The 68,316-nt window shown below is 39.0% G+C and overlaps 1 protein-coding gene across 1 annotated transcript; it reads right to left on the reverse strand.

Moving 5' to 3' along the window:
* Positions 1–333: 333 nt before the first annotated feature.
* Positions 334–25,354, reverse strand: asip1 (agouti signaling protein 1). Its single transcript, XM_084543208.1, has 4 exons — positions 24,843–25,354; positions 4,952–5,123; positions 4,467–4,516; positions 334–3,577 (listed from the first exon to the last, which is right to left on the reverse strand). The coding sequence occupies exons 2-4, from the start codon at positions 5,115–5,117 to the stop codon at positions 3,413–3,415; spliced, it is 381 nt and encodes a 126-aa protein (XP_084399334.1). The 5' UTR covers positions 5,118–5,123; positions 24,843–25,354; the 3' UTR covers positions 334–3,412.
* Between the last annotated feature and the right edge of the window lie 42,962 nt (positions 25,355–68,316).

Below are 68,316 nucleotides of genomic sequence, written 5' to 3' on the forward strand. Positions count from 1 at the left end.
GTCGGTACTTCAGCATCTTTCTCCTGTCTGTCTACCAGCTGTCTGCAGTAATCCCTTTTCCTTTATCCCCCTTCTCTCCAAACCAGATGCCTTAAAGCTCTCTTAGGGAAGAACTTGAGGAATGTAGCCAAAAAACTGCATCGACCCCACTAGGTCGGCCTGAATCAGGAAATTGTGGAGCAAATACTCTTTAGCTGTAATTTAAAAAAATAAATGGACAGCCACAAATGAAAACATATTCCTCACACAAAAAGTTAGATTAAACTTAAACAGTTTTCTTAAAATATGTTTTATTCATTGATACTTTATTTAATCTTACATACATTTGTCCATAGAATGCCATGTTTCAACAGCTTATGTTTAGTATTCATGTACATGAACAGCAGAGGCTGCTATTTGTCTCTAAATCTAATATTTGCGTTATTACCGTAATTTAAATACGGACTGATAAAAAATGCAAGCTCTTATTTTATGTGCCATACACTGTATAAATAGTTTTTAATAGTTAGAATAGCGTAATAATTAGGGGCTTTTATTGAGATGTAGGCAAAAAAAAAAAAACGTTGGGGTCTCATGAAATTTTGTGGGAAACACTGAGATTTCAAAACCACTGGACAGGCTTTAATACAAAAGCCAGAAAAAGTTGTGTGTGTATTTTTATTGTTTGTTGATATATTAACCAACAAATACCCCTCACTCTACATGTAAAGTCTTAGTATGCTTAAGATTTTTATTTTTATTTGAGTTATTCCCAGACTCACGGCAGTCAGTTATTGGCAAAAAAAATTATGACAGATGTTGTGACCCATACTGGTAACATTTGATGTTGGTATCGTATTAAATGTTAAAAAATATATTTATAGACGTAACTACAGAGTCTTTGGAGAACAAATCATCACAACAACAGATGATATCAATGTGAGTAGGCTTGAACTTGTTATAGGTAACAGCATCTTTACTATTTACACATCAAGCCTGCACCAGTGGTGTTTCTGTTTGACTGATTATGCACGTCCTATATTTACTCTTTAGTCTGGTTACGTGTTCTCCAACTAAAAGTATCTGGCTCTTTATATCCTTTGTTCCACTCTGTTAACCAGCAGGTCACTAACTTTATCAGTGTGTTGTTAAATGAAACTGTGGTTTAAATGAGCAAGTTTCATTTATGGGGTGTCATTAGAGCCAAAATATACAGACATATAAAACAATGAAGTTTATAGCTGCGTTAATTCTTAATGGTTTAAGCCTTATTTAAGAGGAAATGTCACAGAGTAGGTCTAGAATGAATTTCACATGATATAGAATTAAACCTTTTGGAACAACAACTGAAATATTCCTTGACAAAATCTAAATTAAACCGAACCAGTGGGAATGGCAAGTAATAGCTTGCATCTCCAAGATCATACAGATCTTTCACTTATCAGTTATGTCTCTGCTAGTTTTCCTAACATGTTGCCAGTGCTAGGAAAGAAAACAGAAAAACATTACACCACTAGATTTACCTATACTCCCACTGAAAATATGCTAACATGGAATAACAAAAAAAGATGGGACTAACGACAAAAACAGGCAGGAAACCTCAGCATCATCTACGAAAAAATGAATCGCAAAAGACCATAAACATTCATTAATTTCCAACCGCTTATCCGAGGTCGGGTTGTGGTGGCAACAGGCTAAGTAAGGAACTCCAGACATCCCTCTCTCCAGCAACAACTGGACGACCATAAACAGTTATCACCAAAAACCAAAATGAAATAAAAACCTGGTGCCAGAGTTTCCAGAAGCAGCCATGGTCAGTGTTGTTTATTAATGCTCTACTATGCCAGATTATCATTCCATTTCAAAAAGTCCATCCATCCATGCTACAGACTCTCCATTGAAATCAGTCATTAAAAATATCTCATTATTTTTCATTGTAGATCTCCAATGGGAATGTAAAAATTCATGTAATTTATCAGTGACTTACTGGAAGTCACAGACCGGAGGTTCCAGGAAACATGTTTGCTTTCTGCCCAGCTGTCAGACGGTGATTTAAAACTGAAGGAGACTTCTGAGCCGGATTTATTTTCCTCGGTAACAAAACACAGATGATGAGAAAGTCAAAGTTCTCATTAAACAAGACAATCTAATGATTGGCAGGTGAAAAGAAAATGCTTCTGGAGTAGTTTGGTGCACACTCCTCAGCTTTGTCTTTATCAAGACTTTATTGCGCTAAATGTATTTTTTCTGTGCAACAAGTTCATCCTTCTTGTTCCTTCAGCCCAAAGAGGTCTCAGCCAATATAGTGTTCCTTTTTTATTAATAGCCCAATAGCTTAGTCCTGTCTAACAATAAACCACGGCTTCAACATACTGTTTACATTGAAGATAAATAAAATGAGCTGATAAGATATGTGTTAACTTGCCACATGACATCAGACACAGTGCAAAGAGGTTCTGCCAAATCTGCCAAAAATGTAACGGAAGTAGTAGTTTTTTCATCGACTTTATTGACAACCCTGAATTCATACAATTGAAGAAAATTACCAAGATGGAGCCTTTTTTTTTTTTTTCAACGTTGCTCCCGATCTGGATGCCAGCTTCACTTGTTTGAATAACTGGTTGTTTTTCTACCTCCATGTTTTTGTTCCTCATGGAAACTTGTCATGTCACCTGGTGTTAACCCTTGTGGAGCAAACATGCTCAGAGAGAATGGACTTATTCCAACCAGAGACGACTGGATTAAGTGTTTACATGGTTATTAAGTGCTGATATTTTACTATTAAACAGGTTATCCAAGGTTTACACCACCCCTCTTAACTTGATTGAAAAGTCCTGATCAGATCAGTCACCATTTTGTATAAATTTAAGGATTTAAGGATTTGGCAGCTCCTAAAATACTGAGAGATCCACTTTTTTGGTTCCTTATGGTATGTGGATTCATGTCACTGTGGTAGGAATTTCCAGCTAACAATTTATATTAAATTAAATGCTTGATATTTGCTGTGTGTACACACTAAATGTAACAAAATCTAAGTCATATAAAATAAAGTAAAAGCACTGATTGTACAAAGCTTCATAAAATACACAATACCCATTTTAATGGTGCTGCACATTGATGAATTTATGTGTGGAAATAAGACAATATTTTGCAAATAAATTTTATTTATTCAAACTGAAGTTTAAAATAGTGTTTTAAAACCTTTGTGAGTTTCAAAGAAGTGCTTAAGCATTACATCCTGTATCATTTTTGCATAGTTCACTGTGCAGCAGTCTTCCATGATAAAGTGCTTTCATGCAGTGAATTTTAGGGGCAAAATTACAAACCAGGGTCGAGGAGTGATCCCCTCCCATGGTTTTCACAGCAAGTGGTTTGCTTTAGCACGAAGTTTTGTTCTGTCAGCTTGGAGCGGAGACAGGCAGCAGCCGGCCGTTCAGCAGCGGGGGTTGCCCATTCTGCAGTAACAGACAGTTTTGAAGAGCCGACACTGGCAGAAAGCACAGTAATCACAGCACACATTGCCAGGAGATTTACAGCTTCCCCAAAGGGCAACACAGCCTGCAGGTGGAGGAGGACGCTTTTTCACCCCAAATTTGTTCTGAAAAACACAAAGAAAAAAAAATCCAGTATGTGAGATAATACTGTTACTGCAGTTTACTGTAAGATACAAAACATATCTACATATTAACAACTTTATTGAGAACAAATTTATCAAAACATAGTGTGCATTGTGGGGGGAAAAAAAACAGTTCATACTTGATTTTCACAATAAGGTGTGTTGGAAAAATCTCCACTTCAAACAACAATGACAAAGCATTCAAGGTCCATGCATTTTTTGGTATTTGGTATATTTTACTTTAATTTTTAAATTAAAACACAAAAGTAAACAGACAAAGTTGATATTTGACTTTAATTTCGTACATCACCAAGGTGATATAAATGTAAAATAAAGTGCAACAAGTCAAAATAAGTATTTTCTTTAAATGAAGCCAGAAGTAGCTTGCATCTGAAATTTGCAGCAATCAAGAACTGTGCATTACTCCCACTTCTCCATATTCAGAAGACAAACGCTCAGAGATAAATTCAGATGGCATCTGAATATTTTTCCAAAGTCATGTCCCTGCTCTGTTTTGAACAACAAAAGTTTTTCACAGAGGGCTACAAAATCATTGGCTACTGTAAACAACTTTTTCTTCTTCACTTAACTTCTGGTTTTATATGAATCAAATAATGACTATTTTCTTGTTTAGTTCTCTTTCTGTTTTCTTTTTCATATATTAAAGCATGAACGATAAATTCATTAATTCTTGTCCAGTATTTTTTGTTTTTGCTTTTTAAACTGAAAATGAAATAAACTTTTTATTTATTTTTTTTTTAAGTCTAAAACCAATACCAAAAAGTACACGGACCTTTCAGTCAAATCTAACGGCCATAATCGGGATCATCTGACAGTTTCTACACAGTTTCTGTTACAATTTAAGGCTAACCTTTTTTGGTTTCTTTGTTTTCTTGTTCTTCTTCACTGATTTTGGTAACTCTGAAAGGGAACAAAGGAAAATAACACATCGTCAACGTATAAAATGATAGTGACATTCATTCATTCATCTTCTATACCCGCTTATTCCTGTTAAGAGTCGCGGGGGTCTGCTGGAGCCTATCCCAGCTGTCATCGGGTGAGAGGCGGGGGTACACCCTGGAAAGATCGCCAGTCCATTGCAGGGCCAACACAGAGAGACAGACAACCATTCACACTCACACGCACACCTACGGCCAATTTAGAATCACCAGTTAACCTAATGAGCATGTCTTTGGATGGTGGGAGGAAGCTGGAGTACCCGGAGAGAACCCACGCAGACACAGGGAGAACATACAAACTCCACACAGAAAGGCCCAATGATAATGACAATTAACTGATATTCATACGTTGGCTGAAGTCCAGGCATATCATTGACACTACAGTTTTTTCACTTACCCACGATAACAACAGAGGGTGATCCTATTTCTAGGTTTTGCGACAAGGCATTAGATACAACGACTCTGTTGGTGGAGAGTCTCTCATCGGGGATCATGTGTGCAGAGCCAAGGAAGTACTGTGTTGCAGCGAGGAGAAAGCAGCCAAGCAGCAGGGAGGCATGCATCTTTCTCTGGAAGGAAATGACCACCACGGACACTTGTTAATGTTTGTTTCAACAGGTAAGAATTCAAATAAATGTACACTTTATTTAAATTACTCCTCTGTGGAACTTGAAGGGCTCCACCACATTTCTTAAAAGGATGCAGCTAAACAACAGTACACTCCTGGATACATCTCATTATCTTGCTCATTATATCTTGATATGTCTGCAGCACAACTTCCATTTACAGCTGTTTGATCCTAAGATGTGACATTTTGTTTAAATGTTTTAACAGACTACCAGAGTTGGATCTCATTATTGAGGGCCTGAACATCGTCAGAACAGCAAAGATTTAAATGTTTTGTTCAGAGTCACCTGCATGTCTCCAATTGCTTGCCCTCAGCGCTCCGTCAAATGGTTGTTTGCCTGGTATTTTAGAAGCAGGGTAACAGCGGCAGCCTGACTTCTGGTGCTTTTTTTGAAAAGTTCCAATATGTGTTCCTGCCCTGCACAAAATCTACCTAATAAATGACAGGTATTTTGTTGAAAAAAATAACTGGTCCCCAAGGCCTCTCTGTTCTTCTTGGTGATAACCACGGGTTCATATTTGCTATAAAGTTCTCTGTTTCCTTGACATTTGTTTTGTGATTGTGGTACAAATAATTCTGGCTTCATTACTGTTGCTGCTTGCAGGTTTGTCACCTCTGCTCTGGCTGGAGGCAGTGCATCTTCATGGTGACTGCTTATTGTAAACACTGAACATAAAGCTGAAAACTAGCAGCTACAGGTTAGTTCGAAGAAATGTTTCTGCTTTAGCTACATTGAGTTTTAAGGCTGTAACCATCCAGTCTGATTTAGCCGGAAATCAAAGCCTTTTCACGCACGTAGATTCACATCCACATACTGCCCCTGCTCTGCCTTTCCCAGTGAGGTGAATACTGCATATTGTATATGCATAACGTTCATTTCAGGATGTGAACAACTGACTCTACAAATGTACATAGGACAAGTGGGGCAGCCTGGCCAGGCGTTGCATTTAATTATGCGGCTTTTTTTCAACCGATACATCGAAAAAATGGGATTGTCCTACAACCAATCGGAGCCATTTTGTTGTAAACAAATTTAAGTCAACAGTTCTCAAATGACGGGTATGACTACATTGTTGTTACTTTTTTGTCCATCACCATATAAACCCCAATTTGACCCAGCAGATCTTTGCTCGAGCATAATCATTTCCCAAGAGTTCGACCCCAGACCGACTTTCCGCTGCGAAAATATTGTGGTAAGGGGAGGTTTTCAGACCAGAGGCAACTATTAAGCCCACACAAACACAGTTAATCACAAATGTACCTCCAGCCTTAGATCTCCCTCCAAAAGTTATATCTAAGTATTCCCACTAACCATTCACTTTAAAATAAGCTGAGGAGACTTTGGATAGCTATCAAATATGTATCCTGTGCACCTTTCTTTTGAGATTTTTGGTCACTGGTGAGAAGGACATGTGGGCTATATTGCTTGGTCGGCTTCTATGAACCCAGCTACAGATAAGTGAGATAAGTGGCACAAATGAATATTGAATACAGGATTAAAATGCATTTCTGAAAGGGAATCTGGTCAGATCCAGTTGTATATCAGACAAATTAACAGTGAGGAAAAGAATATTAACTACTATTAACCAAGATCAACAAAAATAAGACGCTACGTGACCTGGACACACTGAATGTAATTGCCTGACTCAAATCCAAGCTGGCTGCAAGGAACTGATTAGAAGGAGAAGGAACATTTCTCTCCCTTTATTTAAAATATGACATTTTTTTATTATAGTTCTCAACTCTCTCTCTCTCAATATATATTTTTTTTTTATTATTATTTTTTAAAGGAGCTTATTTGGAATTTTTCAAATATATGTGACGGAGTTTCAATTGGGGTCACGTGTGCTGCGCATAAGCTGCACATGTGTTGTTTTTTAGGTGATGTTTTCATGAAACTGCTCTAACTCTACTAAACTGCTCTACATTGCTTCCAGCAGTCTAAATAAAACTGGAGGCTTGACAGGATCAGACCTGACATAATGATGTTCAAATTTAGACAAAGAATCTCAGACTACAAAGAAAAACGTTTCCTCATATGACAGTCTCCATATTTTTTAAATGAATGGAACCATTGCAGATGTGAAACTAGCCATAGCCATTTGCCTGTTAATTGTTTGGTGTGTGTGCATATTCAGCTTTTCTTTTTTCTAAACTTTGTCAATTGAGAGTTGAACAGCTGGCAAAACAGGTGGCACTCAATAAGCTTTATTCCCGTTTACTGTATGTAATAGAGATTTGTATATGCGGCTTTTTAGATTGAAATCATTCTGATTCCAATTTAACTGTTTACATGGAAGCTAAATGATGTGATAAGAAATATAACATAACATACATGACAACACTGAATTGATTCAGCAGGAGGAGATGAAAGTTGCTGTCCACATGAAATCTGGCTTCAGTCACCTTTTCAAAAACTTGTTTGAACAACTGTGGGGTTCTTTGTTTGTTTTTTTGTTTTAAGAAGAGACATTATTGATCCCCAGGGAAAAGAATTAGGAGTTGTTCAACTATTTGTCTCTGAATCCATGTTTCTGTCCATCCTGGAAACTAGTCACACCTGATGTTTACCCCACGACGGGCAAATATGCACAGAGAAAATAGATTTATCTCTACCAGAGAGAAACAATCAGATCAGGTGTTTACAGTTATTGGAGAGCTTTTTTTTTTTTTTTTTTTTATACTTCAAAGGTTTAGACCACCCCTCTCAATCTGATTGGCATGGTCACGTTAGGCGTTTTTATTCTGGTCAGTTATTCTGATAATTCGTGAAAAAGAAGTGCCCAGCTAAATGCAGCAAAGGATAGGTGTTGCCTCAACAGAACCAGTTAAAAACATTTATTTGTCAGTTGTTAAAATAACCTCATGTTGGATTCCTACAGTCATCTTATAATCATCAAGATATATATAACCGTTGCCGGTAGATGTTCCTTTACTGGACTGCTTACTGTTATAAACAATGTGATTCACTTCCATGTTTACAAAGCTTATACCTTTTCAAGGTTTGTTCACTTCATAGTGGGTGGTGGTTAAACATGGTTATTTACTTTGCTCTGCAGAATACAGATACTCTAAGACTTGTGTTTGTGAGTCTGCAAATTCACTTGAAAAATAAATGACACAGTGTCAGTGCTGCATAAACCAAAACACAGGGGACTGCTGCCTTTCTCACACTGACCAAGTGCTAATGAACAGCAACAACGTTGGACAAACAGAAGTCTACAGCCCTGTAGGAAGTCTAGTGTGAGCCGCTGGGCAGGTTTGCAGGTCAATAGGAGTGTCATATTTCTTTAACGTGTTTATCCAGACTTTTGGAACACCAGAGAGTCTTTCAGGTCTCTTAGTCATCTTTTTTATTCTTCCAATTAAGTATAAAGCGGTCTTCATGCAGACGTGATTTTCTATCATGATAATCTAATGGTTAAATCTCATGTGTTGTGTATTATTTCCTCACAACTGGATGATGTTGAGAGTTTCTTTAATTTGGTTTAGGGTTTATTGGCTGCAGTTTGTATGAGGAATGGACAAATACTGCCAAAAAAAACAAAACGAGACAAAAACAACTGTAAATGGATTAAAACACGAGTTCACTAAAAGTTAGGTTTAAAGTGAGCCGTATTGCTCCTTCAGTGGCACTGATCCACAAATAAATAATAGCTGTAGTATAAATTTGGTAATTTATGATTTGGCTTTTGACTTAGCCTTAACAGACATTTGTGAAAAGTTTTATTGTTCCATTAAGATACCTAAAGTCTCTCCATTCATCAGTGAATACACTTGCTTGTTTGATTTTTTTGCAATGTTATTTATACGGCATTTAATTCAGAGACAAGCTGAGAAAACTAGTTGCAAGTGCCGAGCAGTACCTACAGCCATATGTGAAAATTTCAAATTGTGTATTATGATGATATTCCTTTAATCTTATATATTTTCCTCTGTATTACTCTTTTCTCTTTTTTTTTTTTATATAAACTGATCCTGTGTGCTACTGTCCTGTGGGATCAATAATCCAATCAATATTCTGTTATATCTGTGTTTGCAAAGAGTAAAATAATACTTGGAACTGTTGAACAACTTGCACATTTTTATGAGCATGTGTCATTTTTACGTATATTCAGTTTCTGCCGACTTTATCCTTTGTTGAAGTAATAACTCAGATTTATAGCCGAGTACTGACAATAAAATTCATTTTAAAAGGTGATGGACAAGGTAATAAAGCTAAAAGGAATATGAACTGAATTCTTATTACAGTTATTTTGAGAATTTAGTGAAAGAGATTAAAAAATATTTTTTCTTTGCATTGTGAACTTTTACTTCTTCCCCCAACGCACCCTTGATCATCATCTTTCAGAGCACCACATTAAACCTGTGTGCCCAAACAGCAGCTGCAAAATGATTTAATTTCCCAAAGGCGCGTAGGATGAAAATTACAATGCATGGCGACACAATTTCCACAGTCCAAAAATGAGTAAATAGCCAACTAGATTCACTAGCCAACAACTGATGCACAATTAGTTTCACAGCTGCAGTGGGAACAGTGTGTAACATTGTAATTTTAATCAACATAAAAAGTTTTTAGGAGCCAAAAATCACCCGAATTCATCCGATTAAAACATCAGCTAAAGTTTTCCACACAAGACCTCTGCAGGCGGTGTGTTAAGTATATGTGTTAATTATATTCAGGCCGATATTATTAACGGGCACAAAATAACCATTCGATATGTGACAAATCATGCGACAATATTTCCTTCAGTGACTGTTTCGGAATCAGCTCAAAGCTTCTTAATCCAAGATGACCACAGTCACTTTACTTTGCAAAACAGGAAACTGCAAAAGATCTACAGGCGCCTCATTCCTACAGGGTTCAAACGACTGACTGATTTTTGAGTGTCACTTTAAACGGTTCCTTTGAAAGCAGGGGAAACATCAAGCAAATGTGTCAGACACACTGTGTATATATCAAACGGCACCTCGAGCCACCTTGATGCATGTGGTTAGACTTTAAAGCATCAACAATGAACTGTGCCAACTGTTTCTCATGAGGCTTTAAAAAACACACTTCAGTGCACTGATACATTTTAAAGGCAGAAAATAATGAAGAGGTGACGCAATGACAGAAAACCCAGAAGGAAAGCTAACAAGCTGCAAAATATGTGCAGATGTGGAGGCAGATTTATGAATTGTGAAGGCTAGTTTCTCCCCATGAAGCTTTCTAGATATGTGGTGCACACTGTAGGAGAATACAGGGTGAAGAAAGCATCATATCCTCACAGTGTTTTCTTGATAGAAGTTTTAAATCATCATGGGTGATTTGCAGGTTATAAATGAAATAGGAAACATATGTCTGTGTTTTATCCAGCATTTAAATAACCATATTTCAGTGAGAAGTGTTGTTTTGAAGTACATGTTCAGTCAATTTTCACTCCTCGATAAAACCCTCGAAAAACTTTAAGCTAGCTAACTTTGCAATTACACATCTCGGTTGGTCTCAGACATTCTTCAGATTTTTGTAATGTTGACCTAATAAATTCCTAAAACAGATCGTGCTGCAATAAACATGTAAATACATTTAAACCCCACTATTTATTTCACCTTAACAAGTTGATTCAGTCACTGAAATTCCATATATGAGCTACAAGGATGAGAGGCCTCCTCGCAACAAATGCTTTTGGACATTTCCCAATAAGAAGAAAGTGAAAATGAGGAACGACAATATTCTCACAGACAGCAGTAAAAACACCCAAATGCCTTCAATTACTCTGATGAAGCCTGTGTGCAAGTAACACAATCATGAGACGGACACAAGGTCAGAAAAAGACAAATACGTCCTGTTATTGAGTTCTCTTGTGAAAAGAAATAATACCTCCACCATATCTTCAGGTTATGTGGTGCTGAAGGGAGAGCTCCTGTAAATTCCAGGTCGCTTAGGATCACAGTAGTAAAGTTTAGCTGAGCGTTATTGCTAAGGGGAGACGTAGGCTTTACCATGCTGTTTATTTACAGCCGCAGAGGTTTTCAATTACCTAGCACATCACTCCATCCAGATCTTCTTTCTCACATAGCTGTCAAACACTAAACCCAAAGCTGGTAGCGATTTAGAGATTTTAAGATGTACGAAAATGTAATACTGAAAAACATACTGTACATCATCTTGTATCGGGGCCAATCCAGGCATTTGTAAAACAACAGGTAACAGGCTTCATACAAGGCTGATCTTTTGTTGTTATTTATTTTAGGACAGTTATAAACCAAAACCACATCCCTGTCAAAGCGTGCCTTCCTCCTCTGTTGTAATGGTGGTTGGCTGCCAAATGTCTAAGAAGAAAACATTCATTCATTCATCTTCTGTAACAGCTTGTCCTGTGAAGGGTCGCGGGGTCTGCTGGAGCCTATCCCAGCTGTCAACGGGCTAGAGGCGGGGTACACCTTGGACAGGTTGGACAGGTCGCGTTAGCCCTATCGCAGGGCTAACGCAGAGAGACAGACAACCATTCACACTCACAATCACACCTACGGCCAATTTAGAATCACCAATTAACCTAACAAACATGTCTTTGGACAGTGGGAGGAAGCCGGAGTACCCGGAGAGAATCCACGCAGACACAGGGAGAACATGCAAACTCTATACAGAAAGGCCCACCTCGCCACTGTGCCGCCCAAGAAGAAAACAGAAATGTATAAATCATGCAGTGACACAACAATCAACTCTGCGCCAGTAGAGGGACTGGCCTGCAAACAGTCTACATTCCACCCTAATAAGTTCCCACCTCCCTCACCGCCTGTCGCTTTAGTATTCTTGCACTAACTCTTTCCTACTTTGCCGCCTTCGTCTGGTTTGTCCCATCAATTCATTTGACCAAGGGAAGGGTTAGTTCAATCTGGTGACAGTTTCTTGGAACTTTATGTTCTTCCTTACGTTAATTTTCAGCCCCCGGTCTTGTGTCATTGCTAGCCAAGACCCGAAGAGGTGGCAGGTCATGTTGGCTTCTCCCAGTCCAAAGCAGTGGACTTTTAAATCTCCCATGGCCCTCTGAGCGAGGTCGTGATACCAAGTGTAGCGCCTCTCACCCAGCTGCTCTGCACCTACCAGCACCCCGCACCTCAGCCATGACTCACCGACACCCATGGTCTCCACTGCTCTCCACGTCTGCTCTAGCCTGACCTTGATGCCAGCCTGACAGACTTTTAGGATTCATTTTATTGCTGCACCTCCCCTGGCACTATGAATTCTTCATTCAGGCTGCAGATGGGGAGTTTGAGCTTGTTCATGGATTTATCCGTATTTCTCTATAGATGCAATGAAGTGTGGAGGGATAGTTTAAACATGATTTCTCATTTTGATTAAAATTTTCTTCACTCTTGCAAAAATATAAACTTTAAAATTTTAATAAACAAGACTTTGAGAAAGATAGACATTATTTCCACTTTACAGCGTTGTGGAAAAGAACTAAAACTTGTGGTGTTACTCAACAACTCTTCTCTTGGCCTCTTGACCATGCTATTCTGTGACACGCTGAGAGCGTTTTGTAATTTATGTTGCACTTAAGTGAGCAACACACGCACGCGAGTTACACACCCTGACAAGAAACACATTTCTGCAGCCGCATCCACTGTACGGGGCGAGATTTGTGTTTCTGTTTAAAGTAGAGGCTTTAATGCACATGAAACACACACAGAGAAAGTCAGTCAGTTAAAAATTGAATTGTATCATTTTAAGAATCCAGCTAATCCTCATTCAATCCTCATTTCTCCTCTTAATGGCTGCCAGCTTTCATTAGAACAGGCTTTTAGTAGATTACACTAACACAGGTGGAACAATTCTGGACTACTGTGTCTGTAAATGATTGGCTCTCATTAGCAGACAGTCACTTTCATGCTGGTTGTAATTACCAGTAAAAGAGATGTAAATTTAATCAAACATAAGTTGCTGAAATATACTAGCCTGGTCGTCACCATCCTACGTTTCCGCCCGAAATTTGATTTCGGTCTGGCACGGAGTCTGGCCAAATTGCCCTTCTGCGGTTCGCGTGTAACCGCGCAGTCTTAGCCAATCAGTGAACAGTTGAGTGATGACGTGAAACTCGCCTGCCGAGTTGCTTGTAGTCCAGCCAGCGGAGCTTGTAGTTCAACAGAATAGCAACAATGGCGACGGAGGAAGAGACGCTAGAAGCTACCCGCGAAGTTGTCTCAACTCTCGAGAGCATCACAGAATTAAAACCAGAACAAGAGGCTTGTCTTGTCAATTTTATAAATGGCAAGGACGTCGTAGCTCTCCTTCCAACTGGCTTTGGGAAAAGTTTGATTTATTTAACTGGAAGCGGAAGTGGTAAGCGTAAGAGCCTGAACTCCGGCGCACAATATACGTCATTACCAAACGTTGCTGATTGGTTAAGGGAGCTCCGATGATTTTAAACCTCAAAATAAGCATCTGCCCATTACGGAGACAGATTCCTATTACATTGGGCCAGACTAACGTGCAGACCGAAATCAAATTTCGGGCGGAAACGTAGGATGGTAACGACCAGGCTAGAAATATACACTCCTGATCAAAATTTTAAGACCAGTTGAAAAATTGCAAGAATTTACATTTTGCACTGTTGGATCTTAAGAAGGTTCTAAGTAGTGCTTCAAAATGCAAAAAGAAGAAATGGGAGTGAGACAAGAAAAAAATAACTGAGTAAGCAATTTATTGCAAACAACCATTAAACTGAAAACTTCTTAAAAGATCCTGAGGGTTATGGGGGAAAAAAGTCAAGTGGTAGACCCAAAAAAATTTCACCGGCCCTGAGCCGGAGGATCCAATTGGCTGTCCGTCAAGACACGGGACGATCCTTGGCCCAAATTAAGCTTGTCACTGGTGCCAACTGCAGTCCCATAACCATTAGACGGCATCTGTGAGAGAAGGGTTTTAAGAACAAAAAACGTCTTCAAAGACCTCGTCTCCTTCAACGGCACAAAATTGCCCGTTTGGAGTTTGCACGAGAGCACCACACATGGGACATTTTTCCTTCAATGGAACAATGGAGCTTCAGGTTGTGCAGAGGCGTCAAACGGCAGCTGGCTATGTGGAGATGTTGCAGGGGGCATCCCTCATGACTGAAGGCCATCGTCTGTGTGGTAATGACTGGGTTTTTCAACAGGACAACGCTGCAGTTCACAATGCCCACCTGACAAAGGACTTCTTCCAGAGAAATAACATCACTCTTTTGAACCATCCTGCGTGTTCCCCTGATCTAAATCCAATTGAGAACATTTGGGGTTGGATGGCAAGGGAAGTTTACAAAAATGGACACCAGTTCCAGACAGTGGATGCCCTCCGTGAAGCCATCTTCACCACTTGGAGCAACATTTCCACTAGCCTCCTGGAAACACTAGCATCAAGCATGCCGAAACGAATTTTTGAGGTGATTAACACGAATGGCGCAGCTACTCATTACTGAGTCCTTTTTTTTGAAAATTTTATTTCTGTTTTAGGGGGTTTTGGGGTTTTTTTGAGATGTGGTCTTAAACTTTTGATCAGCTGATGAACAGCCTATTTCAGTTTAATGGTTGTTTGCAATAAATTGCTTACTCAAATTTTTTTCTTGTCTCACTCCCATTTCTTCTTTTTGCATTTTGAAGCACTACTTAGAACCTTCTTAAGATCCAACAGTGCAAAATGTAAATTCTTGCAATTTTTCAATTGGTCTTAAAATTTTGATCAGGAGTGTAGTAGTAAAATATATTCTTTAGACTTTATGATCCATTTAGGACTGTGCTGTGACAAGTCAAAAAAGGAAAATCTAATTTGATTTAAGAAGCCAATTTGACCCAGATCAAAGATGGTCAGATGTGTCTTTTCTTTTTTTCTGGCCACACCACGGCAAAACATCTGACTTGCAGCGGGTGGAAATGAACCCAGAGGTCCCCCTTCGTACATCTTTTTCTGTTTGAACACACACACTCATATTATCTGAAGAAACATGTCTAGAAAACTGTGGTGGAATCGGAGGATGACTAACATCAGAGCGGCCCAGTGGCCTGGTTCTCATTTTGAAATAATTTTCAGTAATTTCCATCACCAAGTTGGCAATAAACTCACAGGGTTCCTTTTTTAAATTGACCTGCTCTGCTGCAGCGGCGGCTGGCTCCACTTTTACACAGGACCTCGTCCCTTGGCTTGCATTTAAAAAAAAAAATAAAAAAATGTATCTGACCCACTGGCAATAATTTATCCTGTTTTGTTTTCCATCTGTGAGCTTCTTAAATGAGTGGGAACAGAGCTAAATAAACACAGATCTTTAAATTTGATCAATTGCATGAAAAGCACATTCGATTTCAAAACTTACTGGAATTCAGAAGCAGATTATGGTACAGAATGGTTAAAAGTACCTTCTGATATAAATGTGTATATGTTAAAATTATTAACTTAATTTGGACTGAGACGCAGATCTAATAATAATAAAAAACAGCAACATCACACCTATGTATCCATCTATTAGTTTGTCCTTTAGAGCATGGGTGTCATTTTAGTCCACAACCCAATTTGATCTCAAGCGGGCCGGACCAGTAACCTAATAACATAATAACTTGCAAATAACGACAATTCCAAATTTTCCCCTTTGTTTTAGTACATGAAAGAATATGGCATGAATTAATGAAGTAATATGAAAGTGTTCACATTTAATGAACTATTCTTTTACAAAACATTTTATGAACAACCTCAAATTTCTTAATAATAAGTGTAATTTCAACCGAATTGCTTCCATCTGCTGTTAAGTTCAGGGTCTCAGTGTTGTGTTATGTCCGCAACTCCGACTAAAACAGTGCGGCCATTAGCAGGCAAATTGGGAATAGCAGTTACTTTTATTAAAAACTTACTGTTAATGTCTTCAACACTCTTTTCAAATTCATCCCGTGAGCCAGATTGGACCCTCTGGCAGGCCACTTTTAGGCCCCAGGCCATATGTTTCACACCCCTGCTTTAGAGGGCGAGGGATTTAAATTAATTACTGTTAATAACAGTGACAGATGACACTCTGGACTTTTGTTTTTCTTGCACATTTGCACATGCTTGTTTTTTTTATTGTTTGTAATTTCATTACATTTCATTGTAATCTAATTTAACCTTTATAATATTCACTTTTAATATTCACTTATTCACTTATCTTATAATTTTTGTAAATATTGGTTATAGATTTTTGTTCTTTTTTAGTTCTCTATTTTTTATTGTTGATTTTAGCTTTTTGTTATATTTATGTATGGTGTTGAATGCCTGTACATTGCTGCTGCAACAGTGAAATTTCCCAGTTTGGGATGAATAAAGAAACTATCTATCTATCTAAATACACGTTAATTTGTCTTTTCCATGAGAATATACATATAAAAAAACTATCTTAAAGTATTATGTAATCTGAATACATGGCCATTAAATTTACTTTTAAAAGAACAGCAAGTGCCTGGTACTTTAGGCCGTGACACAACAAACCATCATCGAAAAACCACTCGCAACAAAAGCAGACTACACCTCACGTCTCCTGCGTCTAGACCAAAAACACTACAGTCAACAGCTGGTACATATCGCCTGCACCTGTGTGAAAGGAAGTAACTCTTCCTACCAGTAGTGTATAATCTTCATTAAAAATGGAAGAGCAACTATTAGCTGGGAGGCTAGGAAGCTAAGAGGAGTTTCAAACCATCGTACAGAGCTGGCCTCTCCAGAATAATGATGATCAGTTACACTTTATTCATTCTGGATGAAATATGTGTGGAAATAGTGGTGGATTTAATGGTTCCGATGTGATGAAGATGAAAAATTAAAAGGTCCCTCTGAACTTTTTGGTTTTGTCAACTTTTGTCCCTTCCGTTTCTCTTCTCTTGCTCTGATTCTCTAAACTTTATCACAGACTCTTAATGCTACAGATTCAACGCGGCAGTAAACAGCGCAGACAGAAGTCCGACTAGCGCTAACAACGATACAGATGCTCACTGGGTTTTGTATGTAAATATATATACATACTAGTAGACTAGTATTCCTCTATTTCCTTAGTGTGTTTGGTTAAAAGACCTTTGACTCCATGCTCTCTGCACTGAAAACACAGCTATATTCCTACATATGGCTCTAAACCAATTTGTTTTCTTGCTGTATATCTCACTTATGATTTGGTTAAATGTACCAAAAATGATTCTCCATAAAGCTAGGAAATTTGATGACACAGCTAAGCTGCAAATGTGTCTTTTCCCCACAATCCCTGGGAATAGAAAAGAAATTCTGAGTCACCGTCCTCCCAGAACGAAGCTCCTTTTAATTCACCAAAGCTACCATAATCCACTTTCCCACAGTTTGGTTCAGCCTATTTCAGATCCAGAGTCTGCTGTCTGGCGCTCAGCGAAATGTGCTATAACAAATAAACTGGCTAGAAAAAAAAAAAAAAAAAAGAGTCTCAAACTTGTAAACTTATAACTCCTACTCCCTTTCTCATTTCACATGTCCTGGTGTTCCTTTTTTTTTTTTTTTTTTTTTTGGTAAATTCCTGGTCCCTGGAGCTTTAGGTTAAAACCAGGTCAGTTTAAAATTGCGACTAAAGCCAGGATCCACTGAGAAACAATAAAACAGAGTATCAGTTAACATGGTGTGTCAGTTGTACCTAACACGGTTAATGAGGAGTTCAGTGACACTGACAGCTTGCTTGAGATTCTGGCTCATTATTCAGGACACTCCCCGGGAGAACTGTAAAATAAGGGTTCACTTTTCTGCTTATTTTCTGCTTTTTTTTCGACAAAAAATGAGGACGTGCATATGTTTCTTGGAACTGTGATCTGCAAACTGTAAACGAGTCCCCTTTCTCTCATAATATTAAATGAAACTGTTGGAGTTCAAGCGATTTGGAGTTCCGGCGCAGGCTGTGGTCCTGTTGTCGGTGTTGGCACAGTGTTCACTCTCTGGCACTTCATAGCGCAACTGTTGCTGTGACTACTCTTGAATGCGTTAGATAAAATGATTCAGACTGTATCTAAAATAAAAGGCAACCTTCTCTTATATGTTTAGTCAAATTATGAAGCTTGACTAAAGTGGTTAACAATCATTTCCACTCTTTGAAAATATGCTTTGAGTCGAAGCAGCTCAAAAGAACAAAACATTTTTGAGGCTATTTGACTATTCTGGGTTTTGTGTTCACTGTGTATACATTTTTATTTCATTTCCATATAAAAGACATTTTGTGGATCTGAATTATTTAAATCAAGACATTTGTTTACCACTTTTCATCTCATGTTCCAAACAAATAAAAATCTGAGTCAGTTTAAATAAAAAGGCAGCACTAATAGAACCATAAAGTCTTTTTTATGTGATTTATTTTTTTTTTACTACAATATAAATTATATTAGTTTAAAAAAAATTTATTGGAATTACATCCTGTAAACGCTGCTGTTAATGTATGTGAATTAGGGATGCACCGAAATGAAAATTCTCGCCCGAAACCGAAACCCGAAAATGGAGAGCCCAGGGCCGAAAACCGAAAGGCCGAAAGAAATTGTTATGGCAATTATTAGTACCATTGCATTAATGGCTATGACTGTGTACTAACCTCACTAAAATCAAGACATTGCAATTGCATAAATTAATATTAATGTTTCAAAGAACAAATCAATTACAAAATTATGAAAATATTTATTTAGCACATTCCAACAATGCACAATATAAAATAAAATAAAATTCAAAATAAAATGTTTAAATTGACCCCACTCATGTTAAATCATAATAGAGCAGAAGCTTTTGCGGCTGGAAATCAGCATTGATCCACTGTGCAGTTACACCGAGCATATTTGTTTTTATTTTTATTAAGAAAAATTTGTGCACTGCACCGCAAAAATAGCGCCGTCCCTTTAAGAAAAACGGCAGTCTTAACTGAAGCATGGCTGTGGATGTGTGCCGCTGAACGGGCAAGTCGCAATAAAAAGTGAAAAAACAAAACAAAAAGATGAACGTTTGTCTTGCTGTTTGTTTTGGAGGTGCAGCAGATAAATGATCAGACTAACATTTAAAACATTTTATTTTTTTTTCCAATGGCACGCAATCTACCGGTCATCGTGATCGACGTATTGGGCACTCCTTTTGCCTTGGCACCATCACTGGGAAACTTCCTTGCTTGGATGTTTGGAGTTCAGGTGATATATTAAATGCAAATCGCTACCAGTGGGTATTTATATAATATTTATATAATACGTGTTGTTTCGGTGATAAAAGTCTTTCGGTGGCCGAATATTCGGTGCATCCGTAATGTGAATACAAAACATTTTGCACATTTTACAGAGACCACAATGAAAAGTTCCAGATCTCAACATTATGATCCAAGAAACCTACTGTGAACCTACTGTCTGTGACGCCATTTTAAAAGGAAAGAGGACAGACTCTTGGCAGATTTGGAGGGACGGCTTCTGGAGGATAAATCAGCCTGACAGTAGTTTTTTACGTCTGTGTCAAGTCCATCTTCTGGCGTCTGGGGCTGCAGCACACTGCTCTCTTTTATTCGTTTGCGGTTCCACAGGTAGCAGGACATAATTCTAGTCAGCAGAGTATCTGAACATTTGGACATTTCCTGATGCACCATAATCAATTAAATACTTCAACTGTTGATATTTCCGTGGTCACATCAGGATTTCAAACAAACACTGCAGGAACGGCTTGATTTGGACGGCGCAGAGCAGCTGTTCATTTCCTCAAGTTAGCCGGTTCCATGTCTACACCTCCATTGACTTCATCCTCACCTCCTTAAAGGACAAAGGGAAACTGCTGTGTTGCATTCGTTCTGCTGAGGCTGTGATTGGCTAAAATCTGCCGTGTCTCTAGGACCTGAACACCTCTCATACAGGAAATATGCAGGAAAGATTGAGGCCGACCTCTGAGAGGAGGCTGCTGTCCATTAGGACCAAAACTTCAAACGAGAGCCATTCCGCCCTTGTCTGCAACTGACCTCATCAGGGGACGGACTCTCATCCTGCTCTACTGACACTACGCGTTACATTGATGGAAAGTCTCCAAAATCCTCAGTAGCCATACACATTTTCTTACATAATACATTTTCAACAACTCTGCACAAACTCATCTATTAAAAACCAGACATTTTACATTAGTCTAAATACTGTTGTATGGTTTCTATTTTATATGTTTGCTTTTTGACTTTACAAAACAGTACCTGCTTTTGGTTTACTCATATTTTCTCTTACTGTATTTACCGTCATTGTTATGCACCAGATACAAACTTAAATTGAATCTGGCAATAAACTTAATTCTGAGATCGAGTATGATAGCATTTCTATTCACACCACATTTGAAAGATATGCAAAGTTACACAAGTGAGCTCAAAAATTTCATATAAAAACTGAACTGACAAAAGGATAAGATCAACAGTACCACATAGGATCAGTACAAAAACTCATGTATGTAAAATACAAAAGTATAAAAAGTAGCATTTAGTATGATGTGTACTAGTCTACCACAGTTTTCGAAAATAAAGACTACCATAATTTAAATTCAACACTGAGACATACACTGCCTGGCCAAAAAAAAAAGTTGCCACCAAAAAAAAGGTTGATGGACTGGCTTTAACTTTGATTACAGCACTCATTTGCTGTGGCATTGTTTCGCTAAGCTTCTGCAATGTCACAAGATTTATTTCCATTATTTCCATACTGTTGCATTCATTTTTCACTAAAATCTTGTATTGATGATGAGAGTCTGACCACTGCACAAAGTCTTCTCCAGCACACTTAAGCCCCATGAATTCTGGCATTGTCGTCTTGGAATATGCCCGTGGAATCAGGGAAGAAAAAATCCATTGATGGAATAACCTGGTCATTCAGTATATTCAGGTAGTCAGCTGACCTCATTCTTTGGACACATAATGTTGCTGAACCTAGACCTGAGTAACTGCAGCAACCCCAGATCATAGCACTGCCCCCACAGGCTTGTACAGTAGGCACTAGGCATGATGGGTGCATCACTTCATCTGCCTCTCTTCTTACCCTGATGCCCCCATCACTCAGACCACATGACCTTCTTCCATTGCTCCAGAGTCCAATCTTTATGCTCCCTAGCAAACTGAAGCCTGTTTTTCCGGTTAGCCTCACTGATTAGTGTTTTTTTTATGGCTACACAGCTGTTCAGTCCCAATCCCTTGAGTTCCCTTCACATTGTACGTGTGGAAATGCTCTTACTTTCACTATTAAACATAGCCCTGAGTTCTGCTGTTGTTTTTCCTCGATTTGATTTCACCAAACATTCAAGTGATTGCCGATCATGATCAATCAGGATTGTTTTCCGACCACGTTTCTTCCTCGAAGGCGATGGTTCTCCACTATCCTTCCAGTTTTTAATAATGCGTTGGACAGTTCTTAACCCAGTTTTAGTATTTTCTTCAATCTCCTTAGATGTTTTCTCTGCTTGATGCATGCCAATGATTTGACCCTTCTCAAACGGACTAACATCTTTTCCATAACCACGGGATGTGTCTTTAGACATGGTTGGTATGAGAAATGAGGAGCTACTCATTGCATCAGTTGGAGTTAAATAACTTGTTGTCAGCTGAAAGATAATCTCCCATGCAGTAATTATGCAATAGGAGTCTCATACCTCTTTGGTTAGTTAAATCCATGTGGTGACTTTTTTTTTGGCCAGGCAGTGTAGTTATACTTTGGAAAAGTAAATCTGCATTGATGAGTTTGAAACGGATTGACTTGATTTCATAAACAACTTTTTGTCACTTTCCGTTGGGCATGCGTCTCTTCATTTACCCGTCCACAGCCAAATTCCCCACTTATTACCCATCATGCGTATGCAGCTTTCTGACAACAGACACAGCTACTCTTCTATACTGTTTCTCAAAGATGAGTTCAGTCAGTTTGTCTAATGATAAAACACACCACAACCGACCAGAACAGGACATTTAACAGAAGGTTTTAGTGGATAAATTCACTCATGGGTCTTTTTGCAGATTTTCAACAGGTGAGTCAATTCGCCACGTTTAACCATGCCAGTGCAAACTTCATGCTCCATTAGCGGAGGCACTTACGTTGCCTCTGGTTGTTTTTAAACAGCTTCACTAAATCAGCAATAGTTAAGTCAGTCTACCAATACTTCTGACTTCTTTCCCTGCACTGCACAAATATGTGCAGTAATTTACTGAAACAGATGGGCACAGTTTTTCCCAGACGTTACTGGAGGATACTGGATATTTATCGGGGACTGGATTAAGTAGGCGATTATTACACTTTCGTCACTCTAGTGAGAGATTCTGACAGTACGATGGTGTATAATTGTATTTAGTTATGATGAACTGCAGTGTGAGTTCATGGATATGTGAAGACACCTTACTAATCTGCTCAGCTTAGTTTAGGTGTTTTTGTCAGATTTGTTGATAAGTAAAATAGAATAGAATATTAGTAAATGTTTAATTGAAATAAGATCTGGTCATTGTGGGTAGGGATTACAGGTAGATTTTTCGTGACTATGTAACTTTGTAAAGTGGCTTTTAGAACAGCTACTAAAATTATGTTTTTAAAATATTGGCTAAAACCAAAAAATAAATAAATAAATAAATAAATCTGGTTTCTTAAATGTACTGCCATGATTAAAACAGAAATTCAAAAAAAGTAAATTCATTGTATTAATGTACTGTTACTTCTTGTCCCAAACTAATAATATGTAAATTCATTATTTCATTTCTCATACTCTACTTTTAAATACCAAATTTTGCATTTTTTTGCAACACACAACATGGCTGCTCAGACAGAAACTACTAATAAAATGCTCTGTCTTCAGCTAAATGCACAACGTGAAATGTGAGTAACAATCAGTTAATACCAGAGACGATGACGCTACCGAGACTAATATTTCTGTATTTTCTGCAGCAGAATGGATACAAACACGACATGTTGGCCATAAACGTTTAAAGGTCACAAGAAAATTGGCTTCCTGATGGTCTGCAGCCCAGTTTAGAAATCCAAGGTCAGTCAAAGTATCAAATCAGTATCAAAGTGAGCGACCACCAGAAAACGTTAAACATATGCTTTGGCCGTCTGACTGTGTTAATAGCAGGTACGTGTCCAGATGGCGTTTTAAATTTCTTTCCTCCGTCTGGAGGGAATGCAGCAAACAGACCTCCTGACAACAGACATCCATAGCGAGCGCTGTCAATGAAATTACATGTAAAGCTTGCAGCATTTTATGCCCTTAAGATCCATCATTATAGTGCACTCTAGGTAAAGTTTTGATCTTATATTGATAGTTCATTATGCTTTATAATGCCGCTATTTTATGGATAAATCCTTTTATTCAGTAACTCAAAAATTAAGTGAAAATGATCTAATCCTTAGAATCAGTTTCTTTCTTTTTTATAGGCCACAGCAGCTTTTCAATTTAAAGGTAGGCCTTTGTTTAACAAAAGTTCAACATTAAAATAAAATCTTGTGCAAAATAAATAACAAAATCCTTACAGACATTTTACTTCTCGTTTATTTTTATTTCCTGTTTTATTGTCATAAAAAAGATGTCGGAAGATCTTTAGCACGCGGCCCTAAAAAAAAAATGCTATGCTTATCTCTAATATTATTTCACTTTGGCATTCATTTTTGCAAACATTATATTATTCATTGTGAATTAATAAAGGTCTAACTGAATATAGAGTAAATAACGTTTTCTAACTTTTATACACTTTCTGTTGAACTTAAAGCTGCAGGTATAACGTTTTATAACATAAAAAAATATGTATTTATTGTCTTAAGACATGTTGAAAAGACTGTTACAGATTAAGTAATGTACATATTTTATATATTCTACTTTAGTCTATATAAAATAAATCCTAAGCGGTATCAAGTTTCTCTGTGAAGCCGCTTCGACTCTGACCAGTGCAGGTTTTTATCTTTGATCACTGCTGATACTAGAATAACTAGCTGCTGGCTCCAGTAAACTGACTTTTAATGTGTATTTCTGCTTTTCTTTCCAACATTTATCTATCTGTTTCAAGGAGGTTGTCGACACCGATCCCTGGTAGATGGCGTAGTCGATAGATGGAGCCCCGACAACGTCGACGCTACGCTTTGAACAAAATCCGGAAAACTGCTCCAGAGTTTTCTGACATTATTACTGCCCAACTAAATACACGTGTAAAGATTTACAGCAGAGCTACAGTCAAGGTGCTCGTTCCGGCATTTTACTCGTGCCTGAGCGTACATGTGTCGAACACTCGCATCGTGGAATAAATCCAGGCGTTTAACACTCAGAACATAACCGACACATTTCAGTTTATCAGTGGCTAATTTGTTTCTCATTAACAGGCCCTGATTTAAATTTTACCAGTGTAACGTGGAATGTGTCCGCTGCACTTCACAGGCCACAGCTGGGAAAATATCATTAAAGCAGCTGGCACACAATTATTGGCGGAATTCTTTTAACAAGCCCACAAAAGATGATTTCTCTCTCAATTCTGCTTCTTTCTTTTTTTTTCTGACTGAAGATTAAAGCATGAGGATTATAAAATAAGCTTGTTCTGAAATTCCTCATCCATACATGCTGCAAGCCAAGATGTCTCTGTTGCACGTTCCTCACCGCGACTTTTCCAAGGCTAAAGCGATTTCCTGGAACAGTTTAAACAAAATAAGATAGGAAAATTTCCGTTCGACTTACCTGTGGTTCCCGGGCCAGCTGTCTTTCAGTATATCTCACTCTCAGTTTCTCGATTCTATAGTGTGCCGCTCTTCGCTCTTCTTCCCTCCTTTTTCTTTTCTTGCCTCTTTATTTCTCTGCTTCTTTGGTCCACAAGTCACTACACTCCTTCCTACACTCCTTTTCTCTCCTCCCTTTTTTCTCACTTCACCTCTGATTTCGTTGGGATTATTTTTTTTTTCTTCTCAAAATATCTTCCTTTCTGCTTTATTTGACTTCCCCTTCTCTGTCTTTGTTCCCCTGGCTCTGTCTGTCTTGTGTTTGCGAAGGCTTTTCTTTTTCTAGAAACAACTCTCTTTCTCCCCCTCTCCTCTGTTTCTTCTTTTATCTCCGCTTAAGTAGCAGTACCTTTCCCTGCTGCTGATGATGAAGACATACTGGGAGGTTTGTACCGGGGAGGCGGGACCAGTGCGGCAGTCATTTGGGGGATGGGAAAGGTCAAATTATGCAAAGGATGGACAGATAAACGCAAACCAGACCCTCCTGAGAAGTGCTGGTAATGGCAGGTGTTTCCACTGTAGCCTTGTGCTACATTAGAGGTTGACACCAGCCTAAAAAAAAATCCGCCTCATCTAATCTGTTTCATCTGTCTGTGACATTCTGTTAACTTTGTGATTGCAATCTTTTGCACGTCTGTCTCTGTAAATCAACTTACCCTCAATCGACTTCTGCTTGAGATTCCCTGCATTTCCCAGAATGCAATTCTGACCGTGCAGCATAGTGTACCTTGAAACAGGTGTTCAGTCTGTTTTCCTATGCGTGACAAAGATTCGTTGACTTGAGCTAGACTGCCAGTCTAACACTGCTCCCTTGACTTTAAGCTGATATAATGCACCATTCATCCTTTTGAATTGGCTTGTTAGCATGCTTAATGCTGCTGTTCAACACAAAGTCAGGCTAATGTGAATGTAATTCATTTTGTAAGTGTTCAGCAACAATCCAAATGAATGTTGTGCTTGGCGCTAGCGTTCCTGGGAGAGCCAGGATGTAAACAGATGGACTGACAAGTCTGTGGAAAAGTAAACCAAAACCAGCTCCGCCGGCAGCACCCCAACCCAGAACCAGGTCGATGGAAAGGTGCCTAGCTTTGGCCTCTCCCAGATGAGGAAATCATGACCACTGTTGCCAGACCGGTCCGGTTTCATGACCAGTTTCGCAGTTTTGATCACGATTTTGGAGAAGATAGAATTAGGCAGGTCAACAAAATTTGGACTGGTTTGGATCACTCTGGTGTCTTATTACTTTTTAAGGCTGATTTGAAACAACAAACAGACGCTTTTGTGTGCGTGTGTGTGTATTCTCATAGCTAGATGTGAATAGTTGTGGTGGTTAGCTGATGTTGTTTGTTGCTGTATGATTTCCATAATTTGGCTGCATGGTAATTTATGACAGACTACTCTAGAGTAACCATTCGGGTAGTCAAACTGCTAATCAAAATATCCACCCGATATTTTGATAGTTTTCGAACACATCTGGCCACACTGGTCATTACAATTCTTCATAGGGGACATGAAGGATTTTACCAAATGTTATTGTTTATCAAGATTTTACTAAAAGCCAGAAATGTAAAAATCCCCGTTGCTGAGCCATGTGGTTAGAGAAGTAATAGTTGAGATGCTTGGAGCCTAAACAATACTGCTCTCCAGATGCCTTGCACGGCCTCCCACTGCTCCAAGGGCATGATCAGATCACGCATTAAGATTTGATCTGGGCGATCCGATCACGTAAAAGACAGGTATGAAGACCTCCAGGACTCCGATCTCCGACCACATTTGGAGGAGGTCTGGGTCGCGTGTGTCCGCATTCCTTTGGTAGTGTGAACGCAATACGTCCTGAGTCGCATTAAAGACCATCTATACTCAACAGTGGTGCTCCTTCATTCAAAAAACATATGACACATATGCATATAAATGATCGGCTGAAAACGAAAAAGCACTGTAAGTGATGTCTGTTCATTAGTAATGAGAGTCTTCTAAAATATTTTGCCCTTGTTGCCATTAACTAACTAAAAAAAAAGATAAATCTAAGTATTTTAATGCAAGGTCTGGACAAGCTCCAAGTGTGCTCACTTGGATGGATTAAAGGCAGATAAAATAGATTCAAGGGATAAAGAGATATGTATTGATAATTAAAGCTGATTTGATTTGAAGAAAAATTGGCTTCTTAGCATGTTTAGCATGACTAAACTAGGATAAGTGCTGCATTCTGTCCTCTAAACGTCACCTCATCAACATTGTTAGACTCGTTATCAAGTCTGTGACGTTTAGGAATACAGACTCACCATCTGTTTAGCGTTACACCTGGATTACGTTGTATGACCAGAACTGCATTCTGGAAATCTCAAGCAGAAGTCGACTGCAGGAAAGTTGGTTCACGGACATGATGACATGCAATCACAAACTAACCGAATGTCACAGGCAGAGGGAAGTGATTAAAGGGATATGAGGAGGATTTTTCTTAGAGGCTGATATTGACCTCTAATGTAGCACAGAGCTATAGTGGAAACACCTGCCACTTCACTGGAGGGTCTGGTTTACATTTACCTGTCTTTCACCAGATAGTTGTACAGATACTTTAGTCAAAGCTGTGGACCATCTGACCAACAGAGGAGGCAAAAATGTTTCGCAACAAGTGTTGTTGACATTTGCTCTGACACAAGATAATATAAGATGGGATGTAGGTTTGTTGATCGCGCCTAATTTCAGATGCACTAATTATAAGACAATAAATGAAAGGCAATATGCTGTTTACCTCACAGAGATATATTTTAATAACCACAAGGGTTTAATTAGTTTAAATATTTTCATTATAAATTTAATATATCTGCTTCATTATTACTCTGCAGTAAACAGGGTCAGGGTTGGCAAGGATAATTTCAGACTGTTTTCAGATCACTCAGTCAGTACCTGAATGTCAATAAATAAGTGAAACTAGAAAATGACGGTAGCCCTAACAAGTTCAGTGTGAAAATAAGTAAATGTGTTCTGTCTTCTATCTACAATATGATTTCAACTGACGCCGGACAAATGCGTACACAGAGATCAGGCTGACGTATGTCCTGTAAGATCTGTTTAGGCCCAAAATATGGTTTGAAATAAGCACACAGAATGTCCCACGCTCGTCCGGATATTTGTAACCTGAAATAACAAACATGACTTTTGAATGTGTGCACCTGAATGGAATCTCTCACCCATGCATCCAAGCATTTTAAAGAAGAGAAATTAGCCAGAGAGAGGGTTTAGTGGTAGACTGAATCCAGATGTTACGATAATCTCACACTGGTTTAATTCCACTGCAAATTAATCTTTCAGTCCTTTCTCCACTATAAACATTTCAAGCATGCATCACTATATGCACATCCCAATAATTATTGGATTACAACCTTTATTTTTAACTAATCATTAAGCACGGTGAGCCTGGAGCTGGCTCATCACCACGTACCCATGCCCCGCAGAGGAGAGGACTGTTCAGTGTGATGCTTTCTCATAGGTCTGTGTCAAAGTCATGGATTTTGTCACACTGCATTGGAATTTATCTAACGAGATCTGATACGACAGTGATCACTTTCTATATTTTTCTTACTGCTTGATTAGAGGTAAACATTTCTTTATTGTTTTTGCAGACGCTGAGTGATTCTATCTCCAGCAGCTGTTTAATGCGTTTGTGCGCTTGTGCCTTAGCTTGCCAGCTATGTGTTGCATGTTGGACTGCTTCTATATTTAGTTAAAATTATCCTTTTTTTTGGACCACCTGCTAACAACACACCAACGACATATACATCAATATTCATTAGGGATTTGTGTTGCTTTCAAGTTTCTAATAATTCATTCATTCATAGACTGGTGACCTGTCCAGGCTGCCCCCCGCGACCCGAGAGGATAAGCAGTCCCCTTCTTGCTGTGAGGCGTCAGTACTAACCACAAGACCCTCAGACCCTTGCCAGATCAGACGGCTTCATGCCCAGCTTTGGGCAGTTTAGAATTTTATTTTGCGGGTAATAATAACAGTTGTGTTTATGAGCAAAGTTTGGGCTAGTTTGGCAACATTCTGGCAGTTTACCTAATTAGTTTTCAATGCTGGTTTGAAACTAAACAATGGTGCTTTACTCTTCCCAAAACGAGGTGTGCCTGTGAGAAGTAGTGGTGGTTGGCTGTTGGAGTTTGTTGCTGGGTGACTTCTATGCTGCAATTGCATTGTTTTTTAATGATACTATACCAGTGTAAGCAAGTGGGACGGTTAAAGTACTAAATCATCACAGAGCAAACATTTTGGGCTTTTTGTGTGTGTTTTGGCGTTTTTTTTTTTTTTTTTTTTGCAGTCCTTGGGCTGGAAAACATCAGTTGTCTCTGGAAACACTGCACACAGTCTCATGAGCAAGGCCGAACGTCCAGATGAAAGGTTAACTGTTTGGCCTAATCCTCCCAATGCACCTTATGACTCTTGTAAAACATCAGATTAGTCTTAGACCTTCTCCTGAAGGAGTTGTTTATGCAGATCGCTAATGTGACTGTTGGCTATGTCCGTCCTTGATATCCTTATAGATCTTCATTGTATTGTTCTATAATTCTCCCTTCCCTTCCTCTCCTCTCTCTTTTTTTTGTATCTCTACCTGGTCAGCCTTGTGCATGGTTCTGCTCAAGGCGTAAAAAGTTACACACCAGTTAACACATGGACAACTTGAAAATCTCTCAAGCCTGCTCTTGTCCAGCAGCTTACTAGTAACAAGCCAAGTCATGTCACGTGCTATAAGTAAGCATTTTGTGGTTTTGGCTTGTCATCACACGCTGTATAATCTCAGTGAAGGACCACCCATCCCTGCTCTTTGCTTTAACTGATCTCATGTGTCTTTTAACAATGTAAAATGACACCCTAATGAGCCCGAAACGGCTATTTATATGCAGTTTCGTGATGGTATTGCATATAAATTCCAGCATGGGTAAGGGAGAATTGATGTAAGATTGGGAGGGTCTTGAAGTGGCGACCTGACAGAACTTAATGTAAAGAGTCAGAGTTCTCCAGAACCCCAAACACAGTCAAAGATTATAGCTCTGGTTTTACCTACTCAGGTTTGATCTCTGTATTTTCCGGTCATAGATCAGAGGTTAATAACTGCCTCTGTGCACATGTTATTCACATTTTTGTTCACCTAAACCACAACTAAAACCAGTTTAACTTTTTTTTTTCTTCCTATAATGAGGCAGTTTGTGTTTTGACATCTTTGGCTTCCACTCTCTCACAAGAATAACACCATTTTGGGATAAAAATCCACATGTGGTCTTCAGTTGTTCTTTCTTTTCTTTTTTTTTTTTTTTCAGCTCCACACCCGTCTTTGTAGTTTGATTTAAACCTCGACATGTAAGAAGTGAAATATAAACCGTAATTCTGGAAAGTGAGAGGTTTGATTTAATCTTTCTGCTCGCTTTGTTATTTATTGATATTTACACAAGATTACGTAGAGTCCCAGCAGAGATTATGCAGTGTTTCCCAAAATGTCAAACTTGTGAGTAACTATGGGATGAAAGTTCTCTTTCCAATTTGGTTTGCTGATTAGAATAATTTACATCCACTGTGGATGATGGACGCGACACAGACACTTAAATTACTGGCGGGCTGATTTATCCTTCTGAAGATGTTCACCCAAAGTCTGCCGTCTTTCCTTCAAAGCTGCAATCTGTGAACATGAACGGTCGAGTCGCACAGGAGCAGTATCAGACTTGACCTTTGACCTCTTTACCAGCGGTTTGTTGGGTCATTAAGGAGAAGAACTGTAAGGTTGAACTGTCGACTGAAAGTGGAAACCACGTTAATGGGACTTTTACACTGGCTTGAAACTATGTTGATGCCTGCACGATGGTAAATATCCTGTAAAGCGTCACTAGTCAGTGTTTTTATTAACATGGATCGGTGTTGTCATCAGTGAACTCCACAGCGGAGTTTTTTAGCTCATTGTTGTCGTTTCCCAGTTCCCAAATGTTGCTGTCATCCGTCCACCAGCTATTTTCATCGACTAGCTGCAATAAACCCAGGATCAGTGCCAAATGGCTAACAGGCAAGGTTAGTGTTACCCTTTTGAGATCTGTGGCTCAGAAACATAGGAGGAATACCTCTCAGTTTCTCTCTAAACTTTTGAGACGCGCCGTTATTTCTTTGGATGAACAGTTTATTTCTTTTCTTTCTTGCCCATGTGAACAAAAATATACATAGGTGAAACATCTTGTGCCCTAAAAGACTGCATCTCTGAACACAGAAATGCCTTTTTTTTTTTCTTGCATTTTTTTTTACAGGCATAGAAGCTATAAAGCTCGGTGTATGCAGTAACCGCGACTTGAATATGTCCAATAAACAGCTGACCTAAAGTTAATGTCATGACGTGACATGACAGGGAAAATGGTACAGGCGTGGTGCTGTGTGTTTGAGAATGATAGCAAAATTTGAACTATTTTTACAGCGATCTTGTTTGCCAAAATTAGACTCTTGGTTTAATCATCGTGTAATCCTCGACTAATCTTAGGCTAATTAAAAGCAACATACGTAGATACACTGAAGTGGCTTGCTATCTTTGTGCGTTGCACGATTTGGCATACACCAGGGGCAGATAAGCTTCTGACAGTTGTATCAAACGTGGCCGCAGCGGTTAAGGCCTGGGGAAAATATTTTAAGTGTACACATCACTGGTATTGTGGTATTACTGGTATTAACAATTCAGTACAATGTATTTAACGTTTGTTGTGGTCTGTGATGTGAATGGGATTATTTTTCTTTTTTTAGACTTGGACAGACTTTATTCAACCGCAAGGGAAACTGTTTGGTCACAGTAGCTTAGTTGTACATAAAAAACACTCGAGAACCACAAGTAAAAAAGAAAGATAAAATAAAATAGAAATAAAAATGTACAAAATTGGCATATGAACAAATGTACAGGACATAGAGAGAGACGTAAATATATATTATACTGTATACATAGGAATGAATAATAAGGTGCATTGATGGGCATTAACATGAATAACATGGAGTTATGTGTTACAGAAAGGTGAGTTGCTGTACTGCTGGATTGAATAGGGTACGAAAGAAGTCTTGTAGCGAGTGAGTGTTTGGAGGAGTATTCTTTTTTTTTTTTTTTTTTTTTTTTAAATATATGTTTATTAAATTTTTCAAATAAAACATGAACATACATGACAGAACAAACAAACTTACATACATTGGCTCACACACATATCAAAATTCAAATTTCAAATTCCAAATTCATACAGGCGATAGATTCAGGAGGTACATCCCACAGATACATATAGTAAAATAAATTGAGGGCACACTGCCATGCACGATACATCCACATGGTCGGAAATAGAAGCACATCAACGGTAAAGTGTCATTTAAAAGGCAGAGTGATTGAAGTTATGATACAAACCCTCTTGCGAGAATGGTGGAAATATTCAAACCAATATATGACAGGAAGGGCTCCCATGTTTTCCGAAAAACATCATCTTTACTGTGTAGTTTACAAGTCAGATAGTCCAGAGCTACATGTTCAAGTGTTACTCTTTGCCACTGAGTCTTGGATGGAACTTTATCCATTATCCAATTTAAAAGAATACACTTTCTAGCACAGAAAGTAAGTGTTTGGTGAAGTTTCCTTTTAAATTTGTCAGTGATGGACAGATCAGGTATGCCAAGTAGGAAATGTAAGAGGTTGTTGTTTTTATTAGTAGACAGAATCTTATTAATTTCCTGCCCTATGACCTGCCAAAACTGCTGTATTTTCCTACAATGCCACAAACAATGTGTAAGACTACCAGTTTCTATTTTACACTTAGGGCATAGTGGAGATGTATTAGGTTTGAATTTATGACGTTGGTAGGGAGAGATATGGGCCCTGTGTAAGAGCTTAAGTTGCATGGCTCTTACTCGGTTACATACACTCAGCGTTTTTGCACTCTTCCACGCATTATCCCAACCGTCATCTGATATCTCAATATTAAGGTCCCTCTCCCATAACTCTTTCAAAAAATGAGTGTTTGTGGTGTTATACCCCTTAAGAATATTATAAAATAAACTAATAGACCTGCCAGATTTCTGTAAGAAGAGCTGTTTCTCTAAATGTGAAATATTTTGACACTGAAGGATTGTAGTATCCTTTGTGACAAAGTTTCTTACTTGTAGATATCGAAAGAAATCTTGCTGTTGAATGCCATATTTCCTTTTCAGCTGAGTAAAAGACATCATGGTAGAACCGTCCAGTAGTTCGTGCAAAGTACATATTCCTTTATTTACCCAAACATGGAAGTTATTGTCCATCACTCCAGGAAGGAAATCAGGATTATCGCATATTGGAGTGAAAACAGAGGTGAACTGAGATTTCCCCTCTAATTTCCTGATGGCATGCCATGCCTTAACTGTAGAGATTGTAATTGGGTTAGTACAAGCAGACTTCAAATATGCACTTTTCCTAATAAACAAAAGATTTGGAGGAGTATTCTTGCTGTATCTTGTAGACAGTGAGAATAAAGACCTTTCTTTCTTTCTTTCTTTCTTTCTTTCTTTTTCTTGATTCACATTTGAAGATGGAATTACAAATGCTGTTGTTACGTTCACTGACATGCAACAGAGATAAGCAATGCGTCTGCATTAAAGTACACTGGAGTATTTGAAAGATCAATAAATGAAAAGGAAGTATCTGTCAGGATTCGAGGGTTTGATAGTACTGGGGGTGAATATCATGTGAAGTCTCTCAATCGGGGGAACTGAACACCTGGGACAACATAAAATCATCTCATCCTTTTTCCATCGTCTGTTTCACCATGTAACATTTCAGAGGCATTACTCTCCCTTTTACTGATATACTGATTTCATTGCCTTTTATGATTCATTGCTTTTTGTGATTTACTTTAAGTCTGCGTTAAAAATATATGTTGAGTCTGCCCAAATTTTCGGATCTCCTCTTAAACTGCAGATCCTCGCCGAGAGCTTCTCTGCGTGGGTGCAGCAGAGCACATATGGATCAATGGCAACGAGTCCCTCAGGAACTTTATTTTTTCCCTTTTTGATACTGGTGTGTGTCAACCTTGACATGGCTCATCACAGCTTACTCACGATACAGTCTGCATTCTTCTAAGTGTTTATTCAGTCGCAAAACAATAGCCAGCGTCATATTTGTGTATGAAGGCCCTCTCCAAAAGAAAAGTGGTTTATGCTTGGAGCCCCAAACGGGATCAATATTTCATTTTAACTTCTTTACAACCATCGCAGCTGCTTGGCTTGACGTTCCTACGCTTTTTTTTTGGCACGTCAAAATGAAACCGGCATCTTTTCAGCAACTTCCAATGCAAATGAATGAACTGCCAAGTTGGAAAGACCGAGTGCTGCGGCAGGCAGAATCTAAGTTCTCTTTCCCAAGAGCTTTGCAACAGAGTTGACATTTTAATTGCTGTTTATGACTTAATTTTGAAGACATGCAGCACAACAGAGGAATTAAACAACAGATGGTGTCGTCCGAGCTGTCTGGTCGGTCACATCTGATGTCTCTGCCATGCCATTGGTTCACATTTCAACTTGTCTTTAAGGCATTCTCTGCATAACTGGAGAACATATTTTACCAAAAGACCGTTGACTGAAGCCAACGATTATATAAGAACACATGGTATCATACAAATATAGACAATAATAATGTAACTTATTATGGCATTGGTTGCCCTTTATTCCTCTCACTGTCAATATGATCAAACTGGGAGCCGATTTTTCTTCAAAACCACAGAAAGAGAGAGACCATTACAGCGATCCCTCCAGTTTAGAGATTTCTATCTGATCAAAGCCTTTAACGTTTAAGTCTGCGTGTGTAGTGGTCATGATCAATTTTATTACGGCAGTTTGGTCCAAAGTTGTGGACTGACTAACCAACACTGACCTTTAAACAAATGGAAACATGTGCTGTCTCACTGAACCCAACGCACTAACATAAAAACAAGTATCGTGAAAGTGGAGGATTTGGAAAGTTAAGGTGGAAGATCTTGGGACATTTTATTTGTTCTGCTGTATGATCTTCCCTGTCTCTGGTCGTTAAGTCAAGATTCAGGAACAAATTAAACAAGAAGACAGAATGTAACTTCAGTTATGAATAAATTGCAAATAAGAAAACACAGTCAGCCAGCTTTGAGTTTCTAGCCCTTTCTACTAACCATTGCATGGATTTAGTGTGATTAACTGTGTCTTTGTCATCTGTAAACAAGCTACATTTCAAGTTATTTATTCAGCTCTTCAAAACACTTTTGAAAGTTGTCAAGTAACAAAGACGTTGGTTTAGCAAAAGAAGATTAAGACTGACCGAACCGAGGGAGCGTTTCATCACATTTGTACATTGTCATTGTCACATGTCCCGCTCTGCAGTTTCAAACTGCACAGACCTTGTCAACACTTTTGCCTTTTAAACCCTCCTGTGGCGTCTCTGACTTGGACGGTTCCTGTGACAGAAGCATTTTTATTTTTTTCTGAGCGCAGAATTTGGACAGCATCGGCCTCCTGACTAAACCGACTTGCGCATATTAGAGCTTAAATGTGTTGCAAGGTTTAAGTCAAAACTTCATCTACCACTTCTACCACTGACTCCTTTAAGCACACTTGACTCAGAGCGTCACCAGCGTTGTGACTTGCATTGAGTCCTGTGTCATTGTCTTGAAATTCAAGTGTCCTTCAATGAAAACTCTCCTCATTAGTACAGGATCATGTTTAGCATACATTAATAATGAGGTCATTGGAAGTAGCTGTGGTCAAAATGGCTCAGAAAGCTTCAAAAAAAGAGTTTGCTTCTGACAGCTTCTGAGAATTTTTCAATCTGAAAGCCCTGCTGTCTTTTATGCAGTGACAGGTCAAGTGAGCAGTCAATTAAATGGGCTACTTAATTTGGAAATCGGGTGGCACAGTGGTGTGGTGGTTAGCACTGATGCCTCACAGCAGGAAGGTCCCACTGTCCAAAGACAAGCTTGTTAGGTTCATTGGTGATTCTAAATTGGCCGTTGGTGTGTATGTGAGTGCGAATGGTTGTCTGTCTCCCTGCGATAGACTGGCGACCTGTCCAGGGTGTACGCCGCCTCTCGCCCGATGACAGCTGGGATAGGCTCCAGCCCCCCTGTGACCCTTCACAGGAACAAGCGGTTACAGAAGATGAGAGAATGAATGAATCATTTGGAAATCAGGTTGCATCCCACACCTAAAGAGAAATGCTGCAGATATTCTTTTCTCTCATCTCAAACTTGAACATGGCTACAGGATATTATAGGATTGGATTATTATGCCAGATCAGGGAGCACTGAATGTGACACCTCATGTGATCTCATGGGGAGAAGAATGCAAACAAAATGGAGACTGTGATGAAACACTTTGCTGCAGTCTGATCCACACTCTAGCCCTAAGAACTCTTTGCTGTAACTTTTAATCACTTTGCAGTGAGACAAAATCATGAAGTGGTTGAGGGAGCTCAAGTATCACTGAGTGTCACTGGAGGTGAGCTTTAAACTTGTCAGTTTCAGTCCGTCTACAGTAGTACGCTAGCCTGAAGGGCTTGAATATTTACTGTTGCTTGACAACACCATCAGATGCTCTGTATCCTTGTCGACTAGTTTCTCTCGTTAGTTGTGAATATACTCATGTAATCATCCAGATTTTAAATCTTAAATATGATACATGTTTGATATTTAGTCTTGGACTGGATCTATCATTTCAGGATTACACAATTTCTGTAACCAGAGAGGTCAAGACCAGATATCAACTGGTGCAAAATTCCTGTAGTCTGATCCCGGCATTAGAGGGATTTGGACTCCTCTTTTAGACAATTTCTTTTATTCTTTACTTAATCGCACCTGTCATTGCAAAACTATGGCACCCTCCGTGGAGAAGCTGCTCCCATTTGTATGATTCATTGCACTGAAACTACAAAGACAGCAAAAACACTGTGTTCTTGGAGAGAGATCTGGGAAGGCAGCGTTAGCCATGCGGTGTCAGTGAGGGCAGACGCCTGGGTGTGGCCCTTCAGAGCAGGTATAAACACTTCAGCATGGTTGGATAACATGTCTAATGACCTTATTCCCAATGAGCCCGGTCATACTGGCGCAGCTTAATTTGCACGCCGCGTTCATTAGAGTTGATGTAAAATTCAACTTTTGTTGTTATGAGTCACTGCATTTCACACAAGTTTGTTGATTTGTCAGTGAATTCAGTCCAAAATGTACTTCCTTACTTCCTTTCATACTTTACTACTCCTTCTCCTTAAAAGAAATCTGAGTGAGGATTTTGCAGATGCAAGTCATTAGTCAACCTCTTGAATTTCAGTTACCTAATCCAAATGTTATTCTTAGATAATTAGGTGTTCACCACCTTATGTGTTCTTGGCCGTCGAGTCTCACCCTTCCTTCTCTTCTCCTGCTACAAATGTGCTGACAGCCCCAACACGTTTCAATGAACTGTTAACTCACATTGTTTTCATTTTCACTTCACTTATCGTCTCGACCACCTTAATCACGTTCACAGATGAGAAGCTGCAACCATTCCAAGGTTAACACTACATTTTTCATTTCCTGCTTTGCTGCTTACAAAGTGGTCTACAGTAATAAGTCCTTTGAAAGTCCAGGATGTGAGATGCAGCCAGTCCTTCAGGTCTGGTGCTGGCTGCTTCTCATTTAGGCCACATTAACTTTATGGTTATTTCCACTTCTAATGAACAAATGCTGTTGTTCTTGTTGAAGAGAGTAACATGTGTGTGGTCTTATGGACTAAACCTTTTCTTTTCTTTGAGTTTTTTAAATTATGCATAATTATCTTGTTTCCAGTGGAAAAATAAATCAGTTTTATGACGTGCGGCGCTAACGTAGAGGTTTAGATGCAAAGGGAAATAACATGATTTAGTCAAAGGACTTTATTAATGATAAGGAAGCAGCTTTCAGACTGTAGGGTATCATGTTCATGGCTGAGGAGCCTCACAGATTATTAATTAATATTAATAATATTATATTATTAGAATAAAATCATTCTAGAATAAAAATAGTAGAAACTATTGTCTGATGGTTGATGGATAGAAACAGACCCCTAAACCCTCTGAGGCACGTGACTGGATGAGTTTGCGGATGAACAGGCTCCTGAGGATCCGCTTCCCTCTCGTCATCTCACTGCCACTGTCTCCACACTCTTAGGTTTCAGTGAACTGAAGGTAGTCGCTCTCCCACCTGTCCCCCTGAAGCTCTCTGTTAGCTCTCTTTACCTCATCATCCGCGATAGAGCCGGTAACCGAGGAGTCATCTCAGAACTTCTGTGATTAGCATGTGCTTCCTGAGTTGAAGCAGAAGTCAGAGTAGAAGAGGGTAAACAAAATCTGTGATTGTAGAGTTCCATGTGTTGCGCCAGTGTTGCTTGTCACAACATCTGACAAGCAGAGTTACAGTCTGACATACTGTGGCTTGTCGGTGAGGTAGTCTGTAACCCGAGCTTCAAAGTTCTGGTCCATCTGCATCACAGAGAGCTTCTCAGCCTGCAGCAGAGACTTGATGGAGTTAGAACCACTGGAGAAGTCAAAGGGCATGATCCTCACAGTGCTTTGTGGCTCCTCAGTATTGTGAACTCTCTATGGAGCAGGCAGATGATGGCATCCTCTACACTGATGTCTGGAAAACAGTGCAGGAGATCCAGGCCTGAAGTCCTTGTTTGCTGGGACGTCTGTTATTGGGCAGGATGTTTTTTCAGATCTTGGGCACAGATCTTTTTTACCCTCAGGGAAAGACTGAAACTGGAAACCCATAACATCATGGGGAAGTGTCATGTTTTGCATTGTGTTATATTCTTCTTTTTTTTTTTACTCTGTTATTTCTGGTTTTATTTTGTTAACCGTTTCCTTTTGTGTTACAGTTAGCTTGTCCTTCCTGTGTGTTCCCGCCATTGTGATTGGCGTCCTGATTGTTTCCACCTGTGTCTCATTTCCCCAGTGTGTATATATTGCCTGTGTCTTTCTTAATCCTTTGCCAGATCGTCTTGTCCTATTCAGTGGAACCAGCTCTGTCTCAGCCTTGTCCTGACCAGGTCATAGTTTTTCTTGATCATTTGTTATTTAATTGTTTATTTAATATTTTGTTATTTTACCTTGGATTATGTTTTTTCCTCGAAGAGAGATTTTGTGTTACTTTAGTCATTGATTTTCTTATCATGTTTTTGCTTCATGAAGAGTGATTTTTAGTTTTTTCTCTCAGAAATAAAGACCGAGTGAATTTAAACATCTTCTCTGAGTCGTGCATTTGGGTTCAAACATTGTACAGTCGTGACGGGAAGACAAGGTTCACATCTCCTTCTCCTTGTTCCTCTCCTTCTCTCTGCCTCAAGTCCCTCACCTCTGAGTCATTAATAACCTTCGAACATGCATCTGGTTAATCCTGGTACTGAAGGAGCTCCTCATGTGAGTAAACCACGGTCCACTGTTGTTTCAGTGGTCACGGTATCTTTTCCACCTCACGTTGGTAGAACCCACTACTAGTTAGAAACTAAAACTATATTTCAGTCCCATATATAGAGATAGAGATAGAGATATATAGATAGAGTCTATAGATATACACATATATATCTATATAGATGTATAGATATACAAATATATAGCTATATTTAGTCATGCTAAATTAACCTTTTTAAAACGAGTGTTGCTGGTGTCACATTTGTGCAAGCACACTTTGGATTACTGTAATTACGTCATGGTTTACACTATAGGAAAAATTCTGAAAGCTGAGATGTTGCGTGCACTTTAGAGCTAATAGGGTGTCATTGCGGTAATTTCACTTGCACCTCTCCCAGAAGGTTATTACACTCTTATAACATGCAGTAAATTGTAAACTGCCAAATATTGAAAGTTCCAGGTATTTTGGAAAAATGTGCACTTACTCACATGACATTTTCTCACCTTATTATAGTCGAAATAATAATAAAAAAAGTAAAGGCAGAGGAGTTCTGCTTTAGCACACTTTCACACTTGACTATCAGACCTCCTAGCTATAGAGACTTTATCACTGTATTTTCATGAAAGTCTGATGTTTTGTTGACCCATTCATCCACCTTGACCTCCTGCCAACAGATTTGACACTAGTTTTATACATATTGTTTAATTACAGTTACTAATTGTGTAAACATCTGTTAAAAACGTGATTATTCTGTCCATTCAGTCCATTTCAATTCTTCACAGAAGCTCTTTGATCTCCTCTGAGTTTACAATCCACAGTAATTACGCCTAATAACACACATGTTTTCGAAACATGGGTTTCTAATTTGCAACTCTCTGTCATTAGGTCTAATAGCCGTCACATCTCCAACCTCAAATACTTTTGTGTGAGTTGATGGCAAAATAGGGTGTAAATTGTAACCACATTGGTGTGTGGAACAAAGCCCTCTGTTGGCGGAGGTGGTCAACCAAAACTACACCCACGTGGGAACCTTGCACAAACACAGCGAGGATGGAGGGCGGCCTTAGAGCAGGTAATCCTTATAAATATGACAAAATAAAGAGCCTCATTCTTGTAAATCCTGTTTTCACAGTTACTGACTCAATTACTGTGAAAACAGTTGTTGCTTTGTTTAAGTTTACTGGAAGAACTCTGATTTATTTTCTTTGGTTCCCATTCACACATCAGTACAAACTGCCCTCATTAAATACAAAAAATGTATTATTGTTTTAACCATGTTTTAAAATGTATTATTGTTTTAACCAGTCTGTGTGTGCCGTTTCAGAGGTTCTCACCAGTCAGTGAACGCACCGCCGCCGCCATGGTTAGATCTGTGCTTAATACACAGATCTAACCATGAAGGTAAAAAAAAAAAAAACAAAAAAAAAACATAAATGTGTGTGTCTCAACACTGATGATAGTGGGAATAATGTTAAACTGTGTTTGTTTAATGGTCTGAAAATAAAACTGGGAAACAGGCGGTAAAAATATAAGAATACACTGTATAGCGTCATTTTAAGATTCTCATTTGAGAAAATACCTTACATGGATAATTTTTTATTTAACAGTACTAGGCATTACCCAGTTCACGGTGTCATAAACTGTAATGGCTTCCTCTGGATATTTATTTTTTTCAGTGAAATAAAACTGTCGCCCTGATTGGCTTTAATTTTGTGAGATATTGCGTAATGCTCCACATTTTGTTTTAAAATACTCAAAATGACACAATTTGCACTTAAAAAAACAACTTGATAAATGTGGAAGATGAAAACAGAAGCTTCCAGTCTGCTTCCTTTGCTACTCATGTTTTTCTGTGTGTATTTCATTCATTTGTGCGTCTCCTTTTTGCTCCCGGTGGAAGAGTTGCGCTGCGAAGACGATGAGAGCACGTGTTTGTTTTCAAAGACTTAATTTGTCCTTTTTGTTGGATATCAGCGCAGAAATGAAGCTGCCACTGGTGATGTTTTCACGAGCGTCTGTTACTGTGCGTTTTCATCACTTCAGCGCGGCCTCTGCTCTTTCATGACGACACCTTGCTGTAAGAGACACTCCGCGTTAGAGAATATAAAGCAGGTGCAGCTGTGACTTCAGCCTGCAGAGAAAAGAGAAGCTTATCACTGATTGATGTTCTTTTTTAAAATAACATCTTTTTAGTTATGTGAGACTGATGCAGAGTTGCCTTAGACACTGTCAGGTGCATAATATTGTTTTCAAGCTTCTGACAACGTGGTGATACTTTATGTCAATATGTTTTTATTATTATTATTATTTTTGTCCCAATTTTTTGTTCTTGCAACACTGACCCAAGCTTTATGTCTAGCATCCACAAAACTCTCTTTATGAACAGTAAGTTAAGCAAAAGTCAGATTATTGACATAAAGGAGTCTGACATTAGGTTAAATACAGTATGTCACTTACAGATATCCCAGACAATGACATGCACCATTACTCCAAGAAAGTCTGAGTAATTTACTTACAATGTGAGGTTTCCTAAGGTCTCAGCTCATCCGATAGATGTCAGAGTTCACCACATGGTTTACAAGGAAACTTAACAAAATTCTGAGGGCAGTCTAGCAGACATGGGAATTGTGGTTCTTGTCTGTTGCAAGCAAAAGTAGGATAAAGTGTAACATTGTTTAAGAGCCACAACGTCCACAGAGAACAACAAAACATCAGATTTTGACACAAGTCAACAGTTTTCCTTCCATTTCCTTCCAGCATTCAATACTGGATACTTTAAACCATGACTGACATCATTTCCTTAATTACGTGGATCATTATTCATGAGAACGGCAAACTTTGCCAAACTAATAACCCTTAAACAAGTAGTGTACTGTTGGTCCAAAACCGTAATCACACAAAATCAGAATTTTATACTTATGGAAGGAAATCAATCAATCTCCCACTGATTGAGGATCAGATCAGATCGTTCATTCGTGGTGAACAGTTTCAGGCGATCATCACTATACACGTGATAATTTCGGTTTTTGTTGTGTTTCAGTTTGTCATTTTTTTAACAGCGTGAGTCATCTCTGGGAATAATGACTGGGTGATGTTCAGTACATCATCATGATTTCTATTTAGGATATCAGTCGTCATGAAATAATGGCACCCTCTGGTGGAGCAAAGCTAATGTGCACGCTGCAAGTTGTGACGGTTTTACACTTTTCAAAATGTAAGGATTATAAAACATAAAGAAAAAACTTTTTGAGAAGAAAGGCCTTGAGTATACTGATTTTACTTTATCAAGGATGGATGAAACTTAATTGGCTTTTCTGTAAGAGTTGAACTGCAGGGAAATAGAAATAGTTCTGTTATATTATTTAGTAAAACGTGCATTTAGTTTGAAAGCTATTGAGCCGTCATTACACTGCGTGTTTGTTACAAATTCAGAACATCCAGATTGTAGTGAGATGATCTCACACCACAGGAAAATTGGACTAGTTTGTGAAAAAGTGTTTTTTTGTTTGTTTTTTTTTCTCAGTAGGACTAGGAGAAGATATGTCCTGTCCGGTCATGATGCAAGATGGTCTCACGAGCTCTCCGTTCCTGTGCTAATAAATCACTTTGAAGGCATGATTAACTGATTCATCTGTTTCTTTTCTCCCTGTCAAATGCAGAGCAGGAAACATCGCTCTGGCCTGATAAATCCTGATGGCGAAGGTCTGGTTAATCTGAAACATTTTTTGTTGCTTTCCGAGTTGTGTAACGCCGCTGGGACTCATCAAGGATGTGATTATCAGGTTTTTTGAGAGCTTAAAGTTTGAGCGCAAAAACGATCCCATCGGCAGTAAAGTAACCATCTTCTTCTCTATGGTGGGCTACAGACATCCTCTGGAATAGTTTAAGAGTATGAGTACAGAGTTATGATGGCTTTAAAAAAAACGCAATTCTTCCCTTAATGACTTATTTTTCTTACATGCTGTCATTGCAACAAAAAGAGTCTTTACTTTGAGGTTTCTTTGTACTCTGGCACCATTACAGAACAATGAATAAGTATTTTAACGAGCCATAGGTGCAATTAAAAAGCTGAACGTGAGCTTAAGGCCAGCTAAGTATAAGCTAAACAGACCAGACCTCAAGAATAATTTTTCTTGAGGCTTTGTACTTGTTCAAGTTCAGTTTGGAAAAACATAATGGAATCTAACTTAAAGTGCCAAGTTTCAACTTTAGTTCCTTATTTTTGTCTTCCTCTTTGATGATGAGACTTTCTAATCTATGCAGGAGCTCTAGATGTGTTACCCGGAGCACGCTGAGGTCGGCCCTGCCCTGGCCAGATGTTGTGTTTGGCTTCTTCGGTGGTGGAGATGCTGTTTGACACTCTGCACATTTAAAGAGACACATTTCACTTAAGATTGGTGTGCCTCCATGTCCACGTACTTCTCAATAAAATCACAAATGTTCTGGATGTATTTCCGTTTTGCCCACTAGTGGAACGATCATATTGACCACTGACCACTAAAAAGCAGTTCTGAAGCTCAGTGTAGTGTCTCCGGGCTGTCTCCGTCTTGGCAGTGCCTGACTCCACCTAACTACCAGCTAATTTGAAAATGATCAAACGGATGAAGCTAGCAACCTGTGAGGACAGACACTCGTCAATCCATCGTTATTAATTAAACACAACTTTAAACATTTTATGCAAATTCTACCCGGTACAGCTGTCACGAATAGAGAAATTAGCTATAGTGCCCGAAACTGTTTCTTGTACCAGGCTGTAAACGTGTTTCTTTCTGCTGTGCAGTTGGACATTTTAACGTGGAGGGTTTAACATGAGGATTTATTTGCTTTTGGAGCCAGCACGTGGTGACCATTTGAGGAACTGGAGTTTTTTGCTACTTGTCAGCTCCAGAGGCTGCTGCTTGCGTAGAACTTGCTCAGAAAGCTCCTTTCATTTTACCCCTTTGTTTACGGTAAACAATCAAATACATTATATATTTTCACAACAACAAGATCATTGAGAATGAGTAAAACATAGACCAGCTGACCAGCATGATTCGAGAGAGGCTAGTTCTTTGCGACAGTGTGTAGCTCTTCCTAGTTTCCCAGACTCCCAGTTAATAGTAGTAGCTCTTCCTGTTGCTTTTTTGAATGATGAATATCGACTACTGCCACTTGCAGGTAGGAAGTGTTATTTCCTTCCACACCGGTGTAGAACGCATTTGTACTAGCTGGCCGTTGGTTGTAGTCTTTGTAGAGTGTTCCTGGGCAAGTTTTGGCCCAGACACATTGCAGTTTCCGTGCTTCAAAATCCTAAGAAGTAGTTCCAGTGAGACTACTGTCTCAGTCCTCGCTGCAAAACACAGAAACACAGCATTCAGGTGACTTTGTAACACTATTAGGGTAGGGTATAGGTTTTTATTAGGAACATCTGTGGGTTGTGCTCTCCTGAAGGGAAAATCTTGTTGTGTTCAGTCCTGTGGCTGTTGTGCAGCCTGCCACGGAGTCTCTTCCCGTCCTTTATGCCCTGAGCTTTATTATACATGCATAAAGTTGGATTTGGTTGAATGCAATTAAATTACAGCATGTTTCATTTAATGTTAGATTCTTTTAGCCCTGCTGAAAATCTTGTAGGCCTCTGGGCATGGTACAGCATATTTCCAATTAGATTCAATAACAACAAGCTGTGTGAAATTAGTGTTTATTAGTTTGTGTTGTTTACGATGCTGTTGGTACTTTGTGGTATTTTGTTTACTTCCTCCAAAGAACCATTGATTTAGGTCAGCAAGTGGAAATGGCCTGAAAATAACACAGGCTTGGTAAAAAGTGGCATCTTGCCAGTTAGTTTGAACCACATGCTCCGCATCTTCTCTGAAGCATCTTTCTCAGCTGACATCAGAAGAAATTACATTTTCAGTTGAATAATTAACGAGCAGTGGAGATTTCATGTAACTAAAAAGCTACTTACAGCATAGTCTTTGTTGAGTACTTGCCTGAACAACACAAGAAGAGGACACAACGACGCGTCCCGGGCTCTGACCACCAACCAACAATCAGAGAAAACTCACTGCTGTCTTGTTGTCTTGAAGTCAAAAAGTCCCAGAAATGTCCCTGTTGAGATGCTGCTTTATGCTGCTGTACAGGAGCACAGCTTGCCAACGGGCATGACAGGCAACTGGGCTGCGGCATGTTGTTTGCGTGATTCTTTAAAGTAGATGAGCATGATAACAGCACCCATCAAAATCACAAGCATTTGTCCTCCTTGAGGATAATGCTCCCTGATTTTCAAGCATCATCTTGCACAATTTGCATCAAAATAGCAAGTAACAATTCCAATAAATGTGTTTCCAACAGGGAAACTCTACATCCCCGGGTTGCTCTTTTGGTTGCAATTGCTTCCACATCCAATTCTTATATTTTAATTTGTTGCATTTTGATCCAACCAAGAAAATGGCAAGTCCAAAGTCGTAATAAAAAAAAAAAAAACACACCAGGGACTTTTAAAATAAGGTGCAATTATGTTTAAAGATCTTAAAGCCAACCAAAACAGAATGATTGTCCCATAAATGAATGGGAGTGTGTAATATGAGATAACAGCTGCACACGCTTAAAAGTAGACTAAAGGAAGAGATGAAACTTGATCATATGACATCTGTATCTGAGCGCACGGAGATTCCCTGTAACTCAGTATCACCTTTTTTCAGCCTGTTTGTTTGAGGTTAAAGGTGCAGACATATTCACACATTAAAGGGGTCCTCACTGACACTTGGACTTCTCTACCATTTGCCACAGCTGGAGGACAAATTTCAGAACCAGGTTCTGATGTCAGCCTGTCAACACGCTTTTGACTAATCTGAGGGCGTTTAACTGAATAGAAAACCGCTTTTCAGCAGCACCACACTGTCTTATTTCACAGCACCACTGCCCAGCAAACCACAGCCTTTTGAAACTGCACAGCATGTGAAGAATATTTGCACAGAAAGCTGGATCTCGAAAATTACATTTTATTTCAACTGACATGAGCTTTATGTCAGCCTTATGTTAACTTCTTTGGCATCATGAAACATTTTCTGTTACACATGTAAAGTCATATTCTTCTATGGAAAATGTACATACACACAGAATTAAGTGCTGCCCTGTTAGCAGGAATAACTTCTTTTAAGTGTTTTACATAATTCAGTTCAGTCTGTGACATAAACTCGTTGAAATTTTTGATTATTCTTCAATATAAAATAAGTAAACCTTCCAGGTGAAAATACTGAAAGCTATATGTTCTAGTTAGCTAGATGTACAAGCTCTGTCTGATTCATGGCACCAACATTTGGAAAAATTACCCACAGATCCTTGGTTGACATCAGATGTTCTACTCTTGGGTTGAATTGGCCGGGGTTCTTGCCTGAACAGCTCATCTAGGGTTAGACCTAGATGAGCTGTTTTTAGAAGTGAATTCCTCTTGTAGGTGACTTTGCACACGGGGGAGTAATATGTTTCAAACAATTTGGAGATTTAAGAAAAGAAAATCCCTTTCCAGGCCCCATAGGCATCCACTTCCATTTTTCGAAGGCTCCTCACATGTCGGTATAATCACACTATACAACCTCGATAGCAAAGAGATGTCACTTTCAGAGGTTCCAATGTTTGGCACCTAATCTAGAACCTCTGGCTCCAATTACATGGATTTAATTTAATATAAACAGTGATAAATGTACTACTTTTTACTTGTGATTTGTTTTTTAAATATGTTTAACTTTTGAAAATGACTACAAAATAGGTGTTCCACAAGTTCAGATTTTTTAAAGTTGACTGTTATGTGATGGCACTTAAAAACACAGTAGAAAGTAATGCTTTGCAACATGCTCTTGAATACGACCCATGGGAGCGTTTCTTGTAATAGCGCTCCTACCGGTAACAGGAGAGTATTGCGGATTGCGGGGATTAATCCACTACATCGGTATGTCATAGTTGGACGAATTAAGGTAAGTACAGTAAATGTGTTTAATTGACATTTGAGAACAATATAACATGTTGTCAGCTCGTTTTAATGTTGTTTCGTTGTCTAGTATACTATCTAGAATTACTACGGGGGATAATTAACGTTATAAGAGCTAACGTTGCATTAAAACAACGCTTGCCAAACGTCAGCTAGCTAGCATTATAACAGCTATGTAAATACGACTTCCAGAAGACGTCAGGACATGCACAGGTGAAAGCCTGGAATGGAAAAGGACAGACAGATAAGACACGTGTCCATTGGTGTCTGTAAGCCGATTTTCAAATGCTATTATCATACTTTACATACTTAATTTACCAATCACAGTATCTATTGTTCTGAAGAGAAAGCGTGTATTGAAGTAGTTAAGTAATATATTCATTTATAACTGCCCTATGTCTGAAATCAGGCATGGTCCCTGAGAACTTGAGGCCCTCTTGACAGGTCAGAGTGATCATTGGATCATTTAAAAGTGTATCATCAGTAATTTTATTATCACTATATGAATACCTGTCAAACTGTTTCAGTGAGAACAGTCTCATTCTAGCCTTCTCTTAACCCATAGCCTGCATCACTGTTTGATTGGCCATGATTTCTACAAAGGAACATAACATGCATATAATAGTAAGATATTGACTGGAAAATAAGGGGTAAACATGAAGTTAAACAGACAGGTAGCTCCTTGATTAGACAGTTTTGCTGATGTCATCCAGCATCAAAAGGACTTAAAGTCAAATCTAATTTTATTTATATAGCCCGAAATCAAATCAATTCAATTTGTCCCAGGGGGTTTACAGTCTATACAGTATGTGACATCCTCTGTCCTTAGACCCTCAATGTCACTAAGGAACAACTACTATGATTTGTGTTGGGAAACCAAATTCTGACATAAGTTTCTGCAGTACATTATATTTCTGATGTTAGAAGCATTATGAGTAATGTTATACTGCAAATTGAAAACATGACATGTTTGTACCTTGTAGGTGCCTGACTACATAGTATGTACGTTGTGTACTACATGCATACTGTGTTACATAATGCACTTTTTATCTAATTTGGCTACACTAATTTATCGCGTCATCTCCAAATATAGGTTGTTGCATACATATACAGAATGTGGATCATTTTACCAGGTATTCTGATTATAAAATGCCTGCATAACTGATGAATCAATGTGTCATTGGAAATTGTACATTTTCCAATAATTTTCCAACAATTTAACAGTAATACTTAATGCTGTCTATCTGTCTGTCTTGCAGTGAGACAAAGTGGAAAAACTCCTGGGAGCCAAAAGACAACATTCAAAGCTAACATCCTGAAATAGACTGTTACTGTGTCATATTGATTTTGTTGTTGTTGCTGTGTTGCATTGTTTGTTATTGTTGCTGTGTTGTATGACAGTTATGGAGACTGACAGAGGATTATGCCATACTGTGGTAATCAAAAATGTTCAAGTATAGACATGTTTATTTTTTAATAATTAATTTTTAATGTTTCATTCAGACTGGTATTTCATTGATGACAAGAGTAAAAATCAGTTATTATATATTCTTTGATATAACTGCTTTATGATCTGTTTTGCTTGATCTTTGAGGAGGCAGGCTACATTAATGATAAATGTTAATGTCTGGTAATGTTTTAAAATAAAATACCTGCCACCTGTCTCTGTCTGTGTTCATTTCCATTCAATTCAGTTTCATGATTGTTTACAGTTTATAAATTAGCAGCCTGAATAGGTTTGTTTTCACTAAAAAGGGTGAGGGGTCAACAGACAACTTCATCCAATCACACCCATTACAGTAGCTTAGCCAGCATAAAAGACAAGCCCATGTCATGGAGAAGTACATTCTTACCCATCATCTGAATTCTTGTGCTTATATTGCTTGTTAATTACTCAGAATTTATTTAGTTTTGATTAACATTTATTGTTAAAGGCATAAGCCGTGAATCTGTAGTTACACTATAGGTGAGGATAGAAGTTACAATATTCTGGAATGCCCTCTGTCGCATATCCACATTAGTGTTTTGTTGAGATGCTGTTTTTTCATTGAAACACACAGATGTCAGAAATGACCTATTGGACATCATAACAACGGTATGTGTAACTGATTTACTCAAAGTCCCTTAATAGCTGTTGTGATGTTAGTTCTCACACCGGTTCAAGATGTCTGGTGGAATTAATTAATTGGCAAAAACAAATGAGCAGATACAATATAAATTACTAATTCAGTTGTAAATCTATCAGATATGATTACTTTACATGATTTGTCTCTGTTATTAAAAAAAAATAAATAAAAAAATCCTTATTTCATGGGCTGAGCCCTCAAAAGGCTCTCTGAATCTAAGCCTGTGGACAGCTGTGTTCATGAAATGTGAAAATCCATACTATAATAAAGATATAGTATGGATAATAAAGATATCATTGGAAAGGTCTCAACATGGGGAATAGCATATGTCAGTTAGGGGATTGTAAATGGCTCCTTCTTTGAACTATTGACCTTTGAACCCTGACTTCTGAGAAGTTCTGAAGGGCTGTAATTCTGCATCAAAAGGAGCTATAGACATGGGACAAAGTGCTGTAGAAAGCTTATGAACTCAGCTGTGTGACTATATAGACAGAAAGTGGGGGCGCTGTTCAAAATGGTAAACATATCTTTTCACCCACTTGACAATTATATACTTAAATTCTGGTCACAGAAATGTGTTTCCCACACCCTTAAACCCCCGGCTATGTATTCATTTTATTATTTATAACTTCCTATTCTAGGAAATCACTAATAGTTCTAGAAACTACAAATCCCTTGAGCTGCGACATGTAGCTTGATACCAAGTCACGTGATATTTGTACTTTTTCGGTTTTCAAACACATAAATAGGGTTGTAAAAAAGATATATACACTGATTACATTGAATATCTAGTATTGCCGAACTAGCGATGACATTGCTTTAAGTCGATATATGTTAAGAAAAAGTACAGATAGTTTATTTAAGATGTGTTTAGAACCGCCCAATATAGATTTACGCCAAAAAGCAATGCGGTTTGGTTCTCCGGCTTTCTAGAACAGTAGATAGGGTTCGGATTGGTTTATCTGCCTAACACATGAAATATTTACTACAGCCGAACTTGTGATGGCAGTGATTATAGTTGCTTTAAGTTAAGAAATGACACACAACACTGCATTTGAGTCGTTTATTTGAAAATATTATGAAGCTTTGCTGTAGCTTGGTTGAGCGGCAGAAACCGAACGCAGCCAATCCACGGCGGACCCCTATAGACAGGAATCGAATGAGTCCAACTACGTCACTAGGCCTTCTGTCGATCTCATAAGCCTTCTTTTAATAATACAGTTTAAAATGTACCAGGTTTAACGAATGCATTGAGTAACACGGCATTAGTAGCATTCACTTTGAGGGTGTGGGTAGTATTTTCACACTAATCGGCTCGTTTTCTACCCCGGGATGACGACGGAGGTTGATCGGCCGATCACCTCAGGAGGCCGGCGGCTCGTCTCTGAGATGACCCGACGCCCCCAGTTCCACAGGTGGCGCTTCACTTCTCCGAAAACGTCCGAGCAAACTTCCAAACAGGCGTTATTTGAATAAACTGATCACACATTCGGTATAACAGCTCTAGAGCTACTCACCCTCAAACGTAACACTGAGTCGTAATTTGGGTGCATGCAAAACGACAACTGTGACCGGAGTGTCGATATTTACTCGACCGCTAGGGGTCGCTTAACTTTGAAACGTAACATGAGGTCGTAATTCGCAGTTGTACATACGACTCATGTGGTCGTTTTTTCGAGGAGGACAGTCTCGACAGTCTTGTCTGTTGCAGGTATAGCCTGTATAAAAACAGGCAGCAACTCGGCACCATCAATAGCATTTAATAGTACTCCACAACGTGTAGTACAGTGTTGGAAGATGAGATAGTGTAGCCAGGTTTAAAAAAGTGTTTCTCTGGAGCCCTCTCTGTGTATATTCTTTCTAATCTAGCAAGTCTGTTCTGATTGAGGGTATTAATGAGACATTTTTATCGTGATTACTAGTGGAATACAAGTGACAATCCTAACAAAAGCATGGTGATATTTTAAGAAAGAAGGGTTATGTTAGTGGGTTTGGACCAGAACAGACTGACACAGATATCCAAATGTTGATTAGCAGCATTTATTTTGATATTAATTATTAATTGTAATAGTAAAAAACTTTCTCTTGTAGTTTTTTTGACGATCTTTTTATGGTGTCACTTCACAGACAGACCAAGGAAAGAGTAATAAGACATGATGCATGTGACAACTGTTGAGATGTGGTTACGTTAAAGGACCAAGCATGGCAGTAATACTGGGAATAACTGGTGTTGTTCTCATTTGTGAGGGCACAGCAGGAATGCAAAGAATGATGACACACAACAGACCGCTGAGCCGCATAATGTGGTGGAAATAAGACACAAGAGAGCTGACATATGAATGTGTTTCACTACATGGTTCACAGCAGCATTTTCATGGGACGCTCTTCGGCTCCAATGCTGCTCACAGTTCTGACTTTATTCGAAGTTTAAGAGGAACGGATAGTCCCTCCTACTGAAGGCATTCAAGGTAATGCGTTTCCACATTTCACCCCATTTACTAGAAAACTGTAGCCTGGCTGACGCGACTGCACATCTCATTGAGATGCTGGTCTGGAAACTACGTGTTTATTTTCTCGTATTTGAGGCGTGGTTTTACAAATGCCTAGAGCCGTTTATTGGGCGCTACGAATGTCTATCAAATGCGCCTGGTAATTCCCATGCTGCCTTGCGCGCGATTCATAGCCAAAGCCTGTTGGTAGCAGAGCAAACACATCCTTCTTGGCAATGAAGTCTTTCAACGCCAAACGTTGCTCTTTTTTTAAAATAAACTTGCGTTCTAAGCTACTTAAAACACTGTCTAAGGCTGCATCGAACGGTAACGTTAGGTCCGCTGCCATGTTGGATTAACACACTACAAGCTTCGGTGTCGCGCATAGACGTCGTCATCGTCTTGCTGCCCCCCCTCTCCCCCCGTTCTGTGATTGGTTCCCTATCTCAGGAGAAAATAGAGAGCCGAAGTCCCGCCCCCTCTACTTCCGGGTTATGGGACCTATCGTTCGAAAAAATATGAACGGCAGTCTATGGCGAAAGATAAATTATTTTCTGGTCCCGATCGACTTGTGCCTTGGATTATACATATGTTGTTTTTCAGAATAAAAAATGATTTTACATGTCAAGAATGTCACAGTTTGTCGCAAGATAGTTAAGTAAAACGCTATGGAAAATACGTAATTAAACGAACTACAAGTCCCGCATGCTGGCGCGTACAGAACCGACCAAAACTCCCTTGGTGTAACTACAGCTCTCGACATGACCCGATTTATAATGATTTTCACCTCGTTTGATGCTTCTGCCTTCGTCCTGGAAGAAGACGGTAAAGCTCAACAAGGAGACAGCCGTAGTTCTCAGACGAGAGATGTAGTTCACTAAGCGATCTCATACAAAACCTAATGTTGTTCAGCTTATTTACGTCAAATAATTTATCTCTTGACGTGAAAAATTATCTTTTAAATTCACACACATCATATGTGAAATTCATGCCACAATTCGATCGGGACCAGAAAATAATTATTATCTCTCCATAGACTGCCGTTCATATTTTTTCGAAAGATAGGTCCCATAACCCGGAAGTAAGGGGGCGGGACTTCGCCTCTCTATATGGGCGATGGTTTCCAGACTGCTTTTGCAGCGAGAATGAAATCGCGCGCAAAGCAGTATGGGAACACCCAGGCTAAGAAAACTGCATATACTGTATCGATACAGATCCTTCCAGGAATCGGTTGGGCTTTAGCCATTTCATCAGCAGAAACTGCAGAAACTTGGGACGTTTGGACAATCCATCGCCCTGAGCATCATTTCATCTTTAACTTTGTCAAAGTGTGGACCTTTAAAATGAGAAATGATGTGCAGACAAAATAGCTTTTCTTTGCCTTTCAGCACTTTTTTTCCCCTGAAGGTTCAGTCCAGGCTACGTGAAATAAGTGGTTGGTTGATGAGAGAAAAACATCTTATATGAATACAGACAGTATCTCACGAATGACCATATAACAGCTTTACTTCCATTTGTTTTATACCTCATTGCATTTGTAAATGCGCTTGTGTTAAATGGCTCCTTTAACTCTCCATTGAGACTTCATCAGAGTAGCTTCGAAAGTCCTTGAAATTCTATCTTACTGTCCTGGCTCTGCAGCTGAGCATGGGAACGCTGTCTGGGAGCAACTTTTGAATTATGGGTGTTCGAGGACACAAGTAAACATACAGAGAAGAATGCTGTGAGCAACATGCGGAGGAGCCAGCAGAGTGATGTGAGACTGCGTATCTGTGCAGCCCAGGAGACAGTAGTTCCAACTAATGTTCACACGCACTCACATCTTTACACCAAAAGGTCCTTTATTTATTTATTTTATTTTACACTGATCTGCCACAACTTTAAAACCATAACCAGGAGAAGTAAATAACTTTAACCTTTCTGTGACAATACAATGTTCTGCTGGGAAACCTTTGGACCTGGCATTCATGTGGATGTTACTTAGACATGTACCACCCACCTAGACCAGACCAGGCACCCCCACCCCATAGCAATGACACTCCTTGATGGCAGCAGCCATCCCCAGCAGGATGCAGCCTGACACAGGCACACACACACAGACACACACACACACGAAAAAAAAAAAAAAAAAACAGTTTAGAAACAACCAAAAAAACATGAAAAACAGCACAAGGTGTTGACCTGGCCTCCAAATTCTCTAAGAACCCAAAATGATCAAGTATCTGTGGGATGATCCACAGAGGACCCTCCCCTCAACCCATCAGACCCTAAGCCCCCCACTAACATCATTCTGTTGCCAGACACCACAGGACACCCTCAGAAGGCCCATGTCCATTCTCTAATGTGTCCCAACTGTTTTGGAGGCACAAGGTAGACCTACACAATATTAGGAAGGTGGTCATAATGTTATGCCTGATCTATGTATTTAACCAGGTTTGTCCCATTCAGATCCAAAATTCTCTTTTACCGGGGAGACCTGGCCAAGAGTGTCAGCACCACCGTTTCAACACGAAATAACATACAATTACAGAGTTGCATAACAAAGAAAAGTTCAATTAAAACATTTGCACACAGACAAACTGTACTCAACAGATTTCACCATCTTTTTTAAACTTATGCAGGGACACTAAGCTTTGAGGTTAGATTGTAGGTTGCTCCATGCAGCAGAAGGAGAAAACCTAAAAGCTGTCTTTCCCAATTCAGTTCGTACCTTGGGAACCACAGATTGCATTATGTCCTTAGAACGAAGACTGTTTTCCTGCCACTGCCACAGAGTTGTGTGTATGTGTGAGTGTGTCATAAACACGCTCAAAAAAAATCTCACATGTAACTCTGTGTGCGCATTTTGGACCAGATCAGATGATGTGGCTGAAAGTCATGGTGCTCTGTTCTTTGTCAGAGTAGAAGCAGCAGACTCTTATAACAACAAACCTCGTCTTTACTTGGTTTTCAGGTTTGAACCCACAATTAGGACAATTTATATGCATCATTACTTCTGGATTATGATTGTCCTGTTAATATCTGAACCATTTGCAGCCGTTTGTTTTTCTCTTGCGAGCTGCTGGACGGACAATAGTATGGTGGATCTGAGAGCTCAGTCGGCAAAGAGACAAACATCTGCAAACGTCTGTGACGTTCACAGCACAAGCCACAAAGTTATAGGCGTTGGTTGACACTTAATCATACCATCAGAGTTCTGAAAAAAATTGAGGCCAGACTGATCTTGATTTGTGGTCCCTCACACGTCGTCAAGGGTTGAGCACCCGTTTGTAGCCATGTCACTTCACTGAAAATGACTTGTAGCCAGTTGGTTTTTCACTGCTAGTAAGAACTCACTGCAAGATTTTGATTCTTGTTGTTCTCGATACGTAGATTAATGTTTTTGCTGGACAAAACTGATTTGGTGTAGATCTGCTGCTCCTTAACAACACTTGCTGGATTGGTCTTCACAGAAAGACATCTGTAAGTTTAAATGTACTCAGCGGGAGCTGTTTTTCATTGTAGAAAAATGTGTCTAACGATTGCTGCACCACTCTTGTGGTGTATTTCCAAGTGGAAGGAAGGTTACACAGTTGTCAGTTGTTAGCATGCACTTGTACATGTACTGCTTCAGTCGAGTGAGCGGCGCAGCACAGACGCCTCACAGCAAGAAGTTCTAACCCGCCGACCGGCTGGGGCCTTTCTGTCTGGAGATTGCATGTTCTCCCTGCGACTTTGTGGGTTTTCTCAGGGTGTTCCGGCTTCCACCCACAATCCAAAGACATGCACGTTAGGTAAACTGATCCTTCTAAATTTGCCGTAGGTTTGCATTTGAGTGTGAATGGTGGTTTGTCTTTCTGTGGGGAAGAAATAATCAAACAACGACGACGTGACAACGAAGGATTTCAGAGCATTAAGAAAAGCCAAGTAAATGAAAAGAAAGGAAGGCAACCAAATATGAAAAAACACTGCAAAACTGCTGCAAGTCAGATAACAGTGACTTTTAAAGCAAGAATGTCCAGAGGACTCTAAGACGTGAATGTGATGGACACAGCTGACACATTTGTTGTTGCAAGTGAGCAAGTATTTCAGTTAACTTTACAGCATTTCTGTAGTTCTGTGGGTTTTACCCTCTCTGAAGGGTTGAAGTTGCTTTGTCTCTCTCTGTTGAGCTGTCAGAGCCACAAGAAAGAATCCAAAATATGGCACTGCTTGTGGAATAAATAAATACATATGTATATAATCTTATATGTATAAGTCTTCTTTTTAATTAGTTATTTTTCCCCCAACAAAACAAAGCAGCATACCATCACATCTGAAAACCAGAACCATAGTGAAAAATAAAACCAAAACAGTTCCATATGAATCTGATTCATGGAAGACGAGGTTGAATGTGAAAGGGCAGGCGTCACCTCACATTACAGTCTACAGGCTTTAAAATTAGTGTTGTTTCATGGATATCTTAACCTACACTAGACCTCATTTCAACCGATAAATTCCATGATTGCCTTAATGTAACCGTTACAAAACTGTCAGGTCAAGCACTGACTCTTATTTTCTCATTTCAGGTTGAGAATTTCTTGGACCACCGTGATAAAAGAATAACTCATGTGCTGATGACCAGATTTAAGACATCGGTTTTACTCGCTGACAGTCCTAGTGACCTAGGACGGCCAAGGCCTGAGGACAAGTGCCAGTTTGGCTGCACATGTAGCTCTGGTCGGACGCCAACCGCAGAGGAGAGAATAATGAGCTGTCGCTGAACATTGTCCAGACCTGAAGCGCTCGCTGAAGTCCAGAGAGCAGCGTTTATCGCACGTAATAGATTCTCAAACTTTTCCATTATCTAGCTTTGTCACAGCACAGGAGCTGAACCCAGTTAAGGATTTGACCCACAAAGATGTCTGTCAGCTCAGGTTAACCCTGTCCTACCTCCCAAAACAATAGAGGGTTATCCATTGAAGTTTATTCATGTGTAATTCATCTTTTTACATATTTGGGCTGTAACAGGTACAAAAGACACATGTTTTTTTATTAGTATCCAAAAAATGGGCAACTGACTTGTCGCAACGTTATGCCACTCATCCAAGTAGCTTCTTCTGTTCTAACAGACGGCTGGAGAGTTGGAACATCTGAGGGTGTTGCCCATCAGAAACATGCATGACTATGGTACGTTAATGACCAGATACTTACCTGTAGTTGGATGAAACTGTTAACATCCTGTTTTCTTTTCCAATGAATGATACTCTAAGGATCCATTAATGGTCAGAAACTCCAGACTCAAGGTGTAAACAAGGCTGAAACTTCTTGGAGACAGACAATGAGACTGTGTTGGGGTTAGGGTACAAGACTCTTCTTGACTCAGTTAGTAAATTTTATACAATGAATCAATCTTTTAACATAAGTGTAAATGATATAATAGAAAAAAAAAAAGTGTATTGGCTGACTTAGATCAACAGCGGAATATTTATTTTTTGAAGCAGAGAGAGCCAGAGGCAATCCAGTGGAGACTACTCAAGGCTGCATCTCTGTAGTTGCCGCCTTTAGGACTGATTGTTGACAGATTTTGTTACTTTGGCGACCAAATATTAGAGCATTATATCAATCCGATGAATATTATTGAAACATATCCTCAAGAATTTCTGACGTTATGTTTAAGATCTTGTGTCTCGCATCTACTGATCATTTCACTTCTTTGTGATTATGAATTGTGCTGTTGAAGAGGTCATCAAAGCACTGAGCTGCTTCAAAGGGCTTCATATAGTGTATTAAAAGGCAACTTGGCCTGGGTTATGTGTTGCAGTGACGCCTTGTTAAAGCCCTTGAAATATGCTGTAATAACACTGGGATTAGCAGAGTAAAGGAGTGGGAGTCAACTGTATGACTTGTGATTTGGAGTTCTCTGATGAATCCTGCTTCCTAATAGGTCCAGGCGCCTGGTCTGTTTAGAGCCTCATTTAGTGTACTTCCACGTTGTCAAAATAAGGGAAAGTGGCCAAATGTCGACATCCACAGACCACTAGATATGCAGTTCGCAGAACATTTCAAATTCCAGAGATTTTGCTTTTTCAGTATATTTTTTTTTTTTTACCCCAGTTCTTGGGAGCTTTAATAATTAGTTGGTATGTTTGGCCATTCAGAGGGTCTGGAGTAGGTTTCACCATGTGTAAAACATATGAACTTTCTATGCACTGCAAGCAGTTGCGGTATTTTTGACAGATTGCTGGGATTAGCTGATCTGGTTTGTTGGGTTATCACAAAATTTGGCCACATTTGGGCATGATTGCTCTACAAATAAGAAGTTGGTTCTTGTAGTTTGGCTCACTGATCTGACGATCTGACCCGTTTAACATCCAAGTCAGCTGCTGCAGCAGCAACAGCAGCAACACAGTAAACTAGTTGACCTGAGACAGACTCTGCAGAGTGAAATTCTGGCCTTAAAAGAGCACTTTTTCAATCTTATCTTTTTTAATGTTTTCTGTGCATCTTGTTCTTACATGGAAACTAGTCATGTCATTGCTTTTCAGATCAACTTGTATTTCTTGTCTTGGCTACTCGAGGCTGCAGCTGCATGTATTATTCTTGTTGTAGTTGCCGCCTTTAGGACAGATTGCTGACAGATTTAAATCACATCTACACTGTATTTTGTAAGACAAATCAAGTGATTTATTTTCTCTTTAGTTTAAAATTCCCTCTTGAGACCAGCAAGAGCTACTTATGTTCACTAAAAGTGTTCAGTGTGTGTTCAACATTGCAATCTTAATTACGGGCCAGCAGCAGTGTATGCAATAGTAATACATGTGTATCTGCAACATATACCAGTTTCAATACAGGAAGAAAACAACAAACCAAGTATTTCACAAGCCCTAAGTGTTCTGCCAACACTGACCGCAGAAGAGGTCTAGTTAGACTAAGTGATAACACCTGGGATCACGACTGGAGCCTAGTACTGAATGGATTTCTTTCCAGCACTGGTTCACTGTAGCATATATCCCTGCTACCACCTGTCCTGCAGATGTTGTGAGGTTTACCTCCACATTAAATACAGCTACCTTAAGTTGAAATCTACGTGAAGGGATAGAATGATAAAGGATTAATGTTGCACATGTAAAATCCAAACGTTAAGGATTTATAACTGCAATCACGTCCATGGGAACTCCCACTGCACCACACAACAACTTGCATGTAAATGCACATTTTTATTTTTAGTATTTTTTTGTTTTGCTCTCTTAGACTCCCATTGCAAAACCCCAAATCATTTTGTAGCTGTCAGTGCTTTAGTGTCTAACACACTTTGCTCTGTCCTGGATCTATCCGGTTACTGCCATTCAAAATAAACGCTTCACTTTGCAGGTTATTAACTCAACTTTAAACTCTGTGGGGAGGAAGAACCTGCAGCCATAAATGTAATACTCAGAGCCTCTGGGTCTCCTGCTAGTGAGCTAAATCCAGGAACTAAAGGGCTTTTGTCCAAAGTAGCTCACGTAGAAGGCTACTTTAGAGACACAACCTGAGGCAGAGCAAATTTCCACAGCGAACAGGCTGAAGGTTTTCTGCTTATTGTCCAAATGTGTGTATCTGTCATGATTTTTTATCATCAGGAGATTCTATTTACGACAACATTTGAACAAAAGAGTTATTTGCATTTTTGTTTCGTCTCTGGAGACTGTTACCCAGCATGCCTCATGTTTAACCCAGAGTTCAATACATAAAAGACCCATTTACAGCTAATTGATACCTGATTTTCATCTAAATTTCCATGCACGAGTTGTAAACCCTGAGACATTTAAGCCTTTTGGCAGTTTGGCAGTTTACCAGAAACCAGAAACATTTAGTTTTATAGTATATCTTAAAAGCCACATATTTATTTGCTTCTCCAAGTAAGAAGAAAAACCCAAATTCAAACTCCAACTTGCACAGTGACTCTCGATCAGTTTCATTTAAATAACAGAATTTAAGTTTTAAATTCTCTAATCTCACAATCCACATGTGACATAATAGGCAAACATTTAAAGCATCCCAACATTTTTTGTAAAACGGTGTCTGCATACAGTAGTATACAAGGTGACTGAGGTTTGTTGTTTACCGGGTCAAAAACAGCCTGGAATCATTTAACAACAGAAGAGTAACACACCAAGTCACGCTCTGTTCTGGGTTTTCACATTGCGTAATCTCAAAGGATCGCCTTGCACCGCTCTAAACATCTTTCATGTCATTTAACACCATGAAATGACGTACTTAAAATGCGTTGCCATGACACATGAAATGTGCCAGAAATATGGGTCCTATGGGTTGAGGGGAGAGGCCTCTGTGGATCATCCCACAGATACTTGATCAGTTTGGGATCTAGTGAATTTGGAGGCCAGGTCAACACCTTGTGCTGTTCATCATGTTTTTTGAGTTGTTCCTAAACTGTTTTTGTGTGTGTGTCTGTGTCAGGCTGCATCCTGCTGGGGATGGCTGCCGCCATCAAGGAGTGTCATTGCTATGGGGTGGGGGTGCCTAGTCTGGTCTAGGTGGGTGGTACATGTCTAAGTAACATCCACATGAATGCCATGTCCAAAAGTTTCCGAGCAGAACATTGAATTGTCACAAGATGGTCAATGTTATTTACTTCACCGGTCAGAGGTTTTAATGTTGTGGCTGATCAGTGTATGTGAACACGTGAAAAGCTCTGTTTAGTGTAAAGTCTTTGGCCTCTTAGTTTAAACATTTTCTACATTTATTTCTAAATTTCATGAGATGAGGGAAGCTACATTATATTAAATGTCACTACGGGTGTGATGTGAACGTAGTGCAGGTAATTTTTTAATTCATGTCTGTGTGCCTTTCCAGCTCTTAAATACATTGACAATTAGATTTTTGAGGTGAAGTCTTCAGTGTGAGGCAGTGCAGTGGTTTCCCTCACAACTGGATGCATTGTAGGTTTAAACCAGTAGGTTCGTCGAGACCTTTCCATGTGGAGTTTGCATGCTCTCCCTGTACTTACTGTACCCTGGGTGTTCCCTGGTTGAGTTTCAGACTAAATTGGACATGAGCGTGAATGTGTCTTTGTTGTCCCTCTATAGGGACCAACCATGCCGTTTCATATGCACAGAAAAAAACAGCAATTTAGACCATATAATTAAATTCTTACTTTACAAGTCTCTTTTCAAACAACAATAAATAAATAAGGAATATAAAATCTACAAAGAAATAAATGTAAAATTAACAGACAAACAAAAAACAAGGTACAAGAGAAATGATGTGCTGTGCATGTTTTTAAAATGTTAAATAATCTTTATGACATCTCCGGCCTCCATTCATTTCTGCACTCTCAAGTTTAGCAGACTCTTAAACTGTGTTCACTTTTACAGCAGTATATCAAATCAGTCTGCAATTACAATACAATGGCACCAACATGTATAACTTAATAATTTATAGTTTTATGGCTGTGAAATGAGCTCAGACAAAATGTAATGTGAGCATTCATTTTCCATAACCGTTTGTCCCCTGGAGGGTTGCAGGGGGCTGGAGCCTATCCTAGCTGACACTGGATGAGAGTCTATCACAGGACTAACACATAAAGAGGCAGTTTCACACCCACAGCCAATTTAAAATCACCAATTAACAAGTCTTTGGACTGTGAGAGGAACCTGGAGTACCTGGGACATATGGAGAACATTATTCCACCAGATCCTTCTTGCTGTGAGGCGTCAATGCTAACTACTACACAACTGTAAATGTAATATGAACAGTTTTTCAAAAAAAAAAAAGAAAAAAAAGAAAAAGGTTTGACAAAATGGTCTTCTGCATTAAAGGGCAGTATAAGTAAATAAACGAGAAACGATTGTGGCAAGAACCAAGTTAACAGAGATCTGTTTGGTTCAGCTTTTATAGACATTGAAGGGCATGAGGCAAGGAATGAAGACAAAGAGATTAAGGGCAAATTAATTCCTCCTGGATTTTTAATAAACAGGAAACGGAGGGAGACTCGCCACTGCTGGACCACAACTTCTGATAAAAATACAGATATCCAGTAGAGGAGCCTCACCTGACGCCGGGGTGAAGATCAAACGGCAGCATGTGGAATACTTTGCTTTTAAGAGACAAATCTCAGGATGAGTGGGGTGAACGAGAAATTCCTGCCAGGGCAAGTGTCACCACTGATAAAGCGAACTTAACATGGACCAGTACATCAGAGACAGTAAAAAAAACTTTAAGAGACAGTTACCCAAAGTCCTTGGTTAACAGGAACCAGCCCCTCTCTTCCATTTCTCTCTGAGCCTGTAGGTGCAATCCTTAATAAAGCATGAAATAGGCTGGACAAAGGGGAGTCATTGAGACATACATTTCATACTTTCTGCTATTCCCTAAATGACGATACATACATAACTTCACGTTTCTGATCATTATTTGGAAATCTGCAGTGAGCTATGAATTATACATTTATATCTCGACCTAATTCCTGTGTAGATACAAGCAGTAACTAATGCTTGATGACAGAATGAATGCTGCAGTCTCTAAAACCAAAGCTGAAGTTTTTGCAATTGCATATTGAGACATCCAGGAGACACAGAACGGCATGCTCATTTCCTTGGAGTCTTGTTTATGTGAAGTTTATGAATGGTAGTCCAATATCCATTCCAACTTCCTGAGACAAGTCCCAGATAGTCTCTAACTTTGTCTGCTGTTTGGTGTTGAACAAAGTAGGTCAAATTTCAGCACTCAGACATTTGGACTGAATTAAAATGATCACTTTTTTCTCCCAGTTTAGGTTTTATGGATCATTCTTTCTATAGTTTTTCACTTTTCTGACAGAAGCTGTTTTTTTTTTTTTTTTGATGGATATGTTATCTTTTTACAGGTTGAGTTCGTCTTGTCTGGTGTTTTTTCTCTATGATACACGTTTTCTAAAGAGACCATCATTGTTAAAACGCTCAGGAACCAGAATGGCGTGTTTCCCTCCAGGAGGGTTTAAACTAAATATGAGGATGTCACCACTACAAAAACTATTGATATGATCCTCACACATTACAGGCGTCAGAGTTGAAAGCAGCGGTGAAATATAAACAATGCGTGGTGGTGTGGCTTTTACTGGTCTCTTTTGAAGACATATATTTAATTGGTTGCCAGCGCCTCCTCGAGCTGATCACCACACCATACACAAAGCGCTGTTTTATTAGGATTCCTTTTTGTGCGTCCAAGTCTGAAAAGCTGGACCAAATGTTTGTTGTTGCCAGACAATCTGAACTAAATCTGGCCTAATTTTCAGCGAAAATAAAACAACACCCCTGACTGTTCTGGATCTTGCGGTTTTCTTCTTCTCTGTCTTTTGCTTGTTGTAGTGTTGCATTGAGAGGAAAACTGTTAATTTTATTAAAACCAGCATGAAGCCAAACACATTACACAGTCTGGCAAAGGAAACTTAAACAAGTTGTCTTTTTTTTCTGTGACTAATTTTGTTTGTCAGTTTGGCAAAAAGCGTATTTCCTCCAGCATCGTGCCACAGCAAAAGAACGACAAAGAATAATAAACACTTAAAACTTGTGAAAGGAAAGATTGGCTAGGCAGAGAAACAAGAGAATGAAACGTGTGAGCCAAGAAACAAACAGATTTTCAGCCTCATAGCAAACATAAATGTTCCATTGGATCATAGCTTCACCTTTTAGTAGTTTGTCTGCTGTAGCAGTATCGTCTCTGATCGCTTTCCATCGTGGTGTCCTAACACATCATAAAATCTATCATCTTGCTCCAGAGCTTTCTATAGTTGTTGTTTAATTTGGTCTGAAAGGATTTGTTAAGTGCAAAATCGGAGGTGGCTTCGACAATAAAGTCAAGATGATGAACGACCTAACAGTGAGATCACATCCACACTTTTTACTGATTGCCCAGAACCAGAGACGTTGGCTCTTGTGCACTCTTTGTATTTGGGTCATAACACATGAAACGGGCTTGTAAAATAAAGTCAGGCTTTCAGGTTTGAGTTAAAAGCCTCTGTGAGCGGGGTTCTTTCTTCCTTGTAGCCAACCACACTGCTCGTTTCCAGACATGTCACTGTGGTTTGATTTTCTTCCTTTCTTAGTTATGGGTTCTTTTTTGTTGTGACCAAGTCGTGGATGAGGGCCATGAGGTACAATTTATAATGATAATTATATTTTCTAATACATACTGCTAATAACATTGAGTCTGTCTGCTTGTGTAACAACTCAATAGTGCTGCCTGTGTGAGCCTGTAGCCAGACTCAGTTCTTATCAGAATACAAGTCTAGTAATAAATACGTCATTAAGATTTTTATTTTGGGGCTGATATAACAAACAAAATAGTTCTGTCGGATAGTCCTACAACCAATCAGAGCCATGCACTTGTAAACAAACTTAAACTTGCTGTGGCTGGCTTCCAGGCTAACCACAGAGGATGCTATCTGCAATCTCACCACTAGATGGCACTTAATCCAACACATCGGCCCTTTAAAGCCAAACTTGTTTTATTTTTTGCGAAAAAATAAGCACCTAATCTGTCAACTGCATCATCAACCATTGCTATTTATGTACATATAGCTGAGTGTGTTGATGACTTTCTTAAAAATGTGTGTGCTTTAATTTATTGTTTTGTTCTCTTTTTTAAGCCCTTTGCCTGAAGGCTGTTAAAATTAGGCCTATATTCTCTTTATTTTACTAACTGAAATACAATACATAATTAAAATAACTGAAAGATCGGGAATCCAAAATCACCATATATGTTTTTTTCTCAATTGTGGAAGTTGTGATATGCACAGATTTTTCCATATTCTTACATTGCAGATGGTTATAATTTCATTTGTAGTGGTCTGACTAGATGAACAAAAAAAATTAAACCTAACAGCAACATGCTGTTATTGGAAAAATGTCTTTGTTACTCTGAATAATCCTCATTGTTCACCCCGATTTGAAATTACTTTCTTGCATTCGAAGAGGAAATAATCTGTGACAACAGCACACGAACAGCACTATGAAAATTTTTTTGCATACACCATCATCTTAGACTTTTGTTCTTGAGAGTAACTTTGTTCCAGATTTTTTAATTTAAGGTGGTCAAAAAACATCTGGATGACTCAACCTAAATTTGTACAAATATAGTTTCGTATGCGCTACTTTTAAGAGATAAAGAGGTCAACGAGTAAAACATCATCTCTGGCTCTCCGTTCCCTTAAAAGGTCAGCGTTGTCAAGGAAGCTTCTAATTGATCAGCAATAAACATTTGTGTGTGCCTCACAAAACGTTTTGCACAGAATTATTTCCCCCCTGAGACAAAATATGTTGACCGTGGCAACTCCATCTAAGGTTTTGAAGTTACTAAATGTGACCAGGCTACAAAGAGATGTTCCATGCCCCGGCAGACCTGGGCCCTTCACATCTGTACCTAATGTCAACATTTCCACAGGTACATTCTTCCAAACACAACTTTAATTCTCGCACCACCTAAATCAACCTCCTCAGTAAGTCTTATGTGTAGTCTATAAATGACTAAATGTTTACAAGTCTTCAAAATAAAAATAAAAATAAGAAAATAAACACAGGAATTGCCTCCAACAAATCAAGAATGATTGTTATTGGTCTTTGAAACATGATGTCCACAAGAGATTAGGAAACATACACTGCCATCTGCTGGTGAAGTGGGTGTACTGAAACAAAGATGACCACAGGTGGTGTTTCCTGAACATGTTCTGAACCCAGAGGACATCGGGGAAGCTAAATGTCACACAGGTTCGATCCCTCATTGATCAACAGGTCCTGTGAGTTGACCTTAATAGATTTGAACGTAAGTTACAGAAAAGCAGCTCCTTTAAAAGTGCTAAATATAAATCAAAAGATGAAGCGGCTGGTAATCGTGTTTTTACATGACGCTTAGTAAGATTCTGAGTAAGACTTTTAAAGCAATTCTTACCTTTCTGGCATTTTTACACTTTTCTTTTGTAATCTTAAAATGCTCCTAATAAGTGTATGGCACATTAAAATGGAAAAGAAATCCTCCAGGTGTTGAAATATAATATAGAGAATATATCCAATTCTCATATACAGTATTTCTGATAAAAGTCTGACCAATCGTTCCAAATAAAATGATTTGGTACTTGTACTCATGGTTTAGCTCTAGGTTGAGTGTGTACATAAGGTTATCTTGTATGCATTTTGTTTTTATGTGGTGTCTATTTTATGTCTTATGTAGGACTACAGATGGAAATTAGCTTCTGCTAAATCTGGTGCGCTCATCTTTTCTTTTTCTTTAAAAGGATTTACAGTATATGAGCGCATGCTGTTCTTAAACTGAATAAAAACAAATAAAACAAATAAAAAATGAAATATAGAACATATAGAATTTAATTTTATTTAATTACTGTTTTCACTGAATCTGACTTGCAAAGGTCAGGCAGGGGAAGCTGGTGGGACTTTGGAGGGGGGCGGAGTTGTTCATGTTCAAGTTTTTACAAAGAGCTGTGCAAAGGTGAGAATTGCTTTAATAACATGCACCAGCTAATAATACACCGTTTTTGTCATGCACTACACAATTTAGAGATTTTGGAACATTTTACTTCCTTAACACAAAAGAAAATGTCCAAATTAAGCATTTAACTCTCCTGTCTGTTTTAACTGGTTATAATGCATAACGTGTAAAATGATCACACCATTCTGTGTTACATATTTTTAGCCAACTTCATTACAAGTCATTACCACAAATTTTAAACTTCTTTTACACCTGTATTTATGAAACTAAACCTAATTTACATGAAATCATTAGTTATTTGGGATAACTACTGATTGGGATATATCAAGCATTAGCCAGGATACCCCCAGGTCAAAATAGACTGATGTAATTCATTCATTCATTCATTCATCTCCTGTAACCGCTTATTCCTGTAATGGGTCGCGGGGTCTGCTGGAGCCTATCCAGGCTGTCATCGGGCGAGAGGCGGGGTACACCCTGGACAGGTCTCCAGTCTATCGCAGGGCTAACACAGAGAGACAGACAACCATTCACACTCACATTCACACCTACTACGGCCAATTTAGAATCACCAATGAACCTAATGAGCATGTCTTTGGACGGTGGGAGGAAGCCGGCAGGGGCAGACACAGGGAGAACATGCAAACTCCACACAGATATGCCACCGTCGGCCCATGGATTCCAACCCGGAACCTTCTTGCTGTGAGGCATCAGTGCTAACCACCACGCCACTGTGCCGCCCGTCACCATATTTAATTGCATCAATTGACTGATTCAGTGGTTCAGAAAGCTTTGGTTTCTCGACCACTGTGTGTACATGTGTGTGTGTGTGTGTGTGTGACCCCTTGCACCACTAAATATAACCGGGTCAAATTTTCCCCGGGAAGAAAACAGGTGCTACAAATTTTGATAAAACACACATAATTTTACAAATATAGTTATAATTTGTTTCTTCGTCAAATTGACCTGAAGACAACAGGAGGTTTAAGTGTTTGTTTTACTGGAAGATAGACACACATGGGTTGAGCTGCGTCCACTGTTGTTTGCCATGTTGTTTTTAAAAGACAGCTTTTCTGAATCCTGTTTTTAAAAGGTCCTTCCATCAAACCTCTGAGCATTAATCCAATCAGCCAAGTGGTGCTGAACAGGATTTGAAGCGCTTCCATCCGCCTCAGATCTGCTGCTCCCTCATCTGTTTTGTGTTTTGTCAGCTAACTCAATTTTTAGAATAGAATAGAGGCTCTGATTGACGCCCCGAGGTCCTGTACAGTAGACGATATGATCAGAGGCTTCAGCCAGTGTGGATCCTCAGCCTGTTTGGCTGGTGAGGTTGAAATATCACTTCAGGGAGCAGAGAATCTAAACATGAAACTCCTTCTGTTGTGGATGAACAGCATTTGACCCACAGGATTTCCTCATGTTGACCCAAGTCCTCATTTTTCCTACACTTTAAATATCAGGTTGGGTTAGCAGATACCATACCCACTGACTGTGGAAAAATGTAGAAGTAGTAGTAAAAATAGTAGTAGCCCAGAACAGACAAACCAAAATCTGACTCTGGAGAGGGACCTTTACATTATTAAATTACCATCATATGTTCTCCTAAACACTTGAAGAGGTTGAGAGAGGCATATCCTACAGATTGGTCCTTTAAAGCTTTTTTTTTGGGGGGGGGGGGGGCAATTGCTATTTATGTATTTGTAGCTGAATGTGTTGATGACTTTCTTAAAGTCTTCTGCAATTGATTGTAAAAAATGGATTTAAGGATGTTGATGATTTTTACTTAGACCAGTTAATTTTTCAACATGTTGCAGGGAAATCTGAAAATTGTGCATGATTAAAATCATCAGCAATGGAGGATCAGCAATCTTGAATATATACACAATATGTATTTTTCTCAATTGTGGAAGTTGTGGCAAGCACAAGTTTACCTAGTTTCTGAAATATGTTGCACAGATATATATTCAAACATTGCAGACGGTTACAGTGTTCTTGTAGTGG

This window comes from Chelon labrosus (assembly GCF_963514085.1).
Source record: "Chelon labrosus genome assembly, chromosome: 4".
Lineage (NCBI taxonomy): Eukaryota > Metazoa > Chordata > Actinopteri > Mugiliformes > Mugilidae > Chelon > Chelon labrosus.

Excerpts from the sequence above, each read along its gene's own strand:
- asip1 (XM_084543208.1), bottom strand. The coding sequence starts at position 5,117 with ATGCATGCCTCCCTGCTGCTTGGCTGCTTTCTCCTCGCTGCAACACAG. Across the intron at positions 4,517-4,951 it reads ACCCTCTGTTGTTATCGTGG|AGTTACCAAAATCAGTGAAG; the intron begins GTAAGTGAAAAA and ends GTTCCCTTTCAG. Across the intron at positions 3,578-4,466 it reads AAACAAAGAAACCAAAAAAG|AACAAATTTGGGGTGAAAAA; the intron begins GTTAGCCTTAAA and ends TGTGTTTTTCAG.